We start from the raw sequence: 72,089 nt of genomic DNA on the forward strand, positions 1-72,089 counted from the left end.
ATGATAACCTTTTGGGTTTCGCTAATTTTCCATTTGTATTAATTTAATTTTAATTAAATTTTGGAGAATTTACGTAAATGTAACCAAATCTCAAAATATCTACGGTCCATATTAAAAAGATATAAAACTCATGAACCGACCATTTTTTTAAAATATTTCAGGTTTGCCCTTGTCACGTTTGAATTTCGTGCAACTCTAATTTTTTCCTCTTCCTTTCCATCTTCTTCACAGTAGCGGTTATTGGCGGTGTTCTTCTCTTCTTCTTCTGCAATTTTTCTTTTATATTTTTTTTGAAATCATAATCATTGTTCTACCATTATTATTCTTTTTCATTCTACTTCTATTATTATTATCTTTGTTTCCAATCAATCATCAATCTTGTATTATTATTATTTCAATGTGTTGTGGACAAAGATGAACTACATGATCATTTACCATAGGACTTTCAAAACCACCGTTTATTATAAACTACACGATCATGTATCATGAACTACATGATCGTTTACTAGAGCTTTTCAAAACCATCGTTTATCATGAACTACACGATCGTGTATCATAAATTACACACACGATCATTTACTAGGGTTTTTCAAAGCCATCGTGTATCATGAACTAACAATTGTGCATCGTGAACTACACTATCGTGTATCATCATCTACACGAGCGTTTACTACAGCTTTTCAAAACTATCGTTTATCATGAACTACACGATTGTGTATCATAAACTACATGATTGTTTGAAAGAAGTGCATGCGTGTGACCAATTAATCACGTGTTGACTAAGCTACTTTTGGTATTTCACATTGCGACCCTATGAGCTTCTTCGTTTTTCAAAATTGTTCTATACAATGTAAATATTTTACTGGTTTGTTATAGTTTTAAAAAGACTCCTTAAATTTATTTTCATCAAAATTAGAATCAATTAAATGATCCCGATCATAATTTGTTCTAAATTAATTTAAGGTAAGTTAAACCCAAGGACCAAAAGCAAACGTTAGTTATTTGAAGATGAAAAGGTAAAGTAATCGGTGCACATGAAAATTAAACTCAAAATTCAATGATAAAAATTTGAATATTTTAAAATTTATGGGACAAATGAAAACTAAATTCTAAATTCAAAACACATGGATAAAATGCAACACTATAACATATTAAATCGAGATCATTTAATTGATTTTAATTTTGATGAAAATAAATTTAATTACAATTTAAATATTTTTTAAATTTATAAGACCAAATGAAAATTAAATTCTAAAATCAAAATCCAGAAATAAAATGTAACATTTTAAAATTTTATGACCAAAGAGATTAGCGATACGATTTGTCCATGAATAAATAATACTTTTTAGAATATAATTTTGTGAAATTTTGCTTTTTGGAAAAAGAAAACGAATAAGATACCAAAATAGGATAGTTAGAAGTAAAATTAAATTTAAGTTTGTTTTGATTATTACATAACAGGTTGGCAGTTGACCAAATTATATAATAAACTTAACTTTTATAATAATAATGGTTAGTTGGCTTTGGAAGTTCATTAACTTTCACACCAAATGATTTATGGTTTTAGTCTTAGACTTAATAAGTACACTAAATTCTCATATTTTTATTTTATCCCAAATTAATTCAGTTCATAAATTTACTTAGAATTGCCAAATCATTCATTTCAAATTAAAGGAGGGAGAGATAATTATCTAGATTTTTCTATGGTGGGATTTTTATTAATTTTTAAATATATTCTCTTGTAGGTATTGATCACATTAATTATTATATATTTATATATATACACAAAAAATATATATAGTATTATACAAATGCATGCAAAATAAAAAAAAAAGAGTTAAAATTATAAGTTGAGCGCATGGATATGCTTTTTTTTTTTCTAATTAATTTATTTAACATTTTTAATATAAAATATATATTAAACATAAAATGGAAATTCTCAATTGGTCAAAGTGTTTTTGCAGTCACTTTAAAAGAAGATTAAGGATAAATTAGACATCTTTAAAAGTCTAAGAATGTATAAGATAATTTTTCTAAAATTTTTTACAAATTTAAAAGTTCATAAATTAGTGTTATATACTTTTAAAAATATATCAAAAAAAAAAAATCATCCTAAAATTGAATCCTCCGATATTTATATCTAAATATTATAAAGAAATTTTTTTCCTCGATTCAATTTCTAAGAATAATTAGTAGTTAGGTTGAAATTGTTTTCCAATGTTATTTTCAAAATTTTACATTCGAGTGTCTTATAAAACTTTAGATCAAATCGTTGCCTTAGTAAAATATATGATTTTGAAAAATAAATTATTATTTAAAACTCAACTATTACAAGATCTAAAATAAGAACACTAAACAAATATTTAAAACAATATTGGATATTAATCATCCTTCCAAACTTAAATGTTTATAATAATATAGGAATAAAATCAATACAAGATTTTTCTCTCGAGCTCAAAACTTAAATTATGCAAAAAAATAATAATAAAGAAAAGAACTAATTAAAGATGGCTTGAGGTACAATTACGAAGTGAGTTTGAACTGTAATATAATCCAAAACTAGTTTTTGAATTTGAACACATGACTTGTAAATCAAATTTATCATGTTTCCACAGTTTTCAATCTAATTCAATTTTTTAATATTTTAAACTTCACAATCTTATCCTTCTTTTATTCTCGATTTTTCACTCATTTCAGCATCTTCTCAAATTTCTAATAATTCTAATTATATCTCATCGACCTCCAAAATAATCACCAATAATTAACAAATAACAATAAAGATCAAATTTAATAAAGTATATAGATAAGTGATATACTAATAATAATAATTAAAAGAAACGTTAATGTAAACTAGAAAAGATAAATCCTTTCATCAAAAATAAAATTCTTTCTTTAATCAGAAAAGAAAACACACACTTCAAAAAGAGAAAAGAAGAAGAAGAACATTGAAAAAAAGTGCTTTTTTTTCTTTCTTTCTTTTTTTTTTTTTCTTTTTTACAGTTTCCAACAAGAAAAAAGCTCCCTATTCCCTAAAAAAAATTACAATTGTCCCAAAAGAGAAAAAAAAAAAAAAAGAAAGAAAGAAGAAAGTAAAAAAATAATGAAATTGAAAATCCCATGGCTAAGGCTAAGATCTTGGGGTTTGGTCAGCTTGGTCTTCCATTGGTCATTTGCTCTCTGAAAAAAGCAGCCATTGTTGAAGCTTTAACTGATGAAGAAGAGACCATCAGGGGTATTTTGGTCATTTTCTTAAAGAGTACCAAAATTTCATTGTTGAGTTGTATCTTGTTGTGGGTTTTGGCGATTTGAGGGACAGCAAAACCAACCCAAATTATTTCAAGTTTCTCCCTTTTTTTTCCTTTTTTTTTTCCTCTTTCTTTCTTTTTATCAAACCCATATTTTCCTCCATTTTTCCTTTACCTTCTTCTACCTCTTCTTCCTTCTGGGTTTTCCTTCTTTGTCAGTATACAACAACAAAGAAGTTCAAGAAACTTCTTTCAACAATTCATAATGCTGCCATTTTAGCACCTTCCTGCTGGGTTTTTTTTTCTGTTCTGCTTCTCTGTTACCCAACACTTCTGTTACTTCATCTTACACTGCCGCCATGTCCACTAAGTCTAAGTATGTTTTTCTGCAGCGATCTGATTTGGGTTTTGTTTTTTTTCCAGTTTTTGAGTGATCGATCAGTTCTTCTGGGTGTAATTTTAATTCCCATTCCCAATTTTCTTGGATCTTTTGTTTTGTTTATGGCGGTTGCTTTGCTTTTTTTTTTTTTTTTTGTTCTGTTTTGTACTGACTCTGTTTTTTTTTTTTTTTGGTGTTTTGGATTCTCTGTTTTTTTTACTCTCTGTTGCACTATAGGCTGTTTCTGGATTTCCTTGTATTAACCTTTTAGTAGTTGATTTGACGGTGGTTTTTTCAAGATCTCAACCTTTGTTGGTTAGATCTACTTGGAAGTAATTTTAGGCTTTTTTATCTTTTAGAGTGTTAGTGTTTGTGCTGCTTTTTTCTTGATGGAACTTTCATTTCTGTTTTTTTTTTTTTATTGGAATTGTTCTTGAAGATGCTGAAATGTTGCTAAAATTCAACTTTCATTGGATGTTCTTTGGGAATTTGAGATGGGTTTGTTTGGATTATTTGGCTTCTGCTTTATTTTGTATGGTTTTGATTAGTACATTTTGATTGTTTCTTCACAGATCTTCTACACCTGAAACTCCCAACAAAACATCACCTGCAACTCCTAGGGTGAGCAAACTGAATAGGGGGATTACTAAATCAGAGTCTGATTCTCATTCTCCTTTGCAAAGGTCTCGGCTCTCGATTGACCGGTCCCCTCGACCTGCAACTTCGAAGCCTGCTGTTGATCGTCAATTGCCGAAAGTCGCTACCCCACCTGATGTAAGTTGTGGCTGATGTACTCATTACTCCATAATTCTTTGATCAGAATTGCCAATGTTAGTGTTGGATATTTCTTGCATTCATACAATGTCTGTCTTTTTTAGATTGAAGTAAATATGTGAATGCAAATCATTACATGCTGTTTGATTTCTTTCTGTTTTTTCGTTATTCAGAAAGCACAGCCACGAAGTACCAAAGGTTCGGAGATACAGGCTCAATTAAATGTAGCTCAGGAAGATCTGAAGAAGGCAAAGGAGCAAATAGTTTTGGTTGAAAAAGAGAGAGAAAAGCTAAGCAATGAATTGAAAGAAGCCCAGAAATCAGCAGAGGAAGCAAATGAGAAACTCAGAGAGGCTTTGGTGGCGCAAAAGCGAGCTGAAGAGAGTTCTGAGATTGAAAAGTTCCGAGCTGTTGAGATGGAGCAAGCGGGACTTGAGGAAGCTCATAAGAAAGAAGAGGAATGGCAGAAAGAAATTGAAGCTGTAAGAAGCCAACATGCATTAGATGTTTCTGCTCTCCTCTCTACCAGTCAAGAGCTTCAAAGAGTGAAGATGGAGTTGGCAATGACTACCGACGCCAAGAACCAGGCACTGAGCCATGCTGATGATGCGACAAAGATTGCCGAGATTCATGTCGAGAAGGTAGAGATTCTCTCAGGTGAGTTAACCAGATTGAAAGCATTGTTAGACTCAAAGCTTGAAACGCAGTCAAATGAGAATGGGCAATTGATAATGAAGCTTAAGTCAGAGATTGATTCTTTGAATTTGGAGCTTGAGAAAGCAAAATCTTATGCAGAGATGGTGAAGGAGAAAGAGGTTTCTATTGAGCGGCTTAATAGTGAACTAAAAGCTGCAAAGATGGCAGAAACGTGCTATGAGGAGACGATCATGGACAAAGATGCTTCCATTGAACAGCTTAATATTGATCTAGAAGCTGCAAAGATGGCTGAGACATATGCACATGGTTTAGTTGAAGAATGGAAAAACAGAGCTGAAGAGATGGAAACGAAGTTGGACTATGCAAATAAACTGGAACGGTCGGCATCGGAATCTTTGGATTCAGTGATGAAACAACTGGAACACAACAATGATCTATTGCATAATGCAGAGCTTGAAGTTGCTGCTCTAAAGGAGAAGGTAGGTTTACTCGAGATGACTGTTAAAAGACAGAAAGAAGACTTAAAAGAGTCAGAACACCATCTTCATCGGGCAAAGGAAGAAGCATCTGAAATGGAGAAGTTGGTTGCGTCACTGAGGTCACAGTTGGAAACTGTGAACGAAGAGAAAACTCAAGCTTTGAATAATGAGAAGCTTGCAGCTTCCAGTGTACAAAGCCTATTAGAAGAGAAAAACCAACTCTTGAATGAGCTAGAAACTTCAAAGGATGAGGAAGAGAAGAGCAAAAAGGCAATGGAAAGCTTGGCGTCTGCATTGCATGAAATCTCTACGGAGGCGAGGGAAACCAAGGAGAAACTGTTGTCTAGTCAAGCTGAGCAGGAGAACTATGAGTCACAGATAGAAAATCTGAAGTTGGTATTGAAAGCTACAAATGAGAAATATGAAAACATGCTTGAAAATTCAAATCGCGAAATTGATATTCTAACGAGTACCATTGAGAAATCAAAGCACGAATATGAGAATTCCAAGGCTGAGTGGGAAGAGAAGGAGCTTCACCTGGTTGATGCTGTGAAGAAATCAGAAGAAGAGAACTCGTCCTTGGAAAAAGAAATAGATAGGCTTGTAAATTTGCTCAAGCAAACGGAGGAAGAAGCTTGTAAGATGAGGGAGGAAGAAGCTCAACTAAAGGATAGTCTAAAGGAAGTTGAAGCTGAAGTGATCTATTTGCAGGAAGCTCTTGGAGAAGCTAAATCCGAGAGCATGAAACTGAAAGAAAGTTTATTAGACAAAGAAAATGAGTTCCAAAGCATTCATCAAGAAAATGAGGAGCTTCTAACTAGGGAAGCTGCTTCTCTTAAGAAGGTTGACGAGTTATCCAAGTTGCTTGAGGAAGCTTCTGCTAAAAAACAAACAGTGGAGAATGGTGAACCAACGGACAGCGAGAAAGACTATGATTTGCTACCGAAAGTGGTCGAGTTCTCTGAAGAGAATGGCAAACGACAAGAGAAGACCAAAGTGGAACCTCCAATACCCATTGAACACGAAGAACACAAATTTGAGTTTCCTTGGGTAGGTAATGGTGCCTCAGATGAGAAGACTGAAAAAACGGATTCAGCAGCAACACTTCAAAATGGAAATGATAAACCAAAAGAAGCAGAGAAAAAAGAGAAGGAAGATGATTCAGTTAAGGTTGAATACAAGATGTGGGAGAGCTGCAAAATTGAAAAGAAAGAGTTCTCACAAGAGGGAGGAGAACCAGAACACGAATCCATTGATGATGAAACAGACTCAAAACCAGAAGGCGGAGAGAGTTTCGATCAGATAAATGGGGTAAGTTCAGAAAATCTGGATGATGGTGGAAACTCTCCATCAAAGCAGCAGGAGCAGCAGCAGCAACAGAAGAAGAAGAAGCCGCTGCTTAAAAAGTTTGGATACCTTCTCAAGAAGAAGAACAGTGTCAACCAGAAACAGTGATATAATACTGTGGCTTGATTTGCTTCAAGCTAAGGTGGCAAGTATATGCATAGTAATTTTCGCCTGAATTCGTTTGCTTATATTGTTTTTGTTCTGATTTTCTGAATAGGTTTTAAAAAGATGAAGAGACTTGTAAGTGAGAATTTATCCTCTTTCTTGTATGTTATTGGGATATTTCTTTTGTTCATTGTTTAATGGCTTCCTTCACTACTGATCTAGAATTTATTAAAAGGAGTGGTTACTTGAAGTTGTATCATCACCATCTTTCTTCCATTATAGATTCTTCATTAGCTCTTGCAAATGAGAACTGCTTTGTAAATTGATTGTTTGAACATCAAACTGTTTGTTGTTCACTTATCATTTGATGGGAATCTACTCAAATGCAGTTGATCGATGAAGATTTTGGTTATTGAATCTATGTTGTGTGGTGTCTTTTTTTAGTTTAAAGTGAAATGAAAGCAAGAATGTAATGAAGAAATTTGAAGGATTCAAATTCTTGCACTCATTGTCACTGAAAGGTGTAACCAATTCAGCAACTTTTTAAACAAAGAAAGAAATGGGTTGCCTTTGCCAATGAATCCAAAAGAAAAAAAGAGAAAAATTTGCCTGATCAGTTGGTTTATTAGTCAAAATAGAAGGTTTGGGTTGGAAATCTTACCTAAATTAGTTGCCTGAAATAATGACAAAATATTGTCTGTCTGGTAGCCTGTTAAAAGCAGATCCATTGTTATTTATTATTATTATTATTATTAGTATCTTGATATTTGTAAACATCCGAGTTGGCTTATATACATCTTGACTAATTTATATGATAATCAAATTGATTATGTATTTAGACGTTGATAATGGTGGATTGAACTAATTTTCTTTTAGTCGTTTATCAAGCTAAAGCTCTATATTTACCATAACAACAATCGATCATAGTTTCTTTGTTAATTATCAGTTTAGATCCAAACCACCTTGAGAGTTCAGCTTATTTTTTATGTGGTTTTCTTTTCTTTTATTTTATTTCCATGTAGAATATTATATCGTTGACAAAGGGAATACTCAAAACTTATTTATTTGGATCAAACTTATTAGTGGAATCCACATACTTGTTAAATATAAATATATGTTTGTATTCAATTTTGTTTCTTGAAATTTCATGGTTAAACTAGTTTAGAATTCTAAGCTTTGAAAAACTTTTGTTTTCGATTATGGTCTTTATTTATACATAAAATTAATTTTAATTTGAGAAATTTGAATAAACTACCGAAATAGAATATTTACGGCCCAATATCTCTTCATTTCCTTTTTTTACATAGTTTATATTTGGTTAATCAAATCATTTTTTTTTTCTATGGTCTTTTTTCTTGTTTTCTTTTCTTTTTGGTACATAGTTTTTCTGTTTTTGTTTACATTACGATTAGGGTAACCAAACGTAGAAGATCGTCTTTTAGATTGAAGTAGCAATGTACAAAAAAAATTAAAAAAAAATAATTGTTTAGTCAAATCTAAACGATCATGTAAACAAATCTAAACAATCGTTTACCAAATTTTTTTTTTAATCCAATCTAAATAATCGTAACAAATTTTACAAAAACTAAATGACAAAATCTAACTATAGTGTACCAAATTAAACGAAAAAATAAATGTTGACGGACCATTTTTTGTATTTTTCATTGTGGACTTGTGGGTTTTTTCTATTTTCAAGATTATTCGTAAATATTTTACCCATATATTTTTTTAAAAATCACCTTTTAGTTTTTGTCAAGTTTTTTCTACATGGTTGAATTAAAACATAACAAATATCAAATATAAAAAAAAAAAAGGAAAAATAAGTACCTTCTATTCATTTATCTGATGAAATATATAATGAAAAAGAAAAATATTGCATTAATAGCAAAACAAAGTCGAATTCAAACCTTACCAAAGATCAATAAATCATACATTATCCATTCAAAAATTTCCCATCCATATTTTCTAATATAATAAATAATCAGATCTAATTGAAACATGAAAATGAATTGTGATATAAGACTACCCAACTAACAATGAAATTTCCTTTTTTTTTTTTCTTTTTTGTCTTTGTGCGGAGAGAATTATTGAAATGGAAGTTGGAATAATAAATTTAACCTAATTATATGTTATAAACCTTAACATTGGGTACTTTTCAAGTTAGTTTCTATTATTTAAATTTCATTTTGTTAAGGTTGGTATATGATAAACTTTAATTTGTTGACATTTTTTAGGGGAAAATAAAGTAATATATCAAAGTAAACTCTTTCTACATTATTTTTAAATTATGTTCAAATCTATTTAAGAAATTTTATTCCATATAAGTTTGTTATAAACTAATTTTAACGTTTGCCAACAATAAATTACTAAATTAAAATGTTCAAGCATTAAAAAAATTAAATTAAACCATGTTCAATAACTTTGTAAAAATAAAACTTGGTTTGAAATTTGTTTTTGCACTTTTAAATGTTTAATTTAAGTACACGGTTTTCAAACAACTTTTAAATTTAGTTTTTAAAAATTTATTATAATATTTACGTGAAAAAAGATAATTTGTGAATATATTTTTAAAAAGCTAGTAAAATGATAATAAACAATACAAATATTTTGAAAAAAATCCACAATAAACCAACAATAGAAGATAAACTTACGATTAATTTAGAGTAGGTGATAGGTTGAACATGTTGAAATACAATAACTAAGAGGGCCTTTGGTTCTCAACCTGCTTTTGGTAAAGTTTTAAGGGAAATTGTATTGGGTAACACAATAAAAATCTAATTTAACAATATTAGCACTAATCTTTTCAATTTTGCAAATATAACAACTTTTTAATTTTTGTTGATATTTCTTATTTTACTTTTTTCATTATTCCAAAATTGCCCTTTTCTGCTGTTTTCTCTTCCTCTTTCATTTTTCTTTATTGTTCTCCTTCATTTTTCGTTTTTTCTTCTCTTCTTTGCCGTTCTTCTTCACCATTTCTCCTATTCACCTACTTCTCTTCTCCTTGTCTTCTTCTGCCTCTTTTCCACCGTCCTTCTCTTCTCTCTTCAGTTTCGTTCTTTTAGATTTCTCCCTCTTCGTTGGCTTTTTTTTTTATCATCTTCTCCTCTGTCTTCTTCTCTTATTCTCCTCATTTTTTCTTCAGGGAAAACAAGAATTATGTATGTATTTCTTCCCTTTTTTGAAGCCCTAATATTATTTCTGTGAATTGCTCATATATTATTTATTAAAATTCGGGCTACGATTTGTTCTTCCTCATCTCTTTTATTTGTTCTTTTATTTGTTCATAATATCTTTTATCGAAAGGAACTTCGTAGATTAGTTTGGTTTTATTTAGTTATGTTCAAGTCTATTTTTTTTTCAATTTGTATCAGTTTTTTATATCAGCGGTATGATATATTTATATTATACGTATTAGTTGACTGATATACTTACTACGTGTTTTTTATTTTCCCAAAATTGTTGCAGTTCATTGTAGTTATGGTTAAATTGGCAGTAATTGTTTTTCAGAGCGGTCAATGGGATGAGCAACATTACTACGTGGATTACAAAACAAATTGTGTTTTGGTTGATGGAGTGATATCATCATTTGATTCTTTTGTGAACTTGATTCATACTGAAATTCAAGTTGAGTCATGTATTGAATTTTCAGTTTTAATTTGTTGACTATAGGCGATAATGATGTTCAACATGTTATTAAGATTTTAAACATACCATAACAACTGTATCAACAATACATAAAGTGTATCATGCTTAGTGCATCAGATGTATTTAATTAATTGAGTGTATCAATAGTTTCACGAGTGTATCAACAACATGTCAAGTGTTTCAAACTAATAACATGTACCAATGAAGTTTAGCAAGTGATTAAGTGTATTACATCTATCAAATGTATTAGCAAACAAACAAGTGTATCAATGATATATAAAATGTATCATTCTTAGTGCATCAAATGTATTTAATTGATTGAGTATATCAATAGTTGAGCATGTGTATCAACAACATATCAAGTGTTTCAAACTAATAATATGTATCAACGAAGTTTAGCAAGTGATTAAGTGTATTAAATCTATTAAGTGTATCAGCAAACAATAACAAGTGTATTAACGATATATCACGTGTATCAACGATATTTAAAGTGTATCATTCTTAGTACATCAAAGTGTATTTAATTGATTAAGTATATCAACAGTTGAGCAACTGTATCAACAACATATCAAGTGTATCGAACTAATAATATGTATCAATGAAGTTTAGCAAGTGATTAAGTGTATTAAATCTATCGAGTGTATCATGAAATAATAACAAGTGTATCAACGATATATAAACTGTATCATTCTTAGTGCTCCATGTGTATTTAATTGATTGAGTGTATCAACAACATATCAAGTGCTTTAAACTAATAATATGTATCAGTGAAGTATTAGAGAGTAAAAAAAAAGTGTACGAGGAGTACATCAGCAAAACAAATCAGATATATCAATGGTATATATTGGTGTATCAACCGTATATATTGGTATTAGTAATGACTAAAGGGTAGCTTCGTAATTTCGTATTTTTAAAATGCGGGCTGGGCTTCAATTTTGATATTTTTGCAAATGTAAAAATGATGTGTTATGGGCCTAATTATGATACTATAATTGTCATATTTGCAAGAGCCCCAAGTTTTAATCTACTCAATGTTTGAGTCTTCTATTTCTTAAAACAAATGTTTCGATTTTTCATTATAATAGTTAAAGTTTTTGGTTATTATAACTCAAACCCTCCTATAGCGAAATTATTTGAAATCTTTCACTGTCTTTGGTTGACTAAGAAACTTCGGTCATTTACAAAATGACACTATCATTAATTTAAATTAATGCTTGATAAATATGAGACAAAGTAGCTCGTCCAATCAAATTGTGCAACGTGGTGATTAGGCTTGACACTAGGTTAACTCAAATTTATTAAAATAAAGTGGGTCAAACTTAAAAATCTATTTAAAAATCGATTAATTTAAGTTCAAAAGTCTAAAAGATGGGTCCAAAGTCAACTGGGGCCTTTCAAAACTTTATATATAGAGGAGGTCACTTTTCGGTTTGATTGATTCAGATAGAGATCTAGAAATCAAAATTTAGAGAATTCAACAAAGTGATCTTTAACAAACTGAGCATCTCTTCTCTAACAAATAGATTGTCTCAATTTTCAACAAATGAAGCATTTTTTATCCAACAAGTGACTGTCTCGTCTTCAACAAATGAAGCATCTCTTCTCCAACCAATAGATCATCTCTTCTCCAACGTATAGATTTTTTTTTCTTCAAAATATCTAACTTCTTTTCTCCACTGAATAGATCTCTTCTTCAACAAATTGACCATTTCTTCTCCAACAAATAGATTGTCTCATCTTCAAAAAATTGAGCATCTCTTTTCCAACTAATATATCTTCTCTTCTTCAACAATTTGAGCATCTTTTCCTCAAACGAATAGATTGTCTCTTCTTCAGCAAATCAATCATATCTTCATTATCTACAAATTAAAGATTGATCTTCTCAAATATTTGAAGGCTTCAACAAATTGTTGGACTCTCCCCCCTTAAGGATTGATTTTCTAAAAAATTTAAAGACTTCAACAAATTCATTGTTTCTTCACCATCTACAAATTGAAGGTCGATTTAAAAAGGACTAACAAGCTCAAAGGCCGATCCTTGAAGAAAATTAAAAAGCGCAAAGGTCATTCCTCGAAGAAGATCATCAAACCCAAAGCTCGATCATCTAAGAAGATTTACAAGTTCAAGGATTGAAATTTATGTATTCAGAGAGAGCACCAAGAATAAAAATTAGAGACTACAACAACTATATTATAAATCAATAAAATCAAACTTATTTCCACAAATTAAATTTCCTTTGTCGAAATCTCGTGTGAACAGTAACCATTCTTTCTCTTTATTTGGAACTCATTCTAAAATATTTTGTACCATGATTATTGAATATAATAGCCAATTTAGCACCCTAAATAACTTTGTTGGCGCTCATATCTCATTTTTGTTGGGCTTTACTATGAGACTCCAGCGGGATCAACCTCTGACCTACTCTACTTAGGTCTAGCCTTTAAATATTTCAAGTTGGCCTTGTTGAGAGAACTCACATCAGTTTGATGTTAAACCTATTACACTCTAATACTTAAATTAAATTAGTACAATGAGTGTTTAGTAGCACAAAAGAAGGTTGAGTCTCTGTTTTGGAATTTCTTACCCTTTTCTTTGAGGTGATCAAATAGCGCTATTTACAAGTACTTCTTCTTACACATCCATCTAGTTGAATGTAATGTTGAAGTTTACAGAGTATCAGTGTGAGCCTATCACAGTTACTTTTCAATTGGAATATTCGATCTGCTTGACTAGTCTAGTCAATCAAAACCTCAAGTTTGACATTTCTCTCTTGGGAGACTTACACCTTCTATTTCCATATCCATCTTTTATCCTTTGAATTGTGCCCACTTGTGGGCTTTGAATATAGCCTCAATTGCCTAAATAGTTGTAACTATTGTTTTAATATAGTGAATAGTAAAAAAGAAAAAGGTATTGTAAATATAATGATATAAATGTAGATATCCATAACCTACATATGTTACAATTTTCATATAACTCTTATTCAATTCCATATTGTAACATTCATTTCATTGAATTTCATAATGTAACCTATACCATGATATGTCCTATAAATAGAGGAGTGTGGTACCTTTATAAGACACACCACAATTGAGTTCAATTGTCTTCTCTTCTCTCTCTCTTCTATTCTTCTTTTGTGTTCTTGCATTGTTTTTATTTAGTTTTTTGTTCTTTATTTTATAACACGTTATTAGCACGACACTCTACAATTTTATCATTTGCAAAAAGTAGGTTATAATATTAGTTTGTTTTTTTTGTGTTTTGGTATATCTGTGAATATTGCATGAAACAATCCATGTATACATCATGCATAGTTTAAATGTTTGAGATCGAATGTAATATTTTATACCTATTGCATGTTGTAATTTTACATATTATGTTTACATGATTATTGTTTGTTAAAAAATATTTTTAGTTCATCTTAATTTCTTTATGATTTATGTGATTGTTTATGTTTGATTCTTATTTCAATTATTTTAAGATCTATGTATAGTTTATGGGTTCTTTATGATTTGTGTTTATAATTTAGTTATTTACTTTCTATTAGTATAAGTTTTGTAATTATTTTTATGATCTAAATGTTTTTATCAATTTACGTAAGTATGTTGTTTTAACATATTATGTATAAGTATGTTGTAAAATTAACATTTTTGGTGTGTATTGTTGTTAATTTTTCATAATATGTATATGTAATTTTTATTTGTAATTTTAATTATTGTACATTAACATGCATGTTTTGAATTATTATATATGGGTTTTATTGATTTTTGTATCATGTGCATAATATGATATTTATCTAAGTTGTCTTAGAATGCATGTTTGACATGTTTATTAAATTTCTAATATAAGTTAGTTTCTTTGTTCTTTGTTATAGTTTTACCATGTTGAGTCTTATCAAATTAGAATTTCTAGCTCTTAATACCAATAGTGATAATTATTTATCATGGGTGCTTGATGTTGAAATTCATTTGGATGTCATGAATCTTGGAGAAACAATTAAAAAAGGAAACACGACTTTAAGTCAAGAAAAGGTGAAAACCATGATTTTCCTTCGACATCATCTTCATGAGGGACTAAAGATTGAATATCTTACAATAAAAGATCCCTATAAACTATGGTAAAGTTTAAAAGAAATGTATGATCATAAAAAAGTGTGATTCTTCCTAAGGCTCGATATGATTGGATGCACTTAAGGTTTCAAAGATTTTAAATCAGTAAGTGATTATAATTCCGCATTATTTAAAATTTGTTCAAAATTATTGTTATACGGAGGAAAAGTTACTGATGAAGATGTGTTAGAGAAAACCTTTTCAACATTTCATATCTCGAATATACTCCTGCAGCAGTAATATCGAGAAAGAGGTTTTAAAAAGTATTTTGAACTCATATTATGCCTTATTGTGGCTAAACAAAATAATGAGTTAGAACCTTGACCAACTTGAGCAACACCATTCCCTGAAGCGAATGTTGTATTTTTAAATAATATTAATGGTCGAGGTCGAGGTCGAGGTCGTGGTCATGACCGAGGTCGTTACCGTGGTAGAGGAAGAAGTAATTATACTTTACGTGGTAATAATCATTTAGATTTCAAGAAAATCACAAATGATTATCATAGAAGGAAGACTCCACAAAATAAGAAAATTAAAATTGGTGAAAATCAATGCTTCCGTTGTGGTATGAATGGTCATTAGACTCGTACTTGTCGTACATCCAAGCACTTAGTCGACCTCTATCAAGGCTCATTGAAGGAAAAAAGGGAAGAATGTGGAAGTAAATTTTTCCTATCAAGATGATGTATTTAACCCTTCCAACATGACCCATTTGGATGTGGCGAACTTCTTTGAGTTTCTTGAAGAGAAAAATGATGTTAATGAAGGAGTAGCAAATACTTCTTTTAATTATGATAATGTCCAAAACTAATATTTGCATTATGTTTTCTCTTTTTAACATTTGCCATTTTATTTATATCATTTACGTTTCAAAGTTAGTTTTTTCTTTTTACCAAAAGACTTATTGTAATAGTTTTTTTTTATGAAGAGTTATGGACATTTCTCATATTTTGACTAACTCAAAGATGAATAATGAAGATTTATGTTTGACAGATAGTACACTTACGCACATAATACTTAAAAGTAAAAAATATTTTTCTACATTGACAATGCTTAAAGCAAATGTCAATACAATATCAGGTCCTACAAAATTGATTGAAGGTTTTGGTAGAGCAAACCTTATTTTGCGTAGAGAAACAAAATTCACAATTAGTAATGCTTTGTTTTCTAGTAAGTCAAAAAGAAACTTATCAAGTCGAAACCTAACATTTGCAAGATTACTTACTCAAATAATCAAATTAAGAACACAGTTTCTTGATTATACAATAAAAAAAATTCGACGTGATAATGCTGGTGAATTTACATCTCAAGCATTTAATAGTTATTGCATGTCAATTGGGATAAATATTGAACGTTTTGTAGCTCATGTTCATACACAAAATAGTTTGGTAGAATCATTTATCAAGCGTTTACAATTGATTGCCTGATCATTACTTATGAGAGCAAAACTTCCATTATCTATATGGAGTCATGTTATTTCGCATGCAGCGTCACTTATACACATAAGATCGACATCTTATCATAAGTATTCCTCAATACAATTAGTTTATGGACAAGAACCAAATATTTCTCATTTGCGAATTTTTGGTTATGCAGTATATGTTTCAATTTTTTCACCACAACGTACTAAAATGGGACCTCAAAGAAGGTTAGGAATATATGTCGGATTTGAATCCCCATCAATTATTAGATATCTTGAACCCTTGACGGGGGATGTATTTATTGCATGATTCACTGATTGTTATTTTAATGAGACAAATTTTCCAACATTAGGGGGAGGAATTAAGAAGTTGGAAAATGAAATTGTCTGGAATGTATTGTTATTGTCTCATTTAGATCCTCGTGCAAAGCAATGTGAACTAAAAGTTCAAAAGATAATTCATTTACAAAGTGTAGCAAACCAAATGCCAAATGCATTTACAGATACTAAGAAAGTGACCATGTCACATATTCCAGCTGCAAATGCTCCATCTATAATTGAAATCCTAACTCAACAAATTGATACAATTAATGAATCAGTGCTGCGCCAAAAGTATGGTAGACCGATGAGTTCAAAAGATAAAAATCCTCGAAAAAGAAAAGTGACCAATAGTCGAAATGACTTAATTGACAATAGAAACATTCAAGAAAAAGTCTTGGATACGACTAATGGTAAAAATGTTGAAGAGACTCAAGTATATGAAGATAACAATGAGATCTCGATAAATTATACCATGACAAGAAAAAGATAGAATAGAACTAACGTAGTTGTGGACAACATTTTTGCGTATAATGTTGCACATAATATCATTCATAAAAATGAGGATTATTAACCTAAATTTGTTGACGAATGTGGTGGTCCGATCACTAGATCTTTCGACCTCGAGAAAATAATGAAGAATTACTTGGGTCCTGAAGTACTAAATATAGCATTTTTCAGTAAATTTATTAGCAAGATATAGTTCTTCTCCAAAAAAAAGATATTAGAATGGAGTTAAGCATGTACTTCTTTATCTTCGAGGGACAATTGATATGAGTTTGTTTTATTCAAATAAATCAAAATTTGATCTAGTTGGTTATGCAGATGCTGGATATTTATCTGGCCCACACAAAACAAGATCTCAAACAGGTTATCTGTTTACATGTGGAGGAACTGCTATACCTTGGCGGTCTGTAAAGCAAACCATTACGGCCACTTCATCGAATCATGCAGAAATTCTTGCAATTTATGAAGCTAGTAGAGAATGTGTATGGATGGGGTCAATGACTCATCATATTCGAGAAACATGTGGTTTGTCTTTCAGTAAAAATTTACCAATCATATTATTTGAAGATAATACCCTATGTATAACACAAATCAAAGGAGGGTATATAAAAGGAAATAGAACAAAGCATATCTCACCAAAACTCTTCTATACACATGACATCGAAGAAAATGGTGACATCAGTGTTGTTCAACAGATTTCTTCAAAAGATAACTTGGCAGACTTATTCACAAAAACATTACCCACATCAATGTGCACAACATTGGAATGCGACGACTCAGAGAATTCAAGTAATATAACCATGATGGGGAGTAGAAATATTGCCCTTAAGGAATAGGAATACTGCACTCTTTTTCCCTTGACTATGATTTTTCTCATTGAGTTTTCCATGCAAAGTTTTTAATAAGGCAATATTAATGTATAAAAATGTCTTTTTCCTTCGCTAGGAATTTTTCTCCATCAAGTTTTTTCCTAGTAAAGTTTTAACGAGACATTTATTTTTATATAATATGGATATCTAAGGGTGAGTATTGTAAATATAATGATATAAATGTAGATATCCATAACCTACATAGGTTACAATTTTCATAACTCTTATTCAACTTCATATTGTAACATTCATCCCGTTGAATTACATGATGTAACCTAGACCATAATATGTTCTATAAATAGAGGAGTGTCGTGTCTTTGTAAGACATAGCACAATTGAGTTCAATTGTCTTCTCTTCTCCCTCTTTTCTCTATTTTTTTTGTGTTATTGCATTGTTCTTATTTAGTTTTTGGTTTTTTATTTTATAACAAAAGGAATATCGAGGAAGGGAAGAAAAAGAAAAAAGAAAGGAGGATTGAATCTAAAGGCATCTCTTTTTAAATCCTCATTGGTCAACCGCCGGTCCCAACATCCCTTATCTTTCCACCTCCGACATTGCTTTTTCTAATGATTCTTTTAAAACCCTTTCTTTTCTTTTTAATTTTGCCTTTTCCCATTTTGAAGTACGAATTTTTGTTTTTTTTTTCTTAAAAGATTAGACTTGAATCTCACCACAATTTTAAAATATCGATCTGGATAACAATATTGGAGTCTTGGAATCTCCAACGTTACATAAAATTTCGATGAAAATTTCTGAAAGAATTATAAAAACAAAAAGTTCAAAAAATAAATTTAAATTAATAAATGTTCAAATAGAAGAATGGTAAAGAAAATGGTATATTTGACAAAATATAACAAAATTTTAAATTATATCAACGATAGACATTGAAATGCTTCTATCAATAGTGATAAAATATTATCAGTGTCTGTTATTGATAGAATCCAAAATTCTAATATATGTCGTAAACATTTTAATTTATTTTACAATATTTAAAATTATTCCTTTCAAATAAGTAAGCATGTCTAATATATATTATATATATATTTATAACATTTTAATGTACATCTTTTGAATTTCATGAATTTTTCTACGGTATAATGAACATACTCATTCATCTTTAGTATCAATATCAAACTAAAAATATAAAAAATATCGTGTACAATATTTTATATTTTATAATTTTACCTCGTTTAAATACTACTATGTACACAATTTTACCCAAAAAAATTATTTTTGAGTAACTTTTAGCTAATTTACTTAAAATAATAATTTTAAATGTTTGAAATTTTGCCCAAATTTTTTTTCTGAAAATTATCTAACATTTGGATCTTTTTTTCTTTCCAAAACTGAAATAAGATTTAAATGTAATTTTAATTTAAAAAGTTATAGAATTAATAAACAAATGGAAAATTGTTGAATTCCACTTGTTTCTAAACCAAATACGTGTAAATTTCTTCTTGCAAACACTTTAATTAATATTGTGGGAGTAAAAATCTATTCAATCTTTATTTGGAAAGAATAGTAGAGTCCACTTTAGAATTTCATGTTAAAACAAACCTATAGTTTTTTTATAATTTCTATTTATACTTTCTAGTTGGGTAGATCAAATCCTCACTTCATTTATACAGTATTCAATAGAATTTTGAATTTGACAATAATGGGTTATTCCTATTTATATTAGGGGAGCAAAAGTTTAACAAAACCTATAAACTGAAACCAATTGGTTCTCTCTGGCTTCTTTCACAAAATGGAGCCCACCGTTCAATAATTTATAGATTCAACACCCTTGGTTCGGTCTGCAGTTCAAGAATCGAAATGGAGAGTTTTTGACGCTTACATATTAAAAACTGATCACTTTGATTCTATCTTTGGTTAGACAAAAACTAGACCAAACTAAATTGTGATATTCTTAATTCTTGAACTCCTAAAAGGGAACTTTCAAAGTGAGATTTTTCAAAATCGAGATTTCTAAAACCGATCCAAAATAAAGTTAAAAGTTTAGGGTAAGAAACCATATAGACACAAACCTACCTTTTAAAGTCAGAGAACTAAATATATAGACACTGAAAATTCTCATGACTTATTAGACATTCATGGTCAACGACTATATGGACACAAGCCTAGAATCTGCATAACCTATTGGTTATTTTTTTTAATGTTCAAAGACCAAATAGATACAAGTCTAAAACCTCCCAAACTAAACTTATAATTTAATCTTTTCTATTTAATTGAATTTCCTTTTCATTACAGTAACAAAGTAACATGGAAATTCTGATTCACCTGTAACATCAATGCCTAACTCCATTGACACGTGAAAATGTTTGATAGAAATGTCGACAAGTTGACAAAAGACCCTTTTTCAACTTCTTTTTCAACTTTCAAGCATGTCAAAGGAAAAAAAAAAAAGAAGGTAGACACCATTAACTTCTTCTCTTCTAATAATACTTAATAACTTAGGAATGCAGTCTACCCTTGAAACTATTTGTGATATGCAACTTCAGTACAGCAGCCAGCCACTAAGGAAATTGATAATAAGCAAAGTGATAGATACAACAAGGCCATCTCTCTAAGCACTGAGGGTCAAGGAGATAACTGAAGAGAGTTTGAACTTACGAACTTTTGTAGAATTTTGAGGCTGAAACAAAATCTCTGTGCTTGATCTTACTGTCACTTCCCTCCACTCTGAAGATGAAGCTGAGCCCCCACTTCGATAGTCGCGTGGAGCGTACAATACTTGCAATCTTGTAGGAGCTACAATTGGTATTTATACAGAAACAAGTAAATAAAGAACACAATAACTTTACCATTTTACAGTTCACATGTTAAGGATAGCATACTAGGGATGCAAGCCAATAATAACGTAGGAAGCATGGTAGCTTAGCTTAAAGTAATATTGTTAATTAAATGATAAAGAATGACAATTTAGTTCGATGTGAAAAATGTATATATATATATAGATATACATGTTATGTTAAGAAGTGAGTAATTTGAGCATGATACAATACTTTATCCAGCAATCTACTTCATTCTGTCATATACAGAGACAAGAAACCTTTTGGGGGCTATATTTGTGATCCTCATTCCTCCCCCCTTTCAAAAAATAATAAATAAATAATCAAATAAAAGATCCAGACAATGGGGTATGGTGGTAGGGTCGGAGTAATAGTGTTGAAGTACCATCAAAATCCGGAGCAAAAAAGGAAACAGTCCCTTGAATGGCTTGTCCATAGAGGTACTACCATCTTAAAATATCCCACTATTCTTCTTTTATGCCAAATTGTCCACGTTAGAAATGAAATAGGTGGGGAAGACGATGAATCATCATCTAAATCAACCACGTGATGCTTTCCTCTGAATGGCAATGATAGGTATAGAACTTCTAAATATCAAATGATAAGATAAACAATTGAATCCTTCAGAGACTCACTGCAGACAAGAGTACCTTAAAAAGAGCAGTGCTAAATTTGTAGCGGGATTTATATGGAAATATACACAACTGGAGCAAATATGTGTGTGTGTGTGTGTGTGTTGAGATTTATATGAAACCCATCAAATCAGTATGGGATAAGCATGAATCGAACTTTATCAAGATCCATTCAAGGAATCCAACTTTAAGTACAGCTGAGAATGAAACTAAGAGAGGATAGAAGCAATGGAATTTTCATGGCTGACTAACTGGATAGATTTGGGATGACTCAGACATGCACACTGTTAGAGAATAAGGAAAAATAAAGGGAATTTAACAGTCGATCAATAAAATAAAAAATGTTGGAAATTCAGAATTGAGTCCTCCATTTCCATAACATAAAAGTGATAAAGGAAAAGTACAGTTGACAGAATCTAATCAAGCAATAAATATGCAGAACATTACCAAATCCAAGCATGCTCGTCTTTTGAATGGTCAGATGACTAATTTTTGACCGTTTGATGTCTCTCAAATAGTCAACATCTTCTTCCTTGCCCCTGAATTCCAGAAAGTCTCCAAGTATATATTTCCCTTTGAGCTCCAATCTGAAGAAAAGGAAAAATAGAAGTTATAAGAAAAGTACTATTTCCATTTTCTACTCTCCTCATTCTCTTTCTTTCTTATCATTTTTATTACAACCTTCCTATCTTGTATTTTAGATAACCAACTCTGCATGAAGGAATAAATATGTCTAGAATAACGAGGAAAAATGTAAAAGAGAAGTTCAATAATCATCCATATCCAATACCGAAACACAATCCTAGTCACATATCACCAGTGGACATACTTGGACCAAAAAAAGAGTTTATGTGAAGCTTTTTCATTTTCTTTTCCATTTTTGTCATTTACTAAAAATAAAATGCAGTAAAACAATGCTCGTGTTAAGTAACAATAAGAATGTTCTTTATATGTAAAAACAAAACTATCACAATGCATTCCATAAATGCATTTTTCTTTTTTTCATTTCGTGGTGCGGGGTGGCAGACATTGCATGGATATTGAACTCACTTATCCCACATTGGTGCAGTGCCAAGTATAGCTTTAAGCTTTTGATCCAGAGGTTCTTCCTGCAACTCTTTCTTTCCACGAAATGCACCTTTCATCCAGCCAGAGAAGGAACTGTGTCCTGGTTTCAGCTGCATCCACTGGTCATAGGTAATAACTTCAGAAGGAAATAACCCCGAGTCAATTGTTCTGTAAAAGGAAAAAACAACTGTTAGAAAATTATTGCAACTTGAGAACTCTACCAAAACATTAATTTTCTCCGTAAATGCTCTATGCATAACCATAAAGCAATTCCATACTAATATCAGCCATGCTATCATAAATTAGATTGAAAGAACCATACATTTATCATGATCCAAATTCTAGATGACTGGAGTCATCTTCATTGAAATGACTTCAAAATATCAGATGCCCCACATGCATAAACCTAATAATAGGAAATAAGCCAAAGACGAGGAGAGTACAGCAGGCGGAATTTACAGCCTGCGGCTCATCCAATCTAAACCCAAACCATACACGTGCCCTTGAAATAGCAACAGTTGGTTCTTGATACTGAGGAGTTCAGAACTTCCGTTTATTGGTGAGGCATGCCACATGAAATAACAAAAGTAATCAGATTCAAAATTTCAAATGGAACTTGAGAGAGGCACCAATTAGGACAACAAATAGAACCTGAGAGAGGCACCAATTAGAACAACAAAATTATTCTAACTCAAACACTGAATCCCAAACCCCACTTTTCTCACTAAATACTAATTACTAAGTAGTCTGGACTTCCTTCAATTCAAAATTCGAGAATTAAGAAAGTTTTGATAGGAGCATTTGTACAGATCAGGTTTCATCTGGTTAACTTTCTGGAATACTAAACACTCAGGGCCCGCTTGGGAGAAGGGTTGATTTATGGAAGGACTAGTGTTATGATAACCTTAGTATTATAATAGTCCTAGTGTTATGATAGTATACGTTTGGGGGAAGGATTATGATAGGTAGTACTATGATAGTATGTGCTTGGAGGAAGGGGAGGAAGGATTATGACAGTAGTGTTAAGATAGTATGTGTTTGGGGGAGGATTGAGGAAGGAGTGAGAAAGATTGGGGAAGGAGTGCAATAGTGAAAAAGAGAGAAAAGAAGGATTATGGAAAACCTAATCCTTCCCCAAACGTGGAGTGGGTTAACATAACCCACTGCACTCCCCCATAGTCACACAGTACTTAATCAATGATTTCAATGTCAATTTTAGAACTTCTACCACATTCATTATCAGAAGGAAAAAGAGAACACAACTTGAGCTCACTTGAAGAAAATAAAATTTTTCAGCCATCATACCATGTAACAAGACCCAACTCATTACCGGAATTTGGGATTTGGAAGTACAACTTTGCATGACAAATACCCTGCTGGAACATCCACTCCTCTTTGTTCAAGGTAAGACTCCAGGACTGGTATCAACTGCTTGGTCTCTTCAACCTGAAAGTAGCAAAGCAGTACAAAACAGTTGGGGAAAATGCAAAATTAAATTTATTTTGATCACTCACATGACAAAAAAGTTCTATAATATGATAAAGCTGCCAGACCAAAATCCACAATCAACAACCTATAATCAGAGACCAGAAATAATTTATACACAGACATTTTCTTTTTGAACTAAAATACATACAAGTCCAACAGTGCAGGTAACTCTATCAGCTCAACAGCATTGCCATTGTTTCCAGTATGTACAACATGATTAATTGGCAATTATCAGGTACCACTAAAATGGGTATTACAGCTTACATGCCAACTATTGTGATATTGATAGATTAAGTGGGAACTACGACATTCAACATTACTTACAAATTTCTTCCACACCTCCAAATTTAATGTTCTAAAAGAAAAATCATGGAAACTGAAGCAATAATAATTTAACTATCACTTACAGGATCAGGAAGAGTCTTTGCCTTATGTTTCCCATCATCACAAACCCAGGAACCATCCGAATTGATGGAGACAAATCCTGATAAGTTCTTAACTGATATCACCAATAACTCCCTGTAAATGAATTAACTAATGTGAAACTTCAAAAGTTGAATCAAAGTATCACAGCATGAATATTATTGTAAACCAAAATACATATCTTAGATATAGGATTCTCTTAAGTAATTTCCCTTTAGGATACAAACACTTTATCAAAGAGAGACTGGACAGTGGTAGCATCTCCATCCCTTACATACCCTCGAGTCAATAGATTACTGATATACTTACAAAGGGGCTCCTTAGACAAAACTTTGATTCGTGTGTTAGCAAGTTAGGTTTTTCCAACATTTACGTCCCAACTTGAAGAGAGTGTTAGAAATAGTGTGCTTGGGTCATGTTGACAGCCTAAGGGTAGTTGAGATTTACTTCGTCCAAATTTTTTATTATTTTAGTCAGGCTCGTGTTGCCTATAAATATTTTTCCCTTTATATCTTTATTATCATAAGAAAATAAGAAGGTTTTTCTCCCTGTACTAGGGTTTCCACCTAAATTTGTGTTTGTTCTACTATTTCTACTTTCAATAAATTCTATTAGTTTGGGATTATTATTGTTATGAAACTAGCTCAACAAGGGATGATCAAGCATCACACCCGTTGCAAGTATCTGTTGAACACTTCTGTTACTAATCATCAAATTGTCTGGCTACAAAGATTCAGGTTCTCCCATAATTATTCAAGCATTGGAAAGATTCTTAGCTTGATGGCTTTCCTTTTCCTTTATCTCTACCTTCCAAACATTATTCAATGTGGCTGACAACAAGGTTTAAGAATTGATATTGGACAAATGACAAGACTCAACTTTAGAAGTCCCTTCAACCACAGGAGAGCCAGTCGTGATTAGTGGTTATAAACTTATAATATTCATTGGTCCGTGGACTTTCTAGCTTTCTCTTGGTGGGTTTTACTTCCAAGCCAAACACAAATTTTCTATAGCTATATGGAAGGATTAAATATCCAAAACAACTTTCAATCTCTCTCAAACAACACACAAAATTCATCAAGGAACCCTTATATCGTCATCTTTCCTAGGTGTATTCTCTTCCAATAATAATAATAATAATCGCTTGTTCCTGCATTGTCCTTTCACCTTCGATTGTTTTTATATTGGTGGAAAGGAAACTGTTAATCTTCTGCGACTTTTATGTAACTCTTCCAAGGTCTACCTGCGGGGTTGTCAATCTTTCTACTCTCAATTTAAAACAGAGACTAGGGCTCTGCTCTTTATTGCAATTCCATTTGAGCTATTCCCTGTCTAGTTGTATAGAGAAAAGTACTAGGATTGAACTGAGTAGCTACTACAATGAAGATTTTCTCAATAACTAACTAAGAGGTCATGATTTCAATCCATGGTGGTCACCCACCTAGGAATTATTTTCCTATGAGTTTCATTGACACCCAAATGTTGTAGGGTCAAGCAGGTTGCTCCACAAGATTAGCTGGGATGTGTGTAAGCTAGCTCGGACACACACGGATATAAAAATAAATAAATAATAAAAGAAAAGAAGATTTTTCAAACAACTTAAAAAACTTAAGTTTGTCGATGAACACCCTATTGCTCCCCTCAGACCATAACCCAACGAGACTTTAGAAGAAGGTAAGTAAACAAAAAATTCAAACAAAAGGAGCAATATAATAAAAACATTAGAACTAGACAAAGCCTATGTTTGTGTTGCACATCGGGGGGTTCTCTTTTTGCTTCTTTTTTTTATAAGAATACACGTGTTATTACTCGGTGCTCCTCATGGTTACAAGGATCGTCTAAACCAAGACCATGGAAGGGAGTTATTTTACTAAGGAACAAAAAAATAATTACCTTGGGCCCAAGGACATCAAATTTTCACAACCAGAAAACGGTATCATGCCTTCTTAATTTCATTTTCATTGTAAATGTTAAGCATAAAAAAGTGGCATTCGTTCATTACAAGGACGTGTGTGTATATATATATAGCCCCCGGACTTGAAAATGAATGATAAAAAATAGAAAGCAATTCCACAATATTTTTACCACAAACTACCATAGCTACCGTACAAGTTCAAAAGCAGGATTCATACTCTTTGGTGACCACTACGAGATCAATGTTCTGCCGAGAACCGGTGTCAGCATCAGGAATCCGAAGCCCAACGTAAGCCTTTCCACCATAAAGCTTTTCGAACCTACAAAAAGAAAAATAAGGGAAAGCATCTGAACGACACATTTTGTGAATTAGAAAAATAAGGGAAGTGGAACGAACAAACAAGAAAGTACAGCAAGGGCGATCGGGAGTTTCATAACACTTCCGATGCAATTAACAAGTCAATCACAAGGTCCTGTCTGCTTACTCGATTGTATCAGAATCCAAACAATGAATTACAAAACAATTGATGAACAGACAAGGGGGGAAGAGAAAAAATTGAAATATAGAAGCTGAAATGAAGTAAAGATGAAGTACCTACTCGCGACGGCGAAAATAGCATTAAAATCGGAGGTCTCAACCTCCATAACATCGTCGTCGCCGGCGAAGAAAAGCTTGAAGAGGCCGTAGACGACCAGTCCACCGACAATTGCGAACCACATGATCGATCTCTTGATAACTCGTTGGGTGTTATCGGCGGAATTTCGAAGTTCGTTTTTTGTTAGAAAGTTCTCTTCGTCCCGAAGGAAAGAATTGAAAATATGTTTTTGTTTGAAATTTCTTCGAAGGTTAGACCGGAAAACTAGGGGAAAATTTTGTATTTCTTTGTAGTAAAATTGGGGTCGGAGATTCTTGGAAATTATGTAAAAGGATAGACTAATTTTGAGGGTTACACGTGTTTTTTTTATTACTTTTTAAGAAGTTGAGTTATGGGAAAAATGGGTATAAAAAGTCCAAATGTTCTTACACGAATAATTATAAAAGTGATTTTGGATTATGCATATAAGATGTAAACGTTTCACCGATGTAATACTAAAAACTAAAGAATTATCTATAATAATAAAAATAAAAAAGTAAAAACTATTGACTAAAAAATTTAAGAAATAGTAATAGAGCTTGAAAGAAAAGAAGTTTGAAAAATACGAGAGAAAAAGTGGTAAAAGAAAATTTTTTGATGTTTTATTTTTCATGTAAGGGTTCTTTTTGTTCTTTTCCTACTCCATTTTATCCTAAAACTCAACTTTTTAAAAAACAATCCCAAAAACCTGTAATCTTCTTAAAATTGGTCTTTTTTGTAATTCATTTTCAAGTCCGGACTCAAAGACTTTTGAGATGGTTTTTGAAAATGAAGAGTTTTAGGACAATAAGATGGTGAAATATCCAAATTATCCTCAATAAAAAGAATGCTAAAATAGGTCATTTTCCTCCCACTTCCTCCATCTTCACGTTTTCCATTCTCAAATCTCTTACGCGTAGGTGACTTTGTCGAACAACGATGGTAGGTTTTAGACGGTGATGACAAGGCTTTAGACGGCAACGGCGAGCTTCAGACGATGACGATGAGGCTTCAGATGACGACGATGACAGCGAGGTTTATAAAGATTTTCACACAACTTATGGGTTTTTTTTTTCTATTTTACTTTGAGAAACATTTTTCCATTCTATATGCAATTAGGGATTTGAGGATACAAAAGCTCCTATGTATGCAACTTGTATACACAAATTTAATCCTAAGTTTTGCTTTTGTTTACCTAACAACAAACAAAAAGTGAATGAGTTTTCTAAATCACTTATTCTTTTGGAACCTCTGAACTACCTATGTTCATCATTTTTTCATTTTTTGTTTCAGTGGCGAGATGCAACAAACATTATTCTAAATCTAATATTCATATTCGTATTTCGTTTAGGCGTTAGTGGTGCGGCCATTGCGCATGTTATATTGCATAAAGCTTTATTTATATGTTGATTAAATTACACAACATATGGAGATTTTTCTTCCTGCTGTTCTTGCGTTTACTTTTTATTTTGTAGATATCTAATTGCACTTATTCTTTTTTGGAGGGACAAGTTGATCTCTTACCTCCTAGTATCAAACATCTTCAATTTAGTCGGCTTTAGAAAAATGGTAAATGTGAGATTCATGTCACATATTGGAAAATCACAAGTTTCTTAATCTCATATGAATCAAATTGTAAATTATTTTTCTTTGATCAATATCAACTTAGCCAAAAAAGATTGTGTTACCAAATTACATGTTATATAGATCTAACATCTATGCTTGCCAGGGGAAAAAAAGAATCTTGACTAGTCGAAAATGTAAAATTTAAGTTCTGTTTTATTACCTCTTTGTATTCACCTCTAACAATTATCTGGGAGTCTCAATGCCAAAACCAAATAATGGTGAACTATGATAAATACCATTGGTTATGCTTTATTAGTTGAAATTAAATTCTAGAATTATACCATGAAATCTTCAATCTAAAGTCTAGTATATTATAGTAAATAGTGTTCACTTTTCTACGGTAGGATTCTAAAGTTTGGTATTTTGCAGTAACGACAGCGAGGTTTAAAGGTTTTCTAGTCTACATCTACTTCAACTTTTTATGTAGCATGCATTAGGATTATTTAGTCTTGCCCTAATGAAAATAGTGCACATTGTTCCTTTTCATGACTTGATTCTTTTTGTCTCTTTTGTAGGATTTAGAGAAAGTTATTGGTCATAAAATCTCAAGTTCACGCTACAAAAAATATCAAGTTGATCATTAAAAAAAAGTAAGTGATGTACATTGTTAGTTTAGTTTTTGTACATATTTTTAGGTTGGCTTAAGAGTTAAAGTGATACTTAGGAACTTTTTAGGTTGTTTTGAGAGTTAAAATGTGACTTAGACACTTTTAGCAATCTATCTATGTGGTTTTTAGAGTTGGGATGTAGCACTTTTTAAGAGGTTGGGAGTGAAATTGTTACTTAAGCCTTTTAGGTTGTTGAGATTTAAAAAGTGTCGTTTAAGCAATTTTTGGGTGCTTTGTTAGCCATAGTGACATGTACTTCTTGTTCCAAAATGTGGTAAGATAGCTTAACTCAAAATTTTTAAAGAATGCATTGAGTTGGATCTAATTTTATTTGTTTTACTCTACACATTTTTGTTTTGCAGTATGCTCAAATAATGTACTCAGCTTCTCACCTCTCAGTCTTCATCGAAGGTTCGTCAGCGAGTAGTAACTCAACATGATCCTAAGGAAATGGGGTGATTGGTGGCTACAAAAGAGTCGTTGTGGGTCATCACAAAGATCACAATACCAATATACCAATAGACAACCTGTTGGATTTGATATACACTATTGGGGATGTTTTGTTTATGGTCACGTTTTGTTTATCTAATGAAATTGTATCAACTTCATTTTGTGTTCATTTGTGTACCAAGTTTTAGTTTTTTTTAATATTTATATGTTAGTTGTATAAAATAAGTTGGAAACTATTAATTATATCTAGTTGTGATAATGCAAATTTCAAGTTAAATTTTTTTTTGAGTCAATTACAGGTTGCGTATCCGGGTCCCAATGACCCAGATTTTGATTTTTTTTTAGCATAAAACTTCTTTTATTTTATTTTTGGCAATTTTGAAATGCATAGTGAAAGTTTGAAATGTGCAAAATATGTGCGAGATGTGTGCGAGATAAAACATAAGGATTAAAGAAACTTACTAAACATGCATAAAAACACTCTAAATGGCTTAGGAGGTATAGCAATTTAATTTCGAAATGCATAGTGAAAGTTTGGAATGTGCGAGATGTGTGCGAGATGCGTGTGAAATGTGTGCGAGATGTGTGTGAGATAAGACATAAAGGCATAAGAGACTTACTAAACATGCATAGAAACAATCCAAATGGCTTATGAGGGTAGCAATTTGATTTTGAAACGCATAGTGAAGATTTGGAATGTGCGAGATGTGTGTGAGATAAAAAATAAAGGCCTAAGAAACTTACTAAGCATGCAAAAAAAAAAAAAAAATCCAAATGGCATAGAAGGGGTAGCAATTTGATTTCAAAACACATAGTGAAAGTTTGGAATGTAAGAGATGTGTGTGAGATGTATGCGAGATGTGTGTGAGATAAAACATAAAGGCCTAAAAGACTTAGTAAACATGCATAAAAGCAATCCAAATGACTTAGGAGGGGGTAGCAATTTGATTTCAAAATGCATAGTGAAAGTTTGGAATGTGCGAGATGTGTGCGAGATGTATGCGAGATAAAACATAAAGGCCTAAGAGACTTACTAAATAAGCATAAAAACAATCCAAATGGCTTAAGAGGGGTAGCAATTTGATTTCAAAACGCATAGTGAAAGTTTGGAATGTGCGAAATGTGTGCGAGATGTGTGAGATGTGTGCGAGATAAAACATAAAGGCCTAAGAGACTTACTAAACATGCTTAAAAACAATCCAATTGGCTTAGGAGGGGTAGCAATTTGATTTCGAAATGCATAGTAAAAGTTTAAAATGTGTGAGATGTGTGTGAGATGTATGTGAGATGTGTGCAAGATAAAACATAACAATTTATGTGCTCTTCTTTCCTCAACTATATGTGCAATTGCGTCTTACACTCATTTGACAAAGATCACAATTTTAAATTCAACTTATAATGTACTCAATAGGGATTAAATATCAACATAAAAAATAAAATCAGTTTTCAATAAATTAATTAGCTACTTTAATTGAATTATTCACACAAAAGATAAAATCGTGGATTTTCAATCAACTTATGGACAATTCTCATTTAAATCAATAAAGAGAGTTGAGATTAATTGCTTGAGTCTGTTGATGAATGGAGAGATGAAAACAGATTTAATTTGTAAAGAAGAAACATAAAGTTCCATAAACGGTGAATCCTAACATAAATGAGAAAGTGGAATCTATTTGATGACAAAATTCAATTTTGTTTTATATCATCTAAAAGGGTGAGAAGTTGATGATGATGATTTGCAAATGGAGCATTGGTTCTTCAACCTCAACCACTATTGAATGCATGTTACGTGATACTTGTGCTCACATTGCAGTCTGCCAACTTCATTTCCACTTACATATTCTTCCTGCAAAAGAGCATTTTTTTTTGCAAAAAGATTTAATTTTCACTGGCATACCAGAGGGTAAGGAGCATCATTCTCATGACTTCCCTTCGATATGTTTCCACTAAATCAACTCATCTCCTTCACATCATTATGTATAAAGACAACTCCTTTCTGATAGAAAACAAAGAAAGCCATTATGTCCTACAGAGTAAAATAACTTTACAGACTTTGTGTCTTCTACTGTGAAAGATCTTTTAAGGTAGGGAGCCTCTCTCCAATTTTAAGTCAAAGGTACAAACAGTTTATAGAAACATAGTTTTTCAGAAGAAATATCGATAAGATGAGTTTCTCCGCTAAAATGCCATAAAGTTTAGATTTTCTTCAAAAAGCAACACATGCTGGATGCTAATGATCTCATGATATACATTTACAAGTCAGCCAAGAGTTCTACTATGATATTGTAAATTTTGTAACAAGAAAGAAAGGTACTATATAAGTAAACAAAACCTATTGTTTTAAAAATAATAATGTTAATAATAATAGAAAAATATTCTTGGCTAACTTGCAATGAGGAAATTAGATGGAGGAATATAAAAGGAAACAAAAACACCCGTTGGGCATCATAAAAAAAATCTTATCTAATTAAAGAAAGAATAACGTGAGTGGTTAACAAGGACATGATAGATAGAATGTATACACATGGACAAGATAAAAGTCTCGATGCTTACCCTGTCCAATCAAAATGGAGAAGTTTTGGTGTTCTTACCTGCCCTTTCTTCAAGCAATATAACCAACCTTCGCTTGCAAGATCTGAATTATGTTCCCCAGAATTACCAGTCCCTATTGAGGATAGTTTTGTTTTTAAATGTACTACTTTGTGAGTGCTCCAAGAGGCCTTGAAACAATCCTTAAAACTGTTGAGATAGGAAACTTCATAAATATATCAACATGATTTCAACGCTTAACAAATATTTTATCCAAATCATCAAATGATCATCTAATATAGATACAATTGTGACAAAAATTAAGTGATTCTTCATTTTCTACTATTGATAAGTCGGTAACCTTGTGTATTAATTAAACGCCAAGAGTCTTAACGTATTAAAAAAGTTTAGGTTTAAGTTTCAATGTCATACAATTACATGTCCAAGTTTTAATGTGCGTCAAGATATATGTCAGACTACTAATGTAATGACCCAACTTTTCGAACGAAGCTGAGATCATTACTTACTGCTAGATTCATAGTAAAACGCACAAACTCATAAAAAGACTTATTTACGATTCATTATAATCCTTCAATACATTAGAAAAACAGTTTTAGGCCCTATTTTAAATAACTTTCCAAAAGTTCCAACACATAATCCATGAAGTCATCAAAATAAGACAGGAAAACAATTGTTCTAACCATGACTCCATTTAATAAGTAAAAAGAAACAGAAACAATAAATACGTTCAGCGGAAGCATAAAAAAACTAGACATGTCCATATGGCCTTCACGTATCCTTCTTGCCTCTCGCCGGTTTGCCCCTCTCGTTACCTTTTTCCTGAAAAAGTTAAAGAGTAAAGGGTAAGTATAAAAATATACCCAGTAAGGGACCCACTACTGGGCCCGTTAGGGTAATAACAGTTAGCTTCCTATTAAGGGGTACCCTACATAAACAGTCTAGTGGTTTCGTAGAATGCACACATCAATCAGTCTAGTGATCTCGTCGGATGCACATATCAGTCTCGTGATCCCAAAGGATGCACATATCAGTCTAGTGATCTCGAAGGATGCACATATTAATCTCGTGATCCCAAAGGATACACATATCAGTCTAGTGATCCCGAAGGATGCACATATCAGTTTCGTGATCCCGAAGGACACCGTGCCTGTAAGGTACACTACCCCATAGATAAAGCTAACCGTTACCCCTCAGTCCCTTCTTAACCATCTACAACAGTCACATCACAACGTCGCTCAAGCTAACAGTTCAGTTCATAAGCTTAGTCAGTCAGACAGTTTAGGTTTAGTCAACAGTCTCATCAGTCGCTATACATAAATCTGATCCACGCAATACCGTCACCTTTTCTAAATCCAATCAATGAATCAATCATCTCTAGGTAAATACACCTAATAATCATTTTGTCTCAGTTTAAACGCTAGCACAATTACAAATAAACTATATTATGCATAACGTCCCTATTATGCTTAACGTTCTCATTCAATCTACAGTATAGTCCATCAGTGAAATACACAGTCTACACATGAGGTTCCCGAACCCTAGTCCATCAACTACATAACTCAATAATGAGCAGCCAACAACATTCTTCAACTATACATAACATCAAGATTTTCATAATCTAACGACATTACTATTTCGGTTAACAGCACGACCCATCAATATAACTATATCACACGGGACATCTGAGCGTCCGTACTCCATCAGCAGAACAACTCATCAACATATATATATATATATATATATATATGCTACAACTAACAATCATGTCACCAAGTGCATACTAGTGATGTTTCTAAGCATATGTGCATCAGTCAATTAAGTGCATTCGCTATTTTGCAACCCTCATTTGAGTTACTACTTATTCCCCTAACAATTTAACTCGAAGAAGATAAGTAAACCGTGCATCACGCCTATGTTCAGTTTGCAACACGGTTCATCAGTATATACGACACATTATAGTCCAGAACCCACACTCCATCAACAGCACAGCCCGACTGGATGCACAGACTACACATAACCGCTCAAACATCACTACTCCATTAACAGTACAACCATCAGTATGTATAACTGCATATAACAGCCAAGTCATTTATACTCTACCAATAATGTAACCCATCAATATAGATGATATATATATATATATATATATATATATATATATATATATATATATAAACCACTCATAACGGTCCAAACATCTAAACTCAAACGACGGCACAACCCATCATTATAACTGGGCTACACATAGTAGTCATGATGTTTATACTCAGTCAAAAACATAACTTGGCAATACTTTTTGGTTTATACAAACAATCGAACAGTACAGTCATTATATTATAATTCTCATATCAGTCAATACGAGCCAATCTAAAATTGAGTCCAGTAGTAGAAGTCTCTTACCTGAAGTTTAGCTACAATCCTTGTTTGGTTCAACGTCCAAAGGAATCCACCTAAGTAAAGGAGAGTTGGCTACAACTACACTTGCCGTAACAGCCCAGAACTTGCGCGTCACCTTGTTAACACCTTCAGTTCAACATTTTAATTCGACATTTAAACTCACATTGACTATTGAAAACGTTAGAAATTCCTCACATTGTCCTTACCAAAACTCACAGGGACTCAGCATGGATAGAACGACTTACGCGACTCGGTGAATCGAGAGATTGGCTTGGAAAAATAGCTCGACTCGGCTTGGCTCTCGGCTCGCGGCTCAGTCCTCGGCTCGATTCTGTCCCCGGCTTGCAGCTTGGTTTGATTCAGCTCGCGGCTCGCAGTTTGGTTCGACTTAGGTCGGCTTGGTCAGCTCGGAGGACTCGTTGGCAGCTGCTTGGCGAAACGATGCGGCAGAAGGCGGTTGGGCATGGACAAACACGACCGAATGAGGTTAAAGGGCGGCCGACGAGGCTCAGTTGAGGTCAGAGACAGCCGGCAGTTGACAGACGAGTGATAGAAGAAAGAGAACCGGAGACGCGACGCCAAACGCTCCATCACGCGGTTGCCGACTTTCAACAGAGACAAATCTAGCCAACGGACGAGGGGATGCACGGTAGTGGCGACTGGCCTCATCGGACAATGCACGGGAGAAGATTGGAGTGTCGCAGCGATAGCTTGAGCGGACGAGAACGGGACGACGGCGAGGAGGAGCTTCAACATGCGGCAGCTACCGGTGGGGGCGTCGAAGAACCGCAGCTGCTGGTCGACATTGAATGGAGAAGAAGAAGAAGAAGATTGAGGAAGGTGAGGCAGATAGCTTGCACGGGCGAAGGAAGGAGGAAAAGACACAGGGGGGTTGGCAGCGCGTGCGGGAGAGGGGTGTTTTAGGGTTTTTTTTAATATATATATATATATATATATTTATATATATATATATATTGAAATTAAATAATAATAATAATAATATAATTAATAATAATAATAATATAATTTTTATTATATTTTTATTATATTATTTTATATCATATTATATTATTAAAAACTTACACCGTTCATTTTCTTTTTTTTTTTCTTTTCTCTTCCAAACCAAACAAAATTTAACACCAAAAATTTTAAATTCCCGAAAATTAACATAAAAATGTTAAAAATTACCTCGAAATTTTGGGGTATTACAACTAATTAATAAGTTCTCAAACTCACATGACGTAAACAAATAAGTCTCCACTAATGGTTTCTTCAATCCACTTCATTCATATTACATGCTCCTTAACATATTTTAAAGAAAAATCATAAAATAAAAGGTTGACATGCTTGATTGATTTAACTAATAAGTAATATCCAAGAAACATTTTGATCTAGAAGTAGTTGGTTGTGACCACAAAACAGAAAGCAGCACTAAAATGAGGAAGTTTCAGATCCATACACTTCGGATACTTTATGGAAATGCATGCTCCATTTTTCACTGTTGTCTCACCTACGTGCACGGGAAGAGAGATTTACACTAGTTGCGAAGAAAAAGCCGTGATGAGAGATTTACATTATGACTGCCACAAAAAAGCATGCTCTAACATCCCAACGAAAAGAATACGGAAAGGCAACCTACACAAGAGTAAAGGAGAAGAAATGCAACGTACACTGTGGCCTCACCGGAGTAGAGGAGAAGACAGCACCTGAGTAGAAGAGAAGAAATGAAGCGAGAAAGTTCAATTTTTCCTTCACTATGCGAAGAGAACGAACGTGAAAATGGTTTTTTTTTTATTTATGTTGAAAAAAGGGAAGGAAAAATTAATTAGGGGAAATTTGGATATTTCACCACCTTATTTGTCCTAAAACTCTTCATTTTAAAAAATCATCCCAAAAGTCTTTGAGCCCCAAAATTTTATCTTGTTTTTGGCAATTTCCAAAGATTTTTCTTATTAGGCTCGAATTTATTTATGTTTAAATTAAAAGCTTATTACTTATGTTTACGATTAAGTTTCTATTTTATGTATACTTGGTGTTTAAGTTTTAAAAAATGTCTATTGATTCTATAGGTTAAAGTTAACTTATACCTTGAATCTTTCTGACTTAGACATTAGGGTGTGTAGCTTGCACCACATTGGTATGCAGTCATTCTCTTTGCTTGTAGACAAGCTATCTTTCCTGTAATACAAATTTACCGTTACGATCACCCTATGGTTAGTCAACCATCTCTGATCAAATTTTGGCATCAATAGTTGACAGTGTCTATGTAGAAGAATAGTCAAGAACGAGCTTTTAGAGATTTTTTTCAAAATGAGTCAAAGGTTTATGAGCATGAATTTTGGCAAAAAAAAAACAAGAAATGCCACCATTGATAAATTTACACTAGAAGAAATCTGGTCTTTAATGTCGGGTGGAAAAAATGAAAAATAAGCTTTAATGTCGGTTTTCAAAAGGCGGATGTTTAATGTCGGTTTTAAACCGACATTAAAGCTTTATCTTTAATGTCGGTTTCAAATCGACATTAAACATCATGTTTTTTAGAACCGACATTAAAGGTCTTTTTTATTTTATTTTTTATTTTTTTAATTTTGTAAAAAGTTGAATTTTTCTCTCTCTTACTTTACTCTTTTCTCCTTTCTTCTCTACCAAACCCTAGACTTTACTCTTTTCTCCTTTCTTCTCTACCAAACCCTACGAAAGAAGGTTTTCTCTCAACATTTCTTCCCTTTCTTCCTTTCTCAATCTCATCACTTTCTAATCTCCCCTTGGCTTCCAGTCAAAACCTTCATATTCCCCACCTTCACCATCGCTGCCGTGAAATCCGCCTTCCAGAGGCTCCGATTACTCCGATACTGTCTCACCGTCGCTGCCGTCAATGGCTCCGACTACTCTGATACTGTCTCATCGTCAATGGGTCATCTTCCATCTCCATCATCGTCGCTGCCGATACTGTCTCGCCGATACTGTCTTACCGTCTCATAAAACTGGACATCAAGCAAATTCGGTCCTAACTAATCCGCCCCTCGTCGTATTCCGATCTGATTCTACTTTCTATACACCTGAAATCTGTTTCCGACCGCCCAGATCTCAGATTCGTTGTTCTTACGAATTTAGTTGGTGGCTTTCTTGTTCGTGGCTTGGATTTCATCTCGCATTTCCTTTGATTCTCGAGTTGTTCTCATCGGATTTTTCATTTTCAGGTTTCGAGAAAGGTGTTAGAGGTTAGATTTCTTAATTTTTACTCGTTAACTCTCTGTTTTGGATGATGATGATAATCGCTGGCGGTTATTCAGAATTGATGTTTTTCTGATGCTTTTATTTTATTTTTTTTCGTTTTGATGAATTTAGGTTTTTTTGAAGTTTAGATACACTTAGATGGCCAGGTACCAAGTGGCGAAATCTTCAAGTGAATTATGGAGAATTGTTTTAAGTCCAACCCTTTTCTTTTTCTTTATTGAGTGTTGATGTCTTTCTCCACTTCTCAGTTTGACAATTTTTCTCACATATAGAGTGGGATGAGCCGGGATGTTGCAATAAGCAGAACAAAGTTAGTTTATGAGAAATAGAAACTCCAAAAAGATAATACGTTGTTTGATGCTTCTTTTGTTATGGTATGTTGTTTAATTTGTTTGTAGATGGTAAATTGTTGGATAATAATTTGTATGGGATCCTCAACAAAATTTAAGCTTAAAAAGTTCGTCCACTTTTATTTATTTTCATTCAATATAGCTCAAACTGTTTTGCATTGTTTTCTAGTTTCTCATCCAATTTCATTTATCAATTCACTTAAGCTGATTGTCGAGTAGTTTTTCACCCCTATACGAAAATGTTGCCATTTATATCTTATAGATGTACATTATCACTTCTTATTTTTTCTTAGTTCACTCTTAAGGCAATCGGACCACATATTCTCAACAGTTTGAGGAATTGTATTAAGTTTTTTTGGGATTTTTGAAGTTTGAGGACTCATTCTCCAAGTGTTTGACTTGGTTTTCAAAATACATTGGAAATGGCACATATTTTCCTTCTTAGTCTGGGAGCTTTAGAATATGAAATAATTTTCGACCAATCAAGTTACTTTAAAGCTACCAAAGCCAAATTATCAATTTCCTGCTACTAGAAATGTATTTTGTCATGTAAGAAACTGGGCAATAAACACCTGAATCCACATATGAGAATAATCAGCGAGGTTATTGTATAACAGGCTCCAGGTCCTTCACGCTACAGCCTGCAAAGCTTCCAGATTCACTTCATTCCAAAGAAAATAACACCAGCTGAAGCAAAAAATGATTTTAAGGCCATCTGGTCAATACTTCTTAAACTTCTAGGAATCACCAGTAGGTTTCGTCTTGAAGGGACTACTTATGTATTGAAGGATGCTATCCTTTATGCTGCCTCCTTTTTTACCCATTGTTGTTTGTAGTTATTTATTCACATCAGTCACTTGTTTAAGATATGTAAATTCTAATTGCTTTGGCCTTCGTGCTTGAGTACAGGGTTTCTAAAGGAGTGAGAGAACTTCCTGGAAACTTCCAATCTGCCACTAGCAATGTTCCCTCAGGAAAAACCCTTATGTATTTTGGTTTGTTTCTAGCAACTGGGGTTTTCTTTATTTTCATTGCATTTACAATGTTCCTTCCTGTCATGGTTCTGATGCCTCAAAAGTTTGCCATCTGCTTTACGCTTGGATGTTGCTTCATCATTGGATCCTTTTTTGCTCTCAAGGGTCCAAAGAATCAGCTTGCACATATGTTCTCAAAAGAGGTATGCTTGATATTTCTTTCATTACATTTCTATCAAAACCCTCTCGATATTTTAGCTGATTCGCTTCTGTTATTTGTTCCTTTGTTTCATGATGCAGAGACTTCCTTTTACAGTGATCTTTATTGGTAGTATGTTGGGCACCTTATATGTTTCCATGGGCCTCCACAGCTATATTCTGTCAGTTTTCTTCTCTGTATTACAGGTATTTAAACAAAATACCTTATCTTTCTTCATTATTGTGCAAACTTTTATTCCCATCATCCAGTTAGTATCTCTCTACTTTAGATTAGTGATGTAATTAATTTTAATTAGTTTTCTTAATTGTTAAGGTTTAGTTTCCCAATTGTCTCAGTTAAAGGTTTATTTTCCTTTTCAGTTTCCTAATTGTCTTGTTTAATTTCCTTTTTAGTTTCTTAATTGTCTTAGTTAAAGATTTAGTTTCCTTTTTAGTTTTAGGTTTGTAACCTATGGAATTAGGCTATAAAAAGGCATCTTCTCCGTCCTTTTCTATTCATTCAATAATTGAAGTATTTTTTAAAAGAAACAAATTTACCAAGATTTAAAGTATTAGTTTAGGGTCCTTGAACTTTAAAAAGCATCTCATAGGTTTGTGAACTTTTAATTTATTGTCAAAGTCCCGTTGGTGATGGAGCTGGCCCTGACACTGTGGAGAGTGGCCAAAGTGTACTTGTTGCTGCTGGTGCCGGAGATACCAACATTTGTGGTGGTATTGTTCAGTTGTATTGGGAAAGGATTCTGGGACGAAGCTTAGATTTAAATGGCCAAGTTCGTCAAATTGCCCTCAAGGTAAAAAGTTCTGGATTATGATTCTACTAGAAAGCTGTCTGTGACAACCATCTTAACCTGGACGACTTTTTTGTGGATACTTTAATGTGAATGTATTTCCAGGCCATAGTAAGCTTGTGGGTTGGTGTTGTGATTAGTAGCTGGTGCAATTTCATAACTGTCTTGTATGTTGGTAAGTGTTTATAGATTTTGCTTCTCAAAACATTTACATCTTTAATTTCTTTGATGATATCATTTACCTATAACCACTAAAGAGATTTAGAGTGTTTTTGGTTGATTTAGATATTTGATATCATTTAGATATTTGTACAATAGTGTTCTTTGAGCGTTCCGATATTATATGTAGATAACAATTGTTTTTGTCGTGCTTGATTGAATGTAGATAACTGTATATTTTTCCATGTCATTTTCTACTAGAGGAGGATGATAAGTTTCTAGATAAGGTTTGAGCTACAGTTCAGGAAGAGGAATGTCAAGCCTTTGCTGCATTTGGTGCCTGTTTCCAATATTAATAATTGTTTGAAGAAGCATTTTCGAGACCTTTAAAATGTCGTGATCTTTGAATTTATATAATTCTGTTTGGTTGCAATTAATTTTACAAGCGTGTTTTCATTGTTGGTGGAATCAGACTTGAATAATATGGGATTTATGTGCTTTAAGATATGAATGGGATTTATTGTTGCTTTAAGATATGAATGGGATTTATGTGCAAGTGCTAATAGCATTTTCATTGTTGCTGGAATCAGACTTGAATAATATGGTTTCCTACGGAATGTGACTTGTAGTTTCAAGTTTGTAGTTAATTTCACTTGTTGGATTCAATGTTGGTTTATAAAAAATGGACAATAATACAACAATTAAATAAATATAAATTTCTAAAAATGGACAAAAACAAGCCTTTGATGTCGGTTTTAAACTAACATTATTGGCCTCTTTAATGTCGGTTTTAAAACGACATCATAGCCCAATCGACATTAAAGGGCTTCAATAACACTATCAAAGATGTCGGTTTAAAACCGACATTAAAGGGCTTCAATAACACTATCAAAGATGTCGGTTGAAAACCGACATTAAAGAGGCCTTTAATGTCGTTTTTAAACCGACATTAAAGTCCAACCGACATTAAAGGCCTTTAATAACGCTCGCAAAGATGTTGGTTGTCAAGTGACATTAAAGCCCTTTAATGTCGGTTTTAAACCGACATTAAAGGTCAAATTTCTTGTAGTGAATTAGAAGGAAGAGACTCCTCAACCTAAGCCTAAGAACCAACTTGGGAAAGACAAATATGGCGAACTTTAAAGCTTAGGTGGATGCAATAAGGCTTGATGTTAATCAGATGATTACTTAAAGTTATTGATCAATAATAAAATCAACATCGCAAGGAACATGAGGTCAAACTTGTGTGCACCGACGAAATTAGTATAGACCCAGAGGGCTCGAGCCTCCCCCTATCATTCCTCAACTTTATCGTCTTTATATAATATAGAAAGATTTAGAGAAAAGACCTAATTTGACTATGAAATTTCACAAATATCCTAAAGATTTTTTTTTACTTAATTAGGAATTCACATATTTTTAGGACAATTTTAACCTTATCATTAACATTAATTATATAGCTAATTCGAAATTAAAAAGTATATTTTTCCTTATTTACATTATATTTATCATTATTATCTAAAATTATAACTTTCTTAATTATTATCTTAATTAATGTAAAATCTTAATTATTAATGAGAAAACGTTATCTTATATAATTTATTTTAATTTATCATCAAATAATATATATTTTAATATGGGAATAATTTTCAAAATTCTCTTGATTAATTCTTCATCAATTGCATAAATCATCTTAAATCCTCATCCGCCGCCTTAACAGTAATCCAATTCTGGTACATCCGCCGCCTGCAAGTTATCGAATTTCTCCACCAATTTCGGTACATCCTCCGTCGAAAAGTTATCGAATTGCTTCACCAATTCTGGTACATCCCGTTTTGTTCTTCATCTCATTATATTTCGTCCATCATCGATTCCGATTTTGTTATTCATAGAATCTCAATTTATTTCATCCGTTCGTTCTCCTCATACATCCGGTTAGTTGTCTTCCTCAATTCGTTATATTTTTATGTACTCCATTACATCATAGTATTCCTAAAATATTTAACCTTATATACCAGAATATTTGTTTTAGACACATACCGCTTCATATATATAACAATTTATATATTTTTACATACAGTCTCCAAGGAATATGAATTGTCTATTATGTGAATTAGTTTATATATACCCCTTCATATATACAATAATATACATAAATTGACATATAATAATTGATGAATATGATTTGTGTATTCTGTGATTTTATAGATATATGTCCCTTCTTATTTACCATAATACATATATGTGGACATCGACTAACAGTAGAAGATCATATATTTTTTTTCAATGATTTAGTGTATATATACCCCTACTAAATTACAACATAAATTTGTAGTCACATATATTTCTAAAATTTTTTGGTAGGATGACCAAAATTGCAGTCTACTTCGATGATTTTTCAATGAATCGAACAATTACGTTAGTTTTAATGTGTCCGAAATAATAGTTAATGAACATATGTGCTATAAAAAATTGTACACTAGCCTTAAATCCAATTTAGAGGCAGTTTTATTAATATGAACAATTTTGATATATACCTTTGCCTAAGTCCTATAAAATGTGTTAAAAAAGATTTGACTATAACAAATGATAATGATGTTAAATGGGTTTACTATATAATAACATTGAATGTTGAGTGACATATTGCCCTTATTATTCAATCTGTTGGCCTTTTATCGATTTGTTTGGGTTCATCGCCATCAAGTTCTTTTCAAACTCAAATCCATGATGATGGGGGTCGTTTTTTTAAAAAAAACATAAATATCTCTAAGGTAAATTCCAATCTTGCACTGAAAATCCATGACATGTTTTCAACCAAATCTTTGTTCAAACAATGCGTATAAGTCATTGCTATTAGAGACAATTTTAAATACGTTACTGTGAAATCAAACAAGGAAGTTTTGATTTTGCAATGCGTAATTGAAGATTGCAAATGGTCTTTGCGTGCTCTTTGTTGTATTCATGGGGATAGGACATTATGGTTTCTTACTAGGTTTGATTCTGAACATACATGTTCAGTAGATTTTTCATTAACAGTAGGGCACCTTTATTAGTTTTAAGGACCAAATTAAGAATAAAATAACTTTAGCTGGCTTTAAATTGTCAACTCCCAAAGATACAGTTCATTACATTCGTGATGAACATGGTTTAAGCATATCTTACCAAAAAGCATGGCATGCACGTGAGGTTGCATTGGATGAGTTCGAGGATCTCTGGAGGACTCTTACAAGATGATACCCAAATTTGCTTATATATTGGAACTTACAAACCCAAATTTTCGTCAATCTTTCCTTACCATTTTTTCATCATATATTTACATGTTTTTTATGTTCTAGGTTCTGTTGTTGAATACAAAGTTGATGCTAATGGTAGATTTCTATACTTCTTCATAACATTATCTGCTTCCATTTTTGGTTGGCAACATTATCGTCCAGTCATTTCTATTGATTGAATAAGTTTGAAGAATAAGTAGGTAGTACTCTTTTATCTGCTTCAACACCTGATGCCAATGATAAGATATTTTCACCGGCCTTTTATGTTATGGATTCTAAGAATGATTTCCCTTGGACCTGGTTTTGCAACCAATTAAAGAGAATTATAGTTGGACGAAATGAGGTTGTCATAGTATCTGATAGGTATAAAAGTATATGCAAGGCCATAGAGGTAGTATTTTCCAACGTTCTACATTGCATGTGTCTTGTTCATTTACTTAGGATCTTGAAGTTGAAGTATAAGAAAATAGTCGATACCGTATTTCATACATGTGGGAAGGCTTTTAATATTGTAGACTTTTAAACCGAAATGCGTTTGTTGGAATCTTTTGTCCCTGGTATACGTGAGGGGCTTGAATCTATTGGTTTTGCTAAGTGGTCTCGTGTGTACTCCCCATGTAGGAGATATAATGTCATTACTACTAATATATCTGAGAGTTTGAATTCTACCATGTTGAAGTCTAGGGAGTTACCAATATGTTCCATGCTTGAGGTTTTGCGAATGATGTTACAAAGATGGTTTTTTGAACGAAGTAATGAAGCTGATTATCAAGTTATAGATTTTATAAAAAAAAATTGAAGGTATATTAAGGGAACAGATTGAACGTAGTCGATCAATGAAGGTATGCTCAATTTATATATACTTACATATATTGCATATACATCACCAATATATACATTATATAATTCTTTTATATATTTGCAATATGTAGGTTAATTCGATTAACAACATGAAATACCAGATCATAAATGAAACCTCTCAATATGTGGTTTACTTACCTACAAAGGTTTGTAGTTGCAGGATGTAGGATATCTTGGAAATACCTTGTGTGCATGTTGTGCTGTTTTCACCATGAAACATTTGTCAATTAAATCATATATGTCTCACCTATTTACTTAAACAACACTTTGAGTTCAATATATAGAGGAGTAATAAATTCCTTAGGCGACAATGACAAATACTTGATGATATTATGTCCATTGTCATTCTCCCACCTAGTATAAAATGTGTAGTTCGTCGACCGAAGAAGATTAGAATTCCTTATAAAATGGAGTTTAAGAGACACATGAAATGTGGCAGTTGTAGACGTGTTGGTCATAACCGGAAGAGATGCAAGTTTTCCTTATTGAACTAGATTAGTCGTTATTTATTATGTTTTTTACTTTTAATTTAATTTTTTATATTGTAATGTTGTTAAAATTTAAATTTCAATTCTAAAGTTATCCTAAAATTTCATGAAATTTTCATATGTCTACAATTAAGTTTACATTATTTTCCTTCGTTATCTATTGATATATACGTGATATTATTGAAAATACTTTCTATATTGAGTATTGTTAAAAACTTTTAATTCGCTTGTTATATACGTGATATTATTGAAAATATACATTGTAACATTTTCCATTTTTTGAACCACATGATCTTTTTTCATTTTAATATATATCTAATTCTAATGTTCAATGTCCATTATATACATAATATTATTACATATTACGACAATTTTACATACAAAACATTCAAATTTTATTCTTTAATTATTCACTAATTTCTTAAAATTCTATATCTACCAATGATGTTTGCATTATTTTTCTTATTTTTATAGTTCAAAGTTTGCTTTGCACTATCATATACATAATCGCTAAACACTTTGGCCATTGCTTTTTTTTACCTTCCTAGCTCTATGGTAAGGAACATGGTAGTCAAACTTTTCCTTGATCATGGATTGTCGTTGTGCTACACTTATCGATGATTTTTTCTAACAGGTTCACAAAACTTTCGTGCAATCATTGAAGAATCCAACTGCACGTGACTTTGACAAAGTTCTGACTAAAAGCATGTATGTTGGTCAAACAATCTTGTGATCTCAAATAAACCATGAGATTTTTTCATTATTGCACGAAGTTTCCATCTGCAACCTTCTTTCGACTTCTTACATCGAATGGCCCACTTTGTCGGTGTTGACTCTACTACTTCATATGATGTGTGACTCTTAATAGCAAAACATTTGACCATATGTGGTAGTGTTTTTTTGTCTTCACAAATCATTCCTTTATACCATTTCGTGTTGTCGAACACCACTGGAACTATAATTGGACTGTGTTCCCGAATGTTATCTACTTCATTCATGTCCAACTTAGTGAATGTATTTGAGGGAAATTCATATTCACGGCCATCAAATTCCATCTCTTCGAATTCATCATCAGTCTCTATTCTAAAGTCTCTGTATTCGTTGTTAGCTACAATTTCTTCTTCACCACACACTGGTTATGCAACTGATTCCGGGTCAACATGAATATGTTCAACATATTCCAATTCTACATTTAAGTTTATGCCCAAACCTACCCTACTCACAGTCATATACAAATGCACCATGTTTCGAAACGGCAAATCAATTGAAAACATGGTATTCATTGCTTGTTCATTCGAAATAGGGAAAGACATAAACCTTACTGATCCAGATGAGGTTAAATTAGGGTGTCTATATATTATCTCTATCTGGTTTAAACTCATATCTACACCAAGTGATAATCCAACCATTTGGAGGAATTATTCGAAAACAATTCCATTGTTCACATTTATACTAAAATTTCCACATAGAGAGGTTGGTCATAATCAACCACATCGACACCATCAATCATATGGTCATTTGTAAACAACATAAATGACACATATTTATCTGTCATTTTCTATAAAAAAAAAAAAAAACAATCTACATAATTAATTATTTTTAAAAGATTCTAGAATAAAATTTGAATCAATTAAAAAAGATAAAATCACATAAATCACAAAAACAAAATTTTAATTGGATTGAACCAATAAAAGAAATACACAATCACATAAATGACATGAGCTAAATTTGCTACCATGATATTTAGCTATTCATTAATATAACAAATCTAATATTTACATTTTTTTTTTTATTTTACTCACGTTAACTAAAAATAAGAAATTATATATATACACACACGTATATATATATATATAAAGAATCTTAAGGATTATCTAATAGACCTTGATTATATAGTGTGGTATTAACGCATAAATTTGTCATCTACTAATTTATAATTATATCTAAATAACTAAAACAAGATAAATTAGAGATGATGTTCAATTAATTATCATTCATTTAAAATTTAATTAAAATCTTTTTCGATGTTTTAAACAAATAAATTTCTATTTAAGAAAATCCGAATTCAGGAGTATTGGTATAACTTGAAAAAATAAATACCTATAAATAAACACAACAAATAATAATGTTAATAATTCTTTTAGGATTTCATTAAAAATATTTTGTTATATTGTAAACAAAAGTAAGATTTTATGTAAAATAAATAAACAAATATTACAATAGATAAGGTTTCACGAGTATGAGTGAATTCAAAATAAATAAATCCTAAGTATTTAACTTAACGATATAAGTCATATAGAAATATATAGTATAATTCGTTAAAAGTGTATAGTATTATTTATTTATTTGTTAAATTTGACTGAGCATATTGTTTTATAGGAATACTGTTAATTTGTTTCTAAGGTTTCTCTTTTCCACCAACAATTTTGATTTATTATTGCTCTTCTTTCTTTTATTCTTTTCAAGAGGAAAGAATATGATTGTTTCTTTTTTAAAAAATTTATTTGATAAATCTAATAAATCAAATAAAATAAACTTGCAAATATTAAAATTAATAAAGCATAAATGTAGATTAAATTTGTTTTACAAAATTTTTGGAGATTCAACCTTCCATTTATTTTTAAAACAAGAAGAATGTGTGAATCAATAACATATATAATAATTGATATATATAAAATAAATAACGTCTATCGATTACGATAGTTAAAAAGACAAAAACTTCTAATTTCTGGTTTCGACCGTTTGCAAGATTAAAAAAAATACACATCCAATTTTATTATTTTCCAAGTTCCACAATGTCAAATTTCCAAATGCATAAAGAATCAAATTTTGTTCCTTTTCTAAAGGAAAAATGGTTGGGAACCGAATAAGTAGTGCGAGAAAGAATACACATATCATACATATAATCATCAAATATTTTAAGCAACGAAAAAAATAATTTCTAGAATAAAACATACATACAAATTGAAGGGCGGTTCTACTATTCTTTCAAATGATCATTTTTTTTTGTCAATCCAAAACAACAAAACTACACAAAAAAATAAATAACATCTACACTAGAAAAATATACATGTTTGTCCTTTTTCAAACTGCCACAAAATCTACAAAGATAAAACGAAAATCTAGTTAAAATTTATGTAAATAATTTTAAAAATAAATTTAACAAAAAAAATATAATGCGAGGATATAGCTAAGATCAAGATTTTTCTTTTAAGATTTGTATGAAAATTCTTTTTAAAATTTTTATGGAAAATGAAAAACGAAGAAAAAAAAAGAGGAAATTTTTAAAGAAAAATATTTTAAGATATTTATGTAAGAATATTGGAAATATAGATTAAACAAAACAAAAGAAAATAATATATATTAAAATATTTAGGTAAAGATGTGGAAATATAAATCAAACAAAGAAAAAAAATAGGAAGATTGAGATTTTATGAGGAGTATTGTTGTGGAGGAAGAAGTCGTAGTGTGGAGGAAGAAGGTTTAAAAGGAAAAGAAACTGATGTGAAGGAAGAAATTTAAATGGAAGATGGTTTTTAGGTGTTTTTGAATGTTGTCGTAGTATGAAGGAAAAAGATTTAAAAGAAGACTCCCAAGCTTGCCATCAATGAAGGAGGAATGAGCTGAAACTTATTTTCAGCTGAAAACCCTATCATCTACATATTTTCATCGGCCTATAAAGATAAGTGTATAAGTTTTGCTGAAAGTTGATAAGCGTGTGGCTGGTAGAACAATGGTAGAACAGACATAGCAATGGCAGGTTTACATGTTAACGTAGGTGGAGAATTTTTTTTTACGCTCGACCTTTTTTTCTATTAAATTAGGATGAGTTTTCAAAACTCGTCCTACTGCAATATTTGTTTTATTAAATTAGGACGAGTTTTGAAACTCGTCCTACTACTATCTTTTTTTTATTAAATTAGGACAAGTTTTGAAAACTCATCCTACTGCTATTTTTTAATTAATATTAAATTAGAAACTCGTCCTACTGATATCGCTTAAAAAATGCCACAATTTTCTAAATAGTTTATAAACAACCATATTTTCCTCATAAGTTTATAAAAAATTATTTAAATAAATCCTCCTTATTTTTCTTTCCAAAAATTTATTATATAAATATACACTTATATATAACTAATCATAATCCCTTAAATCCCACCAAAACAATTAAATCAAACCCACATTCTAATAATATAAATATTCTCTTAACAAATATTTAATTAATCTTAATTTCCACAAGATCAACCAATTCTCACCAATTAACTCAATTAACACCCAAAATAATACCAACATAATTAAAATTAAAATTATCTTTTTTTTTTAGCGTTACAAATTTGATTTATGTTTATTTCTTCTAAAAAGTAGATTAGTTTCTTAGGATAAAATTTGACTAATTTATCTTTAAATTCTTTGTGATATAAAACTAACGATAATAAGAAACTTAGTGATATATTTAATTATTTAATTAGAATTTTCATACATTAATGATTTAAATCTAAAGGCATTTTCACAAATAGCAAAATAATGAAAGTATTTTTTTTTTGTTATATTTTATAAATAATTTCATATTTTTTGTTATCCATAACAATTTTCCGTTAAATTAATTATTTTTTTAAATAATAGGGAAAAATTCCTAGAGGGAACTCGATTCTCACGAATTCTCCATGAGGAATTTCATCGGTATGAGGAATAGAATGGGGAAAAGGGATGAAGACAGGTAATGGCATCCCCGCCCCTCCCTATGGACATCTCTATGTGAGATATGAGTGTTGAACAAAAAATTTGACCAATTAAATCGCACCACGTCATCACAGCAAAATTGTGATGATTATAATTTGATTGGATTTTGATAGCCAAGTTTTCTCATATCCAACACAATTCAAGCCCCTAATAAAAAAAATTGGGCCCAAGCCCGCTAAACAAGTAGGCACGAGCCCGATCCCACCAAGCAAATTGGGCCAAGCCCAAGCCCAAGCCCAACCACACAAAGCAAATGAGTCTAAGCCCATCCCTAACAAGCAACGGGCTCAAGCCCACCTAAAGCCCATGAAAATTCTATATAAATAGAAGTCTTCCCATTCATTTTGAGAATCTTTGGTTGAAGGAAGAATTGAAGCCCTGATGAACTAAAACTCTAAAGAATTGGAGTTTCAAACTTCTAAAAGCTCTCAAGACGTGCAAGTTCTTATCAATCTCAAGATCATCATTTTCTAAAAGATTGAAGACTTGGAATATTAACTTTCCTTGAATTTCAGAAGATTGAAGCTAAAATAGACTTACAACCACAACTTCCTAAAGATCGAAGATCAAAAAGTTCTAAGTCTTAATTTGTATTTGAGAGAAAGCATCAAAGGAGTAAATACTAGAGATTGTATCCATAACGCTATAAATCAATATACAAAGTTTAATTCCAAGAATTACATTTCTTCGAAAATCTCGTGTGAACAGTTTGGCACGTCCGGTGAGACAGTCTTTACCTTTCATCTCTTTCTCTTTTTTAAGAACATTTAAAGAAACCATGAAATCTCAAGGCAACACTTCCAAAGCTCTAAGTGACATCAACAAGCAGTTAAATGCTCGCAGCCACTCAAAAGGGACTCAATCATATGAGGATATGCCACCATTTGAGGTCGCAAAGAATATTTGGGAATAATTTTCAAAGCCACCAAAAGGTGGAATTGTAACCAAAGAAAATCTTGCGATTGATGAACACAGTTCGTCCTCTAAACACATAAGTGAGGAGATGCCTCACCCAAATATAATGTCAGTTATGGCGATTGATGTGGATACAAGTGAAGATAGAATGACAGAGCTTGAAAAGAAGATTAACATGCTCATGAACGCCGTGAAAGAAAAGGACTATGAGATTGCATCTCTCAAGAATCACATCGAGAGTCGTGATGTTGCTGAATCAAGTCACAAACATACTGTCAAGAATACTGACAAAGGGAAGGCAATTATGCAAGAAAGTCAACCACAAAATTCGACCTCCATTGAACCGTGGTCTGTTCAGCAATTATAGGAAATGATAACAAATTTCATCAAAACTCAATACGGTGGACTTGCTCAATGGATACCAACCACCCAAGTTCCAGCAGTTTAATGAAAAGGGCAACCCAAAACAACACGTTGCTCATTTCATTGAAACATGTGAAACTACTGGTACACGAGGGGATTTGTTGGTAAAACAGTTTGTCCGAACTCTAGAAGAAAAAGCCTTCGACTGGTACGCCAACCTGGAGCCTGAATCTATTGATAGTTGGGAGTAGCTTGAGAGGGATTTTCTCAACCGCTTCTACAACACTCGGCGTATTGTCAGCATGATGAAACTTACAAACACAAGATAACGAAAGAGAGAGCAAGTCATCGACTACATCAACCAAGGGAGAGCTCTGAGTCTTGACTTTAAAAATTGACTCACTGAACTTTCTGCAGTGGAGATGTGCACCCAAGACATGCATTGGAAACTTCCCTATATTCTGCAGGGAATAAAACCCCACATATTTGAAGAGTTGGTGACTCGTGGCCTTGATATAGAACTGAGTATTGCCAACAAAGGAGAAAAATATTTCTTGGTTCCAAAAATGTGGAATGACAAGAATGAAATCAATTACACTAAAAAGATCGCAAATAATGTCATAAATGAATCTATGATTGTTCATGAAACTCCTTTGAAATCTTTCTCTAAAAGAAAAGAAACAAAAATTGAAAGAAGGTATGATGGCGATGAAAAGCGACGCCCAACTCTTAAAGAAAGAAAAAAAATTTATCCATTTCCTGACTCTGATATTGCAAACATGTTAGAGGAACTATTAGAGAACCAACTTATCCAACTGCCAGAATGCAAACGACTGGAACTAGCAGGGAAAGTAGATGATCCTAAATACTGTGAGCACTATCGAGTCATTAGTCACCATGTTGAAAAGTGTTTCGTGTTGAAGGGGTTAATTATAAAGTTGGCTCGTGAAAAAAAGATTGAGCTGAATATTGATGAAGTAGCTCAGACGAATCATGTTGCGGTCGAGATGACTTTAAGTGTTCCACCATCTACACAATTTTATGATCAAAGGAAAAGTTTAATTCAATTTAGAACTTTCGAACCTATAATTTTCCAATTTCAACAAAGGATCGGGACGATAGACTCCCACAACAAAGAAGAGCATGTTAAGGATGATGGCGAATGAGGGATAGTTGTGACTCGTCGAAAAGGGTAACAATCAAACCCTTCAAAAGAAGTCGTCATTCCATCAAAACCATGCAAAAGGAAGCATCTGTCGTATAAAGAAGGGAAAAAGGAACAAGAAAATGTGGAAGCCTAAGCTTATCAAAAGAAAAGTCGAGGACTTTCTCCAACCTCGACGATCAATAACTTTGACAAAATTCCTCCCAAGAAGCTTCCATAGTGATCATCTAAAAGAAATATTAGAAGTCATTGCATGTCATGCTGTCAGCATAGAAGAAGTCCACAACAATTATGCATCTTATGAAGAAGTCAACAACTTAAATGAAATTAAGCAAATGGCTTCTGTCTTTGATTGTATCAAGCCTTCAACTACTCGATCTTCAGTCTTTCAAAGATTGAATATGACTACAAAAGAAGAAGAAAATCAATGTCCAACGTCTACTTCCACTCGTATTTCAACTTTCAAAAGGCTAAGTATCTCCACATCGAAGAAAGATCAACTTTCAACATCTGCTTTTTGATTGTCTAAAGATGACAAACGATCGACATCAAAGAGAGATGAAAACTTTGAAGGCAAAACCATTTCATGAAGAAAACAATGATGATAAGATTCATAGTCATGTCTCATCACACATGAAGAGGAAATTGTCTGTTGACATAAATAGAAAAGGTTCCTTGACCGTGAAACCAAGACTTATTATATTCACCAATCCTACAAACAAGGCAGATGAACAAATCCTTAAGGAAATAAAAGCTGTTAAATCTGCAATGCTCCTTATCGCTAGAGTCTAAATTGCATGGTGCTTCTAGCCCACAAAAGATTAAAAGATGAATGACAAAAAAAAAAAAAAAAAGTTGAACTACGTTATGACTTGATCCCTATGTTTAAAAAAGATACGTAGGCAGCTTAAAGTTTACGAAGTTCAATCACACGCAAAAGAAAAAAAATATTATGCTTTATTGTGATCTCATAGTAAAGAATATGTAAGTAATAAAAATTAAAATTAAATATTAGTAACAAAAGAATAAAAACAATTCATTATCATTCAACAAAAATCTTGCATTTACAAAAATTGCAATGAATGAAAAAAACATGAAGGCAAGCGGGCAAAGTCAAAGCTTCCCTTCGAAGTTCTTAAATTCTTTGCACGTAGCCTTCATACTCTTATGAATCGTAGTTAGGGCCTCGGTGGCTTATTCGATTATAGTAAGGATGTTTAATTGTCTATCTTTTTAAGATAGCTAGCTTCGTTCTTCCTCAAGAAACTTCACCGTTGCTTCTTCAAGTTCAAGTTCAAAGGTTTTTAACTTCATCATTGCAGGTGCGACTTTGCCTCCTCTCCAAAATGTCATCTAGTAACTCTACTCCTCTCTGATATGTTGCAAGCGAAGATCTTCATTTTCTTCCATGTGTTGCAGCCGAGAGGATTTTTATTTTTATATTCTCTCATGTGTTGTAGTCGAGAGGATCTTCATCTTTATCTTCTCACATGTCTTGTAGCCGAGAGGATCTTCATCTTCATCTTCTTCCATGTGTTGCAGTCGAGAGGATCTTCATCTTCAACTTCTCACATGTGTTGCAACTGAAAGGATCTTCTTCTTCACCTTCTCACATATTTTACAATCGAGAGGATCTTCATCTTTACCTTCTCACATATGTTACAACCGAGAGGATCTTCATCTTCATCTTCTCACATGTGTTGCAACCGAAAGGATCTTCATCTTCATCTTTATCTTCAATATGATTGCAACCGAGAGAATCATCTTTATCTTCATCTTTAATGTGATGTAGCCAAGAGGATCATCTTTATCTTCATCTTCAAGGCGGCGTAACCAAGACGATCATCATCTTCATCTTTAATGCGGTGCAGTAGAAAAGATCATCATCTCTATCTTCAAGGCGGCACAGTCGATAGTATCGTCATCTTCATTTTCAATGTGGTCACAGTCAATAGAATCATCATCTTCATCTTCAATGCAGAAGTCAATAGAATCATCATCTTCGTCAATAGGATCATCCTCTTCTATATATTGCAGCCGATATGTTAGCACAATAGAAACGTGTATCATCATCTCCATCTTCAAGGCGATACAGCCTATACGATCATCATTTTCATGGATCATCATCTTTATCTTTGAAGCGGTCAAAACTAATAGGATCATCATCTTCATCTTCAATGCGGTTACAGTCGATAGAATCATCATCGTCATCTTCAATGCAAAAGTCGATAGAATCATCATCTTTCTCGATAGGATCATCCTCTTCCATGTGCTGAAATTGATATGTTATTGTAGTCTCGGTTCTCTATCTTCAAGTTTGTTCAAGTGACGCTCCATCTTCAAGTTTCTTGTTCAAGCGCTTGCTCATGTTTGCTTTTAACACCCTAGGTAGGGTCACTTCTATCGAAAAAAAAGAAGGATAAGTTAGTAGAAAAAGAAGAATTTGATGAAAAAAAATGAGATAAAAGAAAAAGTTGGAAAATAATTAAGCTAAACTAGGGGACAAAGAAAAAGCTTAAAAATGAAGAAAAAATAATAATAAATGTAAATAATAAATAATAAATAAATAAAAAAGGAAAAGGAAAGAAAAAAGACAAAGAAAGAAAAGAAAAGAATATATATATATATATATATATATATATATATATATAAACAGTTCTAGAAATATAAAAAAAAAAACTAAAAAGAATAAAAGAGTTTTTTCTAGAATATAAAAAGAAGAGAGAGGGAAAAAAGTAAACGAAAAAAAAAAGAAACTAATTTCATCATCTTTACTTCCACAGTTGCCCCCAACCTCACATTTTTTTCTCTCCAGTTACCTAGTACCATAAAGACGTCTCCAACCCCAACTTTTTTTTCACCAATTTCACCAACGTCAGAAGTCCCTATTCTCCTAAATATGAAGCAAAAGAAAAAAAAAATGAAAGAGAAGAATCATAAAAGATTATGGGAAGGGAAGTGTTCTGATTTTATTTTCACCCGTTTTTGTCTATTTATAGAGTATGAAACGTGGCAAGTCTCAACCAAACTTCTCAACAAATTTGTTGAGATTAAGTTTGACTAGGTAAATCTCAACTCATTCTCCTAATTAAATAAAGCAACAAAAATTGGAAAAAAAATTCCCCAAATCATTTTGGTTTTTTGTTGGAAAAATTTTAAAAATCATAAATTCATTTCAAATTCAAATTAAATAAAAACAAAACAAAAAAATGAAAATTTTTTCAAATTTTATGTTTGAGGCAATTCAAATAGCACATTTTGCTAAAAATTTAAATTACAAGATTATGCAAAAAAAAAATTAAAACTTCGACTTAAATTCATATTTTGATGAGTTGGCAATATTTCAATTTTATCAATTTTAAGTCTCAAATCTCTCCTCAAATTCATTGGTACAAAAAAATCTAATTTCATTCAAATTTATTTTTGGCTATATTCCAAATGATTTTTATTAAAAAAAATTGTGAATTAAAATCAAAATTCATTACGAAATTTGTAACGCTCCGAATTTTTTTAAGGTAAAATTTTTCTCGTTTTATTTAAAGTGCAAATTGATATATTAATGATATAATATTGATTTTATTATTATTATTAATATTTATTTTAATTGTTATAATATTAATATTATAAATATTATTATAAATTAATATTATAGAAATATTGTTATTTATAAAACAATAAAATAAATTATTATTTATTTAATATTAATATTATTAATATATTATATTTATTACTTTATTATTATTATTATTATTATTATTATTTAATATATATATATATTATTATTTAATTTAATTTAATTAATATTATAAATTTATTTAGGATTATATATATATATATATATATATATTAAATTTTTTTAAAAGAAAAAAAAAAACCCTAACCGCGCCGCCTACCCCCCCCCCCCCCCCGTTTTTCTTTCGTTTTTCCCTTCTTCCTCCTCGCGCGCGCGCAGACCCTCCATCTCCGCTTTCTCTCCCGCCGTTCGCGCACAGCCATCTCTCCTTCTCTTCTCCTTCTTCTTCCTTGCAGCCTCTCGCCGACGACAACCGACGTTCATCCGCCGCGGCCTCCATCCATTCCGTTCCGCCTCCAACCGCCAGCAGCCGTCTTCTCCTTCTTCTCCGGTGAACCCGAGCCCACAATCGCAGCCGTGAAGCTTGCCGGATCTCCGTTTCGCACCCAGCCAACGCCACCGCCGTCTGTCCGTTTGTTTCCACCGTCGGACGCCTTCCAGCTGTCGTTCGTCACGGTCGTCGGACGCCGAAGAACCACCGCTCGCGATTGCCCGTTTCGCGCTGCAAAGACCCGACCCGAACCCGCTTCAAGCCGAGCCGCCAGCCGCTTCAAGCCGAGCCGCCAGCCGCTTCAAGCCGAGCCGCCAGCCGAACCAAGCCGAGCCGCGAGCCGAGTGAGCCGAGCCGCGAGCCGCACCAAGCCAAGCCGCGAGCCGAGTGAGCCGAGCCGCGAGCCGAACCAAGCCGAGCCGCGAGCCGAGTGAGCCGAGCCGCGAGCCGAACCAAGCCGAGCCGAGCCGAGCCGAGTTGAGCCGAGCCGAGCCGAGCCGAGCCGAGCCACCTAAGCCTTCCTTCCTTCATTTCGGTTCACGGTGAGTCTTCGGTAAGGATTGTTTTGATGAATTCCCTAATGTTACCTCGTCCGATTCGAGTTTGAATGTTGGATTAAGATATGGCCCTACTTCTCTTCCTTGAAGGTAGTGCAGAGTTGACGCTTAAGTTCTCGGGTTCCGCGGCAGACCTGGTGGGAGTTAGCTTCCTTTCCTTGGGTAAGTCAGCGGATAACCTTTTAAAACAACTGCTACTGAATTCACCAACTAAAACTTTCGTGTTTCGTTAGGTAGATCTGTCGAGCGTGGTTTTCGATCGAGGGGCATACCCGAGTTTCAGGTAAGGGTTTTCCTACTACTGGACCCCGAGTCCAGGCTAAAACCGTAGTAATCCACAGGGGATTACACGTTAGTGACTGTACTGAATATCTGTATGCGTGTTGACTGTTAAGTACTGATATTATATTCTGTCTGATGAAAATATTCTGTGACTGCTGTTTGTGGATTGAAATTATATGTTGATGGACCTTAAAGTTACGGTTTAGTATGTATTAAACACTGGTCTGGATGTGGTTCATGGAGTTTGGACGGGGAAGGACAGTGAGTCCGGTTTTGGTTGATTAGTCGATTGGACCTAGGGTTTCCCTATTGGTGTGCGAATCGGTAATGCATAAAGCAACTGAGGGTGTAGATGTTAAACCTATACTATCTGACTGACAAAGTCTATGGCGGGACTGTAATATGAATGCCGTTGAGATGTGACTGATGTGGACAGTTTAGTAAGGGCTGAGGGGTAACGGTTAGCTTCATCTATGGGGTAGTGTGCCTTACTGAGATGTGCATCCTTCGGGAGCACTAGACTGATATGTACATCCTTCGGGAGTACTAGACTGATATGTGTATCCTTCGGGAGCACAAGACTGATATGTGCATCCTTCGGGAGCACTAGACTGATATGTGCATCCTTCGGGAGCACTAGACTGATATGTGCATCCTTCGGGAGCACTAGACTGATATGTGCATCCTTCGGGAGCACTAGACTGATATGTGCATCCTTCGGGAGCACTAGACTGATATGTGCATTCTTCGGGAGCACAAGACTGATATGTGCATCCTTCGGGAGCACTAGACTGATATGTGCATCCTTCGGGAGCACTAGACTGATATGTGCATCCTTCGGGAGCACTAGACTGATATGTGCATCCTTCGGGAGCACTAGACTGATATGTGCGTTCTACGGAACCACTAGACTGTTATGTAGGGTACCCCCGAATAGGAAGTTAACTGTTGTTCCCTAACGGGCCCAGTAGTGGGTCCCTTACTGGGTATGTTTATACTCACCCTTTCTCTTCTTTAACTTTTCAGGTAGGGGTACAGCGAGGGGCAGACCGACGAGAGGCAGGAAGAATGCGTGAAGGCCATATGGACGCGTCGGGTTTTCTTTTCGCTTCCGCTATGTATTTTGTCAGAATATTTTGACTGTGATTTTGGACTGGTGACTTGACATTTTATTTTGTGATTTTCTTTTTTGAATTATTTAAAATAGGGCCCGAAACTGTCTTTTGTAAGGTTTATATTGTTTTAATGAATCGTATCTGGTCCGTTTTAAATTTTACGTTGAATGGTCGAGTTTTGGTTTTTGGTAGTGACCTCAGCTTAGTCCGGAAAAGTTGGGTCGTTACAGTTGGTATCAGAGCCTAAGTTTTAGGTTCTGTAGACTGACTTATAATGTGAGTCTGTGTTTTGTGTCCTTATGGCTGAAACGATCCTTGCCGCTCGTCAGGTACGCTCTCATGAAAGTATATGTATAACTCTACATGCATTACCTTACCTAAGTTAAACTGCAAATTCAACTACCATTTGTGACTAAAGGAAATCGTTGGTGGTTGTTAGGAAAATGCCACCAAGGAGAGGTGCACGAAGGGGTGGCCGAGGAGGCCGAGGAAGGGGAGCAGGACGCGTTCAGCCTGAGGTGCAGCCTGTAGCCCAAGCCCCTGACCCGGCTGCTCCAGTTACTCATGCGGACCTAGCCGCCATGGAACAGAGGTTTAGAGATATGATCATGCAAATGCGGGAGCAGCAGAAGCCTGCCTCGCCAACTCCGGCGCCAGCTCCAGCGCCAGCTCCAGCACCAATTCCTGCTCCAGTTCCGGCTCCGGTACCAGTTGCACCCCAGTTTGTGCCGGATCAGCTGTCAGCAGAGGCTAAGCACCTGAAGGATTTCAGGAAGTATAATCCCACGACGTTTGATGGGTCTTTGGAGGACCCCACCAGAGCTCAGATGTGGCTATCGTCCTTGGAGACCATATTCCGTTATATGAAATGCCCTGAGGATCAGAAGGTTCAGTGTGCTGTTTTTATGTTGACTGACAGAGGTACTGCATGGTGGGAGACTACAGAGAGGATGCTAGGTGGTGATGTGAGTCAGATCACGTGGCAGCAGTTCAAGGAGAGTTTCTATGCGAAGTTCTTCTCTGCCAGTTTGAGAGATGCCAAGCGGCAGGAGTTTCTGAACCTAGAGCAGGGTGACATGACAGTGGAGCAGTATGATGCGGAATTTGACATGTTATCCCGCTTCGCTCCCGAGATGATAGCGACTGAGGCGGCCAGAGCTGACAAGTTTGTTAGAGGCCTCCGACTGGACATTCAGGGTTTGGTCCGAGCTTTCAGACCCGCTACTCATGCCGATGCACTGCGCCTGGCAGTGGATCTCAGTTTACAGGAGAGGGCCAACTCGTCTAAGACCGCTGGTAGAGGTTCGACGTCGGGACAGAAGAGGAAGGCTGAGCAGCAGCCTGTTCCAGTACCACAGCGGAATTTCAGACCAGGTGGTGAGTTTCGCAGCTTCCAGCAGAAACCTTTTGAGTCAGGGGAGGCTACCAGAGGAAAGCCGTTGTGTACCACTTGTGGGAAGCACCATCTGGGCCGTTGCTTGTTCGGGACCAGGACCTGCTTTAAGTGCAGGCAAGAGGGTCATACAGCTGATAGATGCCCGTTGAGAGTCACGGGGATCGCGCAGAATCAGGGAGCAGGTGCTCCACATCAGGGTAGAGTCTTTGCTACCAACAGAACTGAGGCTGAGAAGGCAGGCACAGTAGTGACAGGTACGCTCCCAGTGTTGGGGCATTACGCCTTAGTTTTGTTTGATTCGGGTTCGTCACATTCTTTTATCTCTTCCGCATTTGTGTCGCATGCCCGCTTAGAGGTAGAGCCCTTACACCATGTTCTGTCAGTATCTACTCCTTCCGGGGAATGTATGTTGTCGAAGGAAAAGGTGAAAACATGCCAGATTGAGATAGCAGGCCATGTGATTGGAGTAACGCTGATAGTTCTGGATATGCTGGACTTTGATGTAATCCTGGGTATGGATTGGCTGGCCGCTAACCACGCTAGCATAGATTGTTCACGTAAGGAGGTAACGTTTAACCCTCCCTCGTTGGCCAGTTTTAAATTTAAGGGAGGAGGGTCAAAGTCGTTGCCTCAGGTAATCTCAGCCATCAGGGCCAGTAAACTGCTCAGTCAGGGTACTTGGGGTATCTTAGCGAGTGTGGTGGATACTAGAGAGGCGGATGTATCCCTGTCATCAGAACCAGTAGTGAGAGACTATCCGGACGTTTTTCCTGAGGAACTTCCAGGGTTACCTCCGCACAGAGAGGTTGAGTTTGCCATAGAGTTGGAGCCGGGCACGGTTCCTATATCCAGGGCCCCTTACAGAATGGCCCCCGCAGAATTGAAAGAACTGAAGGTACAGTTACAGGAATTGCTTGATAAGGGATTCATTCAACCGAGCGTGTCACCTTGGGGTGCGCCAGTCTTATTCGTTAAGAAGAAGGATGGGTCGATGCGTCTATGCATTGACTATAGGGAGTTGAATAAAGTAACCGTAAAGAACAGATATCCCTTGCCCAGGATTGACGATCTATTTGACCAGTTACAGGGAGCCACAGTGTTCTCTAAGATTGATCTTCGGTCGGGATACCATCAGCTGAGGATTAAGGATGAGGATATACCGAAGACAGCATTTCGATCCAGATATGGACACTACGAGTTTATTGTGATGTCTTTTGGTTTGACGAATGCTCCGGCAGTGTTTATGGACTTGATGAACAGAGTGTTTAGGGAGTTCCTAGATACTTTTGTGATTGTGTTTATCGACGATATCTTGATATACTCTAAGACGGAGGCCGAACACGAGGAGCATTTACGTATGGTTTTGCAAACACTTCGGGATAATAAGTTGTACGCAAAGTTCTCGAAGTGCGAGTTTTGGCTGAAGCAGGTGTCCTTTCTAGGCCACGTGGTTTCTAAGGCTGGAGTCTCTGTGGATCCAGCTAAGATAGAGGCAGTCACTGGTTGGACCCGACCTTCCACAGTCAGTGAGGTTCGCAGTTTTCTGGGTTTAGCGGGCTATTATCGACGGTTTGTGGAGAACTTTTCTCGTATAGCTACTCCTCTTACTCAGTTGACCAGAAAGGGAGCTCCTTTTGTTTGGAGCAAGGCATGTGAGGACAGTTTTCAGACCCTTAAACAGAAGCTAGTTACCGCACCGGTTCTTACTGTACCCGATGGTTCTGGCAGTTTCGTGATTTATAGTGATGCTTCCAAGAAGGGTCTGGGTTGTGTTTTGATGCAGCAGGGTAAGGTGGTCGCTTATGCGTCTCGTCAGTTGAAGAGTCATGAGCAGAACTACCCTACACATGATCTAGAGTTGGCAGCAGTGGTTTTTGCTTTGAAGATATGGAGGCATTATTTATACGGTGAAAAGATACAGATATTCACAGATCATAAGAGCTTGAAATACTTCTTTACTCAGAAAGAATTGAATATGAGACAGCGAAGGTGGCTTGAGTTAGTGAAGGATTACGATTGTGAGATACTGTATCATCCAGGCAAGGCAAATGTGGTAGCTGATGCCCTTAGTAGGAAAATATCACATTCAGCAGCACTTATTACCCGGCAGGCCCCATTGCATCGGGATCTCGAGCGGGCTGAGATTGCAGTGTCAGTGGGGGCAGTTACTATGCAGTTAGCCCAGTTGACGGTACAGCCGACTTTGAGGCAGAGGATCATTGATGCTCAGAGTAACGATTCTTATCTGGTTGAGAAACGTGGCCTAACAGAGGCAGGGCAAACGGCTGAGTTCTCGTTATCCTCCGATGGTGGACTGTTGTTTGAGGGACGCCTCTGTGTTCCGTCAGATGGTGTGATTAAGACAGAATTATTATCTGAGGCGCACAGTTCCCCATTTTCCATGCACCCAGGTAGTACGAAGATGTATCAGGACCTGAAGCGAGTTTATTGGTGGCGTAACATGAAGAGGGAAGTAGCAGAATTTGTTAGTAAATGCTTGGTGTGCCAGCAGGTTAAGGCACCAAGGCAGAAACCAGCGGGTTTATTACAACCCTTGAGCATACCGGAATGGAAGTGGGAGAACGTGTCCATGGATTTCATTACAGGGCTACCGAGAACTCTGAGGGGTTTTACAGTGATCTGGGTTGTGGTGGACAGACTTACTAAATCAGCGCACTTCGTTCCGGGTAAATCCACCTATACTGCTAGTAAGTGGGCATAGTTGTACATGTCTGAGATAGTGAGATTACATGGAGTGCCAGTGTCGATTGTTTCTGATAGAGATGCCCGTTTCACTTCTAAATTTTGGAAGGGTTTGCAGACTGCTATGGGCACGAGGTTGGACTTTAGTACGGCTTTCCATCCACAGACTGACGGTCAGACTGAGCGTCTGAACCAGGTTTTAGAGGATATGTTGCGGGCGTGTGCATTGGAATTTCCAGGTAGCTGGGACTCCCACTTACATTTGATGGAATTTGCTTATAATAACAGTTATCAGGCTACTATTGGCATGGCACCGTTTGAGGCCCTGTACGGCAGATGTTGTAGATCCCCGGTTTGCTGGGGTGAGGTAGGTGAGCAGAGATTGATGGGTCCTGAGTTAGTTCAGTCTACTAACGAAGCAATTCAGAAGATTAGATCACGCATGCATACCGCTCAGAGTAGACAGAAGAGTTATGCAGATGTGAGGCGGAAGGACCTTGAGTTTGAGATAGGGGATAAGTTATTCTTAAAGGTAGCACCTATGAAGGGTGTCTTGCGTTTTGAAAGGAGGGGAAAGTTGAGTCCCCGTTTTGTTGGGCCATTTGAGATTCTGGAGCGGATTGGCCCTGTAGCTTATCGCTTGGCATTGCCTCCATCACTCTCGACAGTCCATGACGTGTTTCACGTTTCTATGTTGAGGAAGTACGTGCCAGATCCATCCCATGTAGTGGATTACGAGCCACTAGAGATTGATGAAAACTTGAGCTATGTTGAACAACCTGTTGAGGTGCTTGCTAGAGAGGTGAAGACGTTGAGAAATAAAGAAATTCCCCTAGTTAAAGTCTTATGGCGGAATCATCGGGTAGAAGAGGCTACATGGGAGCGTGAAGATGACATGAGGTCTCGCTATCCCGAGCTGTTCGAGGAATAAAACTTTCGAGGACGAAAGTTCCCTAAGGAGGGAAGAATGTAACGCTCCGAATTTTTTTAAGGTAAAATTTTTCTCGTTTTATTTAAAGTGCAAATTGATATATTAATGATATAATATTGATTTTATTATTATTATTAATATTTATTTTAATTGTTATAATATTAATATTATAAATATTATTATAAATTAATATTATAGAAATATTGTTATTTATAAAACAATAAAATAAATTATTATTTATTTAATATTAATATTATTAATATATTATATTTATTACTTTATTATTATTATTATTATTATTATTTAATATATATATATTATTATTTAATTTAATTTAATTAATATTATAAATTTATTTAGGATTATATATATATATATATATTAAATTTTTTTAAAAGAAAAAAAAAACCCTAACCGCGCCGCCTACCCCCCCCCCCCCCCCCCCCCCCCCCCCCCCGTTTTTCTTTCGTTTTTCCCTTCTTCCTCCTCGCGCGCGCGCAGACCCTCCATCTCCGCTTTCTCTCCCGCCGTTCGCGCACAGCCATCTCTCCTTCTCTTCTCCTTCTTCTTCCTTGCAGCCTCTCGCCGACGACAACCGACGTTCATCCGCCGCGGCCTCCATCCATTCCGTTCCGCCTCCAACCGCCAGCAGCCGTCTTCTCCTTCTTCTCCGGTGAACCCGAGCCCACAATCGCAGCCGTGAAGCTTGCCGGATCTCCGTTTCGCACCCAGCCAACGCCACCGCCGTCTGTCCGTTTGTTTCCACCGTCGGACGCCTTCCAGCTGTCGTTCGTCACGGTCGTCGGACGCCGGAGAACCACCGCTCGCGATTGCCCGTTTCGCGCTGCAAAGACCCGACCCGAACCCGCTTCAAGCCGAGCCGCCAGCCGCTTCAAGCCGAGCCGCCAGCCGCTTCAAGCCGAGCCGCCAGCCGCTTCAAGCCGAGCCGCCAGCCGCTTCAAGCCGAGCCGCCAGCCGAACCAAGCCGAGCCGCGAGCCGCACCAAGCCGAGCCGCGAGCCGAGTGAGCCGAGCCGCGAGCCGAACCAAGCCGAGCCGCGAGCCGAGTGAGCCGAGCCGCGAGCCGAACCAAGCCGAGCCGAGTTGAGCCGAGCCGAGCCGAGCCGAGCCGAGCCACCTAAGCCTTCCTTCCTTCATTTCGGTTCACGGTGAGTCTTCGGTAAGGATTGTTTTGATGAATTCCCTAATGTTACCTCGTCCGATTCGAGTTTGAATGTTGGATTAAGATATGGCCCTACTTCTCTTCCTTGAAGGTAGTGCAGAGTTGACGCTTAAGTTCTCGGGTTCCGCGGCAGACCTGGTGGGAGTTAGCTTCCTTTCCTTGGGTAAGTCAGCGGATAACCTTTTAAAACAACTGCTACTGAATTCACCAACTAAAACTTTCGTGTTTCGTTAGGTAGATCTGTCGAGCGTGGTTTTCGATCGAGGGGCATACCCGAGTTTCAGGTAAGGGTTTTCCTACTACTGGACCCCGAGTCCAGGCTAAAACCGTAGTAATCCACAGGGGATTACACGTTAGTGACTGTACTGAATATCTGTATGCGTGTTGACTGTTAAGTACTGATATTATATTCTGTCTGATGAAAATATTCTGTGACTGCTGTTTGTGGATTGAAATTATATGTTGATGGACCTTAAAGTTACGGTTTAGTATGTATTAAACACTGGTCTGGATGTGGTTCATGGAGTTTGGACGGGGAAGGACAGTGAGTCCGGTTTTGGTTGATTAGTCGATTGGACCTAGGGTTTCCCTATTGGTGTGCGAATCGGTAATGCATAAAGCAACTGAGGGTGTAGATGTTAAACCTATACTATCTGACTGACAAAGTCTATGGCGGGACTGTAATATGAATGCCGTTGAGATGTGACTGATGTGGACAGTTTAGTAAGGGCTGAGGGGTAACGGTTAGCTTCATCTATGGGGTAGTGTGCCTTACTGAGATGTGCATCCTTCGGGAGCACTAGACTGATATGTACATCCTTCGGGAGTACTAGACTGATATGTGTATCCTTCGGGAGCACAAGACTGATATGTGCATCCTTCGGGAGCACTAGACTGATATGTGCATCCTTCGGGAGCACTAGACTGATATGTGCATTCTTCGGGAGCACAAGACTGATATGTGCATCCTTCGGGAGCACTAGACTGATATGTGCATCCTTCGGGAGCACTAGACTGATATGTGCATCCTTCGGGAGCACTAGACTGATATGTGCATCCTTCGGGAGCACTAGACTGATATGTGCGTTCTACGGAACCACTAGACTGTTATGTAGGGTACCCCCGAATAGGAAGTTAACTGTTGTTCCCTAACGGGCCCAGTAGTGGGTCCCTTACTGGGTATGTTTATACTCACCCTTTCTCTTCTTTAACTTTTCAGGTAGGGGTACAGCGAGGGGCAGACCGACGAGAGGCAGGAAGAATGCGTGAAGGCCATATGGACGCGTCGGGTTTTCTTTTCGCTTCCGCTATGTATTTTGTCAGAATATTTTGACTGTGATTTTGGACTGGTGACTTGACATTTTATTTTGTGATTTTCTTTTTTGAATTATTTAAAATAGGGCCCGAAACTGTCTTTTGTAAGGTTTATATTGTTTTAATGAATCGTATCTGGTCCGTTTTAAATTTTACGTTGAATGGTCGAGTTTTGGTTTTTGGTAGTGACCTCAGCTTAGTCCGGAAAAGTTGGGTCGTTACAAAATTGACATTGGATTGTATTCCAAACTTCATTTTAATCAAACTTATGTCCAAATGCATAGTATACTTTTTGTTTCAGCTTATCATTTTCAAGATCCACTCACTTATACACGTACACAAATCTCGAAAAGGAGGCATTTATGGAACAAAAAAATTTGATCAATTAAATCATGTTATGTCATCAGATAATTATAATTTGATTGGATTTGGTAGCCAAGTTTTTGGCTCATCCAATGTAATTCAAGTCCTTTAATCCCACCAACCAAGTGGGACCAAGACTGAGCCCACCAAGCAATTGGCCTAAGACCAAGCCCAACACACATATGAGCCCAAGCCCAAGCCCATAAAGCAAATAGGTTCAAGCCTAGCCCAACAAGCAAATAAGTCTAAATCCAAGTTCAACAAACAAATAGGCTCAAGCCTACCTAAAGCCCTTGGAAATTCTCTATAAATAGATACCTTCCCATTGATTTTAAGTATATTGGTTGAAAGAAAAATTGAAACTCTAAAGAATTGAAGTTCCAAACTTCTAAAAGCTCTCAAGGCATATAAGTTTTTATTAACCTCGAGATCATCATTTTCTGAAAGATTGAAGACTTGAAAAATTAAACTTTTCTTGAATTTCAGAAGATTAAAGGTAAAATAGATTTGCAACTACAATTTTCTGAAGATCAAACATCAGAAAGTTCTAAGTCTTAATTTGTATTAGAGAGAAAACAATAAATAAGTAAATATTAGAAATTGTATCTACAACACTATAAATCAATATACAAAGTTTAATTCAATGAATTACACTTCTTCAGAAATCTCGTGTGAATAATGAGATATTAAGCTTGAATTATGACCTTTCAATATATTTTTTATTCTATAACTCTCTTACTAACTTAGACATCAAAGTCATTCTTTTTTGTTATGTGTTATTTCTTTCCAAATTACTAATTTATCGTTCATGTCATGTAAAAGTAATCATATGTATTTTAATAAGTTTATATTCAATTGTAAAGTCAAGCAAAATTTCAAGATCTTGATCTTATAACCTTAATTTTCCTTCTTACAACATATGATAAATTTGTAATTTATTTATAATGTCGATGCATATAATTGAACCTTTTGATAATAAAAAGTGTTGAGTAAAATGTATAAGATGTCATGCCTTTTTGTATTTAACTTTAAAAATAATGAGACATTAAATTGTTTAATATGTAACATATAATGTGAATGCTCAGTCTCTTTATTGTCAATGTAATTCGACTCATTGTGTATATTCAACTTTATTCATATTCAAGTTGGCATGTTGAGTTAATTCATGGACAAGTAAAAACATGAATTCAATAGAGGTGTCCATCGTTTTGTTTTATTGTGATGGCTCAATGTATAATATATGAACTTTGTTAAGGATATATATAGTGTATATACTTTATATATTGAATGTAAGAGTGTGTTTAGGGGAGGGAAAGAGTTATGGGAGAAAAGGATTATAATAATCTTAATGTTATGATAATATGTGTTTGGGGAAAGGGTTATTATTGGTATTGTTATGATAATATGTATTTGGAGGAAGGAATATGAATGGTAGCATTGTGATAGTATGTGTTTGCGGGAGGGACTATAATAGTAGTGTTATGATAATATGTGTTTTGGGAAAAAATTATTATTGTAGTATTATTATAATATATGTTTGGGGGAAGGGTTATAAGTGAAGTATTATGATAATATGTGTTTGGGGGTAGGATTACGTTAATCGATTTGTGATAATTTTCTTTTATAAAATAAAGAATATTAATATACGTATTTATAATAAATCATATAATTTTTTTAAATAAACAATATTAATATATGTAATTATAATAAACTATATATTTTTTACAATACGTTTTACAATATTTTTCTTACATATCCCGGGACTAGCTAAATATTTGTTTTATAAATCGTTATGTTGAGGCACGTTTTTTTCTTCTTTTTTTTCTGTCATATCACAAATAACGCATAAATCCGTTAAAGCATTATAATAAAATTTTTGAGGTGAATGAAATTGGAAAAAGTTGGTTCACTAATCCTATAAAAAGTGTGTGATACATGAAGTATCCTCTTTGTGTCGTTATGTAACAACTTCAACATTAGTAGTAACTGACGTTGGGATGTTATGAATGCATTGAGTAGAGACAAATTCGTGTTCGTCAATGAGAAATTTCATATCAAAATCCTGTTGGAAAATAACCTTATGAACGCGTTAAAAATGATTGTGGTTAACCTAATCACATACTATGAATTTGGGTTTAGGGATCTTGGAAATTTGATTAGACCATAATTTTCCCATGTAAAATGTTCAAAACCTCCTTGCAAAAAAGATCGTAATAAAGATACAGATGAATACAATTTTTTGAATATCTCATAATTTTCAAAACTGTTAGAAGATTTTTTTTAGAATATGTATATATGTATAGATTGACAGTTATATGGCTCATTTTATGGTTCAATTTAAAACATTATGTAAAATAAGTTTGTAAAACCAATTGTGTACGTGAGAACTTGTGAACGTATTTTCCTACACGTTATACTAAAGAACGAGTTACATATTTCTATAGTGTATATCCCGATAATGTGCGTCTAATAGAATATTTGCATTATAAAGGTTTTTTTTATTACACCAATCTGATGTGCGTCTTAAACCTATTATGATGTTTTTATGGTTTTATTGATTAAAAAAACCTTATTTTTAAAAATTTATGATTCTACATTGAATTTTGTGACAAAATCGAAAAAGTGTACAAAATTTTCCAAATATCATGTTTTCAATCATTTGAATTCTTGTGTTTAAAGAAATGATATGCTATGAAAACACATTTTTTTTTCAAGTTCAAGATCTTTTTTAACCACTTTAACTTAGTATGAACCCTAAACAATGCTTTTATGTATATATTTTTTAAAATTTCCACACAACTACTTGTAAACATGAATTTCTTTTATTACAACCAAAACGATGGGGAAGGTAAATTGGCAAATCTCTCTTTCACTTATAGATCTACTTGACCCCTATAGGTTTCACCTCTTCAGATAGATCTACTAGCTCCCACAGTGAATTGAAGTACATAGACTCCATTTCAAGGTCTAAAGCTTTGATCTGTTGGTTCTTGTCTATATCATTCATTGACTGTTTATAGGACAATAGATCCTCAACATCATCATATGGTATGACAACCTGAGTTTTAGTTGAATCCACCTAACAATTAGGTTGTGATATAATCCTCCCACTGAGTCAAGGCATTCTCAACAATTGAGAAGGATGAGACTAACCTGATATGTTGGTTTCATCAACTCTTGATGAGGGACCAACTTCATCAACAACACTTGTTGATTCATCAGTAGCTTCATTTAATACTAATTTGCTTCGTGGTTTATGCTCTCTCATGTGGTCTTCTTCCAAGAAAGTAGCATTTGTCGATACAAACACTATGTTTTCTTATGGATCGAAGAATATATCACCTATCGTTTCTTTAGGGTAACCAAAAAATTGGCATAACCTTGAACGAGGTTGCAACTTCTTGAAATTTGTCACTAACACGTGTGCTGGATAACCTCCAATTCTAAAGTGACTTAAACTAGGTTTACGTCCTCTCTATAACTTGAAAGATGTTTCAAAAACACTTTTCCAGGGAACATTGTTCAAGATATGAATTGCAATCTCTACTGCATAACCCCAAAACGAGATAGGCAATTGAGCATAGCTCATCATTGAACAAACCATGTTTAACAGGGTTCTATTTCTCCTTTTTGATACACCATTTTGTTGAGGTGTACCACGTACTGAGAGTTAGGATTGGATTTCATGTTCTATCATATAATTCTAGAATCTCAAATTCATATACTTGATAGATTTTCAATTTCACTTATACTTCTTGAACTTTTCAAAAGCTTCAAACTTATGCTCTATTAAGTATAAATAATCATACCTTGAATAATCATCTATAAAAAAGATGAAATATTTAAAACCTCCTATAGCTTTTACATTCATCGGACCATAGGGGTCTCAATGTATAAGTTCTAGGGGCTCTTTAGCTCTATAACCTTTTCTAGTAAAAGGTCTTTTACATTTTTTCTTCAAGACAAGATTCACATGGAGGTAATGAATCATCTTCTAACTCATTTAGAAGTCCATTCTTTACCAATCTCCCAATCTGATCGAGATTAATGTGACCTAATCTTAACTGCCAAAAATAAGTATTGTTATTTGGAGAAATTCTTTGCTTTTTATATTTAGTGTTAGCAGTTTTAAACATCTCATGATTTAAAATTGCTTTCGCTTCGTTAGGTCTTAATACATTGTTTTTAAGCTTGGTTGAACATATATGTACACTATTCTTAGAAATAAGCGCTTCATTCATAGAAAATTAATTGAGTACATATGTTCAATAAGACAAGAAACAGAAATTAAGTTCCTCTTAATTTTAGGAACTATGTACAAGTTTTCCAAAAACATGAATCTATCTTCGAAAACTAACTTAGCCGCTCCTACTGCTCGAGTTGAAATGATGTCTCCCATTCCAACTTTGAGCATCATCTCACCTTCCCCAAGCTACTTGAAGGAACTAGTTTCCTATAAAGAAGAACAAACATGGTTAGTGGCTCCTAAATCAAGTATCTAAGCATTTTGGTCATTTTTCACTAACCATGTTTCTAAAACAAGTAAATGATAGAAACTTGGGTCAGGTTCTTTTCCAATGTCCATCTATATTGCAGTGGAAACATTTCTCCTTAATGGCTACCTTAGCCTTCCATTTGCCCTTAGCAGTAGCATTAGGACCTTTTCTCTTTCCTCCTTTCTTCTTTAGAATTTCTTTAGATTCAGAATATGAAGGTGCAAACTTGGTTCCAAAGGATGAACCCTTCTTAAACCTCTTAGAATGGGCAACATTTGCCTCTCCTTCTTTCTATCTCTTAAGAGACTGAAAAGTTTGCAACTCGTTTAGAAAGATAGTCATGTTGTACTTTATCTTGTTCATTTCCGCATTGTTGTTAAATTGAAGAGAGCTCTTCGGAAGATATTTCAAGATAAAAGACACTTGACTCTTCTCATCAAAGACCACTACGTTCATTTCTACTACATTGAAGTAAACTATCATGTTGAGAACATGTTTTCTAACAGATTGACTGTCTTTCATGCGTGCATTATAAACGTATTTAATAGTCTCTTGTTTGATCTGAATGGACAATTGTCCAAACATTTCTCTGAGAGAGTCCACGATTTGACATGTAGTGACCATGATCTTATGTTTATTGATCAGTATGTCAGACATACTAGCCAAGATGTAGACGTGGGCCTTGTCATTTGCCTTTTTCCAGCGATCATATGCATCCCTAACACTCTTGAATATACCTTGAGTGAGGAAAAGAGAACATTCCTCCATTAAGATGAAGCGTAGATCAGTAATAACTAGAATCATATTCAGTTTCGATTTCCATGTTGCATAATCGAGGAAAACATGCAACATGTTCCTCCATTAAATAATGCGATAATCGAGGAAGACATGCTAAAATAACAAACAATTGATCATATTAGTTACGTTTATCTTAACCCATTATATAAAATAATCCCATCAACCCAACAAAGATAAACAATCAAAGAACCCTAATAAAACAAATTATTTAGTTTTTGCAACGATACTTCAAAAGTTTAGACCAATAGTCACCGAAGGGTGATTAACTACTCCTCTCCTAAATTGAGACAATCTCAACTAGTTACTAATACCAGAATAAATTTTATTCCTATAGTTCTTAGCTATTGTCGTTCGATCAAGGGTTCATCAACTAACTTAATTCATCCCATAAGTGTGACCCTACCATACTTCAACAGGCTACCGTTAGGAAAGACAACTGTTGAAGATTAACCTAAGAAACCGTATCCATTTCTGGAGTTTGTGATGTTCCGACTTAAATGATCAGGCCCTTTGAAGGGATGGTCACTCCAGAACTGTAGGATACATTGACACACATCTTTCTCCTACTTACTATGAACATTTCCTCTACTCACCTTGTTATTGACTCATACAAACAATTTTCAAAGGGAGACCATGTCCAGAGTGACACAAAGCCGAGTATGGATCTCACGTGTGAACTCTTAGGGATGTGAGAGTTAAAAATTGAGATATCATATATACCATTTTCTCCCACTAAAATGTTCTATTAATTTAAGGTTTGTTGTACTTAGCTAAATTTCGGCTAAATGAATTTAACTAAGTTTATTTTTATTATAACTCTTATAATAAAACTTTACTCTAAAGTTTATAGGTGTATTAAACTGTTTAATTTACCCTAGTGACATCTTAAGCTAATAGGAATAAGGTTAATTCGACATCGGTTTCGGGCCAGTTTCGA

The 72,089-nt window shown here is 34.1% G+C and overlaps 3 protein-coding genes and 2 long non-coding RNA genes across 5 annotated transcripts; 4 read left to right on the forward strand and 1 right to left on the reverse strand.

Moving 5' to 3' along the window:
• Positions 1-3,154: 3,154 nt before the first annotated feature.
• Positions 3,155-7,236, forward strand: LOC103498366 (WEB family protein At3g02930, chloroplastic). Its single transcript, XM_008460947.3, has 3 exons — positions 3,155-3,621; positions 4,197-4,398; positions 4,572-7,236. Exons 1-3 carry the CDS (start codon positions 3,605-3,607, stop codon positions 6,987-6,989), a joined length of 2,637 nt encoding a protein of 878 aa, XP_008459169.2. The 5' UTR covers positions 3,155-3,604; the 3' UTR covers positions 6,990-7,236.
• Positions 7,237-20,056: 12,820 nt separating this feature from the next.
• LOC103498367 (uncharacterized) lies at positions 20,057-27,090 on the reverse strand. Its single transcript, XM_008460948.3, has 7 exons — positions 26,771-27,090; positions 26,394-26,495; positions 24,246-24,357; positions 23,681-23,796; positions 22,333-22,518; positions 21,730-21,869; positions 20,057-20,609 (listed from the first exon to the last, which is right to left on the reverse strand). Exons 1-7 carry the CDS (start codon positions 26,893-26,895, stop codon positions 20,425-20,427), a joined length of 966 nt encoding a protein of 321 aa, XP_008459170.1. The 5' UTR covers positions 26,896-27,090; the 3' UTR covers positions 20,057-20,424.
• A 136-nt stretch (positions 27,091-27,226) lies between these two features.
• Positions 27,227-29,586, forward strand: LOC127151668 (uncharacterized). Its single transcript, XR_007824729.1, has 3 exons — positions 27,227-27,824; positions 28,931-29,005; positions 29,386-29,586. It is a non-coding gene; the product is annotated as an uncharacterized LOC127151668 (long non-coding RNA).
• Positions 29,587-35,095: 5,509 nt separating this feature from the next.
• Positions 35,096-39,482, forward strand: LOC127143845 (uncharacterized). Its single transcript, XM_051079088.1, has 3 exons — positions 35,096-35,260; positions 38,912-39,184; positions 39,282-39,482. Exons 1-3 carry the CDS (start codon positions 35,096-35,098, stop codon positions 39,480-39,482), a joined length of 639 nt encoding a protein of 212 aa, XP_050935045.1.
• A 374-nt stretch (positions 39,483-39,856) lies between these two features.
• LOC127151717 (uncharacterized) lies at positions 39,857-40,725 on the forward strand. The gene is made up of 2 exons (XR_007824854.1): positions 39,857-39,991; positions 40,094-40,725. It is a non-coding gene; the product is annotated as an uncharacterized LOC127151717 (long non-coding RNA).
• Positions 40,726-72,089: the final 31,364 nt, after the last annotated feature.

This window comes from Cucumis melo, chromosome 11, assembly GCF_025177605.1.
Source record: "Cucumis melo cultivar AY chromosome 11, USDA_Cmelo_AY_1.0, whole genome shotgun sequence".
In the NCBI taxonomy this organism is placed as follows: Eukaryota; Viridiplantae; Streptophyta; class Magnoliopsida; order Cucurbitales; family Cucurbitaceae; genus Cucumis; species Cucumis melo.

What these genes read in the sequence shown, in the direction of transcription:
- LOC103498367 (XM_008460948.3), bottom strand. Translation starts at nt 26,895, where the DNA reads ATGTGGTTCGCAATTGTCGGTGGACTGGTCGTCTACGGCCTCTTCAAG. An exon ending in ATTTTCGCCGTCGCGAGTAG is followed by an intron (nt 26,496 to 26,770) that starts GTACTTCATCTT and finishes TTCTTTTTGTAG; the next exon opens with GTTCGAAAAGCTTTATGGTG. An exon ending in CTCGTAGTGGTCACCAAAGA is followed by an intron (nt 24,358 to 26,393) that starts GTATGAATCCTG and finishes ATTCATTTACAG; the next exon opens with GGAGTTATTGGTGATATCAG.
- LOC127143845 (XM_051079088.1), top strand. Translation starts at nt 35,096, where the DNA reads ATGCACGGGAGAAGATTGGAGTGTCGCAGCGATAGCTTGAGCGGACGA. An exon ending in GAAGAAGAAGATTGAGGAAG is followed by an intron (nt 35,261 to 38,911) that starts GTGAGGCAGATA and finishes TTCGTGCTTGAG; the next exon opens with TACAGGGTTTCTAAAGGAGT. An exon ending in CACATATGTTCTCAAAAGAG is followed by an intron (nt 39,185 to 39,281) that starts GTATGCTTGATA and finishes TTCATGATGCAG; the next exon opens with AGACTTCCTTTTACAGTGAT.
- LOC103498366 (XM_008460947.3), top strand. An exon ending in AAGTCGCTACCCCACCTGAT is followed by an intron (nt 4,399 to 4,571) that starts GTAAGTTGTGGC and finishes TTCGTTATTCAG; the next exon opens with AAAGCACAGCCACGAAGTAC.